This window comes from Cricetulus griseus, chromosome 3 (genome assembly GCF_003668045.3).
Source record: "Cricetulus griseus strain 17A/GY chromosome 3, alternate assembly CriGri-PICRH-1.0, whole genome shotgun sequence".
In the NCBI taxonomy this organism is placed as follows: Eukaryota; Metazoa; Chordata; class Mammalia; order Rodentia; family Cricetidae; genus Cricetulus; species Cricetulus griseus.
Window position 1 is genome coordinate 274,440,520 of NC_048596.1, and position 66,695 is coordinate 274,507,214.

General features: G+C 53.7%; 4 protein-coding genes and 1 non-coding gene across 15 annotated transcripts in view; 2 read left to right on the forward strand and 3 right to left on the reverse strand.

Moving 5' to 3' along the window:
- The window catches only part of Grk6 (G protein-coupled receptor kinase 6), a 15,286-nt gene extending 7,660 nt beyond the window's left edge, over positions 1-7,626 (forward strand). For 2 of the 5 annotated variants that reach the window (XM_027409793.2, XM_027409795.2), the window contains 8 exons: positions 1-31; positions 806-843; positions 929-1,018; positions 2,048-2,256; positions 2,351-2,488; positions 5,587-5,724; positions 5,805-5,939; positions 6,575-7,626. The exon at positions 1-31 is cut by the window's left edge and continues 160 nt beyond it. In XM_027409793.2, coding sequence (XP_027265594.1) covers positions 1-31; positions 806-843; positions 929-1,018; positions 2,048-2,256; positions 2,351-2,488; positions 5,587-5,724; positions 5,805-5,939; positions 6,575-6,667 — 872 coding nt within the window. In that variant the 3' untranslated portion in view covers positions 6,668-7,626. The other 3 variants (XM_027409791.2, XM_027409792.2, XM_027409794.2) reach the window with 3 other exon arrangements.
- A 3,255-nt stretch (positions 7,627-10,881) lies between these two features.
- On the forward strand, positions 10,882-19,731 carry LOC113835059 (proline-rich protein 7). 2 transcript variants are annotated; one of them, XM_027409788.2, is made up of 3 exons: positions 10,882-11,019; positions 18,353-19,007; positions 19,171-19,731. In XM_027409788.2, exons 2-3 carry the CDS (start codon positions 18,590-18,592, stop codon positions 19,566-19,568), a joined length of 816 nt encoding a protein of 271 aa, XP_027265589.1. In that variant the 5' UTR covers positions 10,882-11,019; positions 18,353-18,589; the 3' UTR covers positions 19,569-19,731. The 2 variants fall into 2 exon arrangements, with proteins under 2 accessions (XP_027265589.1, XP_027265590.1); XM_027409789.2 differs by having other exon boundaries at positions 10,992-11,122.
- A 570-nt stretch (positions 19,732-20,301) lies between these two features.
- Positions 20,302-35,322, reverse strand: Dbn1 (drebrin 1). 2 transcript variants are annotated; one of them, XM_027409787.2, is made up of 15 exons: positions 35,092-35,322; positions 30,686-30,741; positions 29,991-30,103; positions 29,715-29,789; positions 29,468-29,614; positions 28,702-28,779; positions 28,327-28,478; positions 28,190-28,253; positions 24,201-24,260; positions 23,994-24,117; positions 22,993-23,130; positions 22,505-22,675; positions 21,457-22,139; positions 21,033-21,135; positions 20,302-20,877 (listed from the first exon to the last, which is right to left on the reverse strand). In XM_027409787.2, exons 1-15 carry the CDS (start codon positions 35,175-35,177, stop codon positions 20,807-20,809), a joined length of 2,121 nt encoding a protein of 706 aa, XP_027265588.1. In that variant the 5' UTR covers positions 35,178-35,322; the 3' UTR covers positions 20,302-20,806. The 2 variants fall into 2 exon arrangements, with proteins under 2 accessions (XP_027265588.1, XP_027265587.1); XM_027409786.2 differs by lacking the exon at positions 22,993-23,130 and having other exon boundaries at positions 35,092-35,319.
- Positions 35,323-44,629: 9,307 nt separating this feature from the next.
- Trnak-cuu lies at positions 44,630-44,702 on the reverse strand. The gene has a single exon. It is a non-coding gene; the product is annotated as a tRNA-Lys (tRNA).
- Positions 44,703-45,957: 1,255 nt separating this feature from the next.
- On the reverse strand, positions 45,958-60,246 carry Pdlim7 (PDZ and LIM domain 7). 5 transcript variants are annotated; one of them, XM_027409783.2, is made up of 13 exons: positions 60,122-60,245; positions 59,071-59,177; positions 55,205-55,356; positions 55,094-55,124; positions 54,176-54,192; positions 53,796-53,932; positions 53,638-53,674; positions 52,637-52,704; positions 52,253-52,490; positions 51,066-51,246; positions 46,698-46,818; positions 46,500-46,615; positions 45,958-46,298 (listed from the first exon to the last, which is right to left on the reverse strand). In XM_027409783.2, exons 2-13 carry the CDS (start codon positions 59,164-59,166, stop codon positions 46,212-46,214), a joined length of 1,281 nt encoding a protein of 426 aa, XP_027265584.1. In that variant the 5' UTR covers positions 59,167-59,177; positions 60,122-60,245; the 3' UTR covers positions 45,958-46,211. The 5 variants fall into 5 exon arrangements, with proteins under 5 accessions (XP_027265584.1, XP_027265583.1, XP_035298884.1 ...); XM_027409782.2 differs by lacking the exon at positions 54,176-54,192 and adding an exon at positions 54,534-54,652; XM_035442993.1 differs by lacking the exons at positions 53,638-53,674; positions 54,176-54,192.
- Between the last annotated feature and the right edge of the window lie 6,449 nt (positions 60,247-66,695).

Consider the following 66,695-nt stretch of genomic DNA (forward strand, 5'->3'; position numbering starts at 1 on the left):
AGGACTTGCACCGGGAACGCATTGTCTACAGGTGGGGCTGAGCTTCTCGGTGGCTGTTCCAGGACTTGGTCCTTCCTGGACAGGGGCAGCAGTGAGGTACAGTAGTGGCAGCTAAGGCTGTCGATCAGGCTTGATAGTGAGCTGGAGGTTTGTCTAACCACAAGCCAACACTGGCTCCATGCACACACTTACCCACATTTGATAGTTTGGAGTGCCGCAGACCTAGGTTTTGGGGTCTAGCTGGCTGACCAATGTGTGAATTCTGATTTTTGTCACCCTTCTCTATGTGACCTTGAGCTAGTCAGCTCCCTGCTTCCCACATGAACTCTCTTTCTTGGAGACCGTCATTCCTGCCTTGCAGGTGGGCTCAGTAGTAGAGAGCTGTGCTTATGGTGGTTATGGGTGACACTTTCATCTGAGCCTCACAACAGCCCTCTGAGGGGATGGAAGAGTAGCCTCATGTGACAGAGAAGGTAGAGTTGGCCACCAAGGGAAGGGAGCTTCAACATCAGGGGTGAACGAGTCCAAGGATGATCTCCAGGGATCCCCTCCCCCAGATGGGTCCCTCCACTGGGTGGGAGTCCTCACTTCTTTAGATTGGAGCCATTTCTCACTGCCCTAGAAAGTTCCTGAAGTTCTGGCTCCGGAGGGCCTTGCCCTGGAGAGCAGGGCTCTTCTACCGGGGCAGCAAATGAGCCCTTCAACTTGCTCCATACCTGATCCCAGCAGGCACTTGAGCTAGGAGAGGCTGGCTCTGGCTTCCTGGAAAACCGCAGCCTCTGACTGTGCCTTTTTCTCCCCACAGGGACCTAAAGCCAGAGAATATCCTGTTGGATGACCATGGTGGGTGAGAAGGCCCAGGTGGGAGGGGTGTGATGGGAAGGCCTGGTCCATCAGTGGACCCACCTACTTCAATACCCCTACCCAGGCCACATCCGTATCTCTGACTTGGGACTGGCTGTGCACGTGCCTGAGGGCCAGACCATCAAAGGCCGTGTGGGCACTGTGGGCTACATGGGTAAGTCCCTTTGACCTGGTACACCAGTCTTCTGGTTCCCCTTGCTGTCCTAGGCCTGGCCTATCCACTGCTGTATCTGGGGGAGACACCTCAGAGACTAGATAGCCCAAATCAACACAGCTTCTGCTATATTTTTTGTGGATCAGGACACCAAGACTTAGCCAGATCCAACCATTATGAATGCCTGCTAGTCATTTGCTGGAGGCTTATTGAGCACCTAGGGTCAGGTGGGTCTGTTGGAGTAAAGGTTAAGAGAACCAAATGCATTTCCATGGCCATTCTTCCCTGCAACGGCCCATGCTTGGAATAACATGGCCATCCAAGATACAGGCAGTGGAGACCTACCATGTGGACGGTGTGACATAGTGCAGTCCAGGTTTCCCAGGCTCCGTCTTGGGCTAGTCACTCTACTTTTAGCCTCTGTTTCTGCTGTAAAACCTCATCAGAGCTGGCTTCTGGAGGAGCCTCCCCGGGCGAGTTGGAGATATCAGCAAATGGGTGTTTTCATCCCCTGGGAAATCCAGAAGTTACTAGTCAATGGCTACAAGACCCTGATTTGGCCTACATTAATTCTGAAGTTGAATTGTTTTTAGAATAATTTGAATTGATTGCCAACATTTAATAAGCCAAACAATTTAAATTTTTAAAAAAAAGTGCTGGGGTTCTGGGCTAGGTGTGTTTGTTGTAGCTCATGGGGTACTTGCCAGATGTGTGTGGCCCTGTGTTCAAAAACCTACCACCACCACCACCAAAAACAAACAAACAAAGAACAATTGGTTCTTGAAAAACAAAACAAAGAACCAGAACAGTCGGACCGGGGACGTTTGGTGTGACTCTCTCCCCCACTTCAGGGCCACATCAGCTTGCATTGATGAAATGTGGTTTCTTACACGGCTGAGGTCTCCACCAGGCCAGTGACGTCCTGCCTAGCTAGCAGGTGTTTGAACTAATCCTCTGCGTTTTTGTTTCTGGGGCCCGAGGGCTGTTCTTCACTGTGCACCCAGCCCTGACTCCTGTTCCCCTGCCCAGCTCCGGAGGTGGTAAAAAATGAGCGGTACACATTCAGTCCTGACTGGTGGGCGCTAGGCTGCCTCCTGTATGAGATGATTGCAGGCCAGTCCCCCTTCCAGCAGAGGAAGAAGAAGATCAAGAGGGAGGAAGTAGAGAGGCTGGTCAAGGAGGTGCCCGAGGAGTACTCAGAGCACTTTTCCCCACAGGCGCGCTCGCTCTGCTCTCAGGTATGAGCCATAGGCTTCACTGGCCTGGCCTGGGCTGGAGCTGGGGATCCCTCATCTGTTCAAAGGTACCCCAACCACCTCTGCCCTGCTACAGCTTCTCAGCAAGGACCCTGCTGAGCGCCTGGGGTGCCGTGGAGGTGGTGCCCGCGAGGTAAAGGAGCACCCCCTTTTTAAGAGACTGAATTTCAAGCGGCTGGGAGCTGGAATGCTGGAACCGCCTTTTAAGCCTGATGTAAGTCCCACTCATTCTTGCTCATGGCCTGGACAAGCCAGGACACGGGGCCTTGGAGCAATGGCCTGGTCACTTTCAATGCAAATGTTGAAAAACCCATCTAATGGTTTGGGCTGCCCTCCAAAAAGTCTATGTATGAGTGTTTGTGTGTGTGCATGTGCATGGGTGAAGCCCCACATAGCGTGAGTTTTAGTTCAAGTTGGAATGAGGGTGGACATGGGATGCTCCAGGAACTTGATTCCTCTTTGTCCTGTGGTTGGCTAGTCTTCCATGACAGGCATCTTTTCCCAGGGAGTGGCATTGCTGGACCAGGAGCTCAGGCTCAGATCTTAGCTAGCCAGCTATCCGGTCGACAGAGAGCAACTCTTGTTCAAGAACTTGAAATGAAACTCTAAAACTGTTTGCTGAAGAGATTCACTGGACACTTGGATCACATGCCTTCCGGCCCAGTGGGAGCTTGCCTCCTTCCCACAAGTTTGTGGAGACTGGGTCCAGCTTGGTGTCTGTCAACCACGTGTGTTTATACATTTAACAAATTCCTGAATTCCATATATGTCAGGCTTTGAGATAATGAGGTCCACGGAGCCAGGCCCAGCCTTATGCTCTAATGGAAACACCAAAATAAACCAGCAAGCAAGGAGAGCTTTCAGGTGGTCCTGAGTGCCAGAGGAAAGCGAGTAGGCCAGGAAGGCAGCTATGAGGGGGTGTAATCACTCTCGACGGGATAATCTCTGAGAAGCTGCTGGGAAAGTAGACCTGAGGAGAGAATCATGCAAAGGTCTGAGGACATGAACATTCCAGACAGGCACTGAAGCCCTAGAGCGGGACCAGCCTAGGGACATGGAGCGGCATCTATGAGGCCAGTGTGACTGGAACAATATATGCAGAGCAGGAGCAATGCCATGTTCTAAGGATGGCAGGGTACCTTTGGGGGTTCAACCTGATTTGAGGTGTGGGAGTGGGTCAGAGAGGAGATGAGCGGCCAGGGAGGGAGCCTGAGTGATGGCTCACATGGTAGACGTCACCCACCGAGAGGTCGAGCATCGTCAGTGAGCTGACCCTGCTGCCTCAGGCTGGAGCTGCTGCTCAGGTTAATTCCCGCTCTGTGCTTGTCCTCTAGCCCTGAGATGGTCACACTGCCTGTGGGTCATTGTTCAAATTTAGAAATAAAGTCAGTATCTTGGAACTTAACATTAGAAGCAGTGGATGAAAATGCAAGCTCAACAATGCTTTTTTATTTTATGATTTGTTATGATGTATTTATTATGTATGCAGCATTCTGTCTGCATGTTTGCCTACACACCAGGAGAGGGCATCAAATCTCATTACGGATGGTTTGGTTGCTAGAAATTGAACTCAGGACCTCTGGAAGAGCAGTAAGTGCTCTTAACCTCTGAGCCATCTCTCCAGCCTGCTTTTTTTTTTTTTTTTTTTTTAATTAAAAAAAAAAGTCTGCATGTGTATCTCTGTGTGGGTATATGAATTCAGGAGTCTGTGGAGGCCAGAGGTGTCGGATCCCCCTGGAAGAGCAGTGAAAGCTTTTAGTATCTGAGCCAGCACTTGGCTGGTTTTTGTTGTTGTTTTGTTTTGTTTTGTTTTTTTGAGGATACAACGTTTCTCTGTGTGGCCCTGGCTGTCCTGGAACTCACTCTATAGACCAGGCAGACCTTGAATTCAGAGATCCACCTGCCTCTGCCCCGAGTACTAGGACTAAAGGCTATCATGCCCAGCTGACAATACATTTTTATCAGCTATTGAGATGAAATCACAGTTAACCCATGTAAAGTATGCAGTTCAGTTGAGTCATGTGATTGTCACCACGTAAGATCAGAATGTTTTCACCAGCCTCTCCAGAACCTAAACAAAACCCTACGTCCATTAGGGTTCAGAGTTCTTTCCTCCTGTCCCAGGAAACCACTAGTTCTCCTATATTCGTCTACTTTGAATAATTTAGCTATGTGGGTATATGGGGTCCTCTGAACATCGTCCTCTGTGACTGGCTTCTTTTGCTAAGAATGCTTTTAGGGTTCATCCAGGTTGGAACATAGGCCAATATGCCATTTATTTTAAAAGCTGAATAATATTCTATTATATGGATATAAATTCTATTCATAGTTGACATGAGGGTATCTTTGGGGTGGGTAGGGCTTTCAGGAATAATGCTATTTACTTTTACTTTTGAGATGAGGTCCCACTGTGTTATCTTTAAGTTTTGAACTGGCAGACTCAAGCATTCTCTCTGCCTCAGTACATGTATTGGTATAAAATTACAAAGTCATATATGGTATATCTTGTAGGGAGCTTGGACTTTTCCAGGTCAGACACACCATTTTACAGGATGATCATGATAGTGTGTGTGTCAGTAGGTAGGCTGGTAGATAGTGTGTGTGCTGAGGATAGAACCCAGGGCTCAAGCATGCTGAGATACGCTGTACACCACTAACTACACCTCTAGCCACGTGATAATGTTTTAATTGACTTCCTTTGTGGTAAGATTTTGAAAGCAGATGGTAGTGGCGGCGGCGGCGCACGCCTTTAATCCCAGCACTTGGAAGGCAGAGGCAGGCAGATCTCTGAGTTCTAGACCAGCCTGGTCTACAAGAGCTAGTTCCAGGACAGCCTCCAAAGCCACAGAGAAACCCTGTCTCAACGCGCCCCGCCCCCCCCAAAAAAAGATATTTTTGAATGCAGTGTAGAGATAGAAAAGAATTGGCCTTCAAATGCAGAGGCCAACTCCCAGTAGGAACTGGGAAGACATGGGAAAAACATTCCAGTACTGGACATTTTAGAGTGGAGACCTCTCCAGTCCCTATAGGGAGCCAGTACTCCTCTTCCCACCCCGGCCCCAGTCACATACCCAGGTAGTCCTGTACAAGCAAAAGGCCGGCCAGCCCAGCCTAGCAGCAACAGGCCTGTGCACAGCCTTATCCCGTCGCTACACAGCCAAGGGTCATGACCCTGGGCTACAGAGGTGAAAAGTGCTTCAGAGATAAGGGAGCACTGCGCTGAGTCATGCATGGGGCACCTTGCCGCTCTCCAGACCAGGGAGCTGCAGGTGTCTGAGTTGGAGGCCTCCTGACTGTTCCCTGTCACCCCAGCCCCAGGCTATTTACTGCAAGGATGTTCTGGACATCGAACAGTTCTCTACAGTTAAAGGTGTGGATCTGGAGCCCACCGATCAAGACTTCTACCACAAGTTTGCCACGGGTAGTGTGTCCATCCCCTGGCAGAATGAGGTAGGGACTCCCCTGCAAGTGGGGTGGGCTCCTGAGGGGTATCCCTGGGGCTCCCCTCACAGCTGCCTATTCCTGGCTAGATGGTGGAAACTGAGTGCTTCCAGGAACTAAATGTCTTTGGGCTGGATGGATCAGTTCCCCCAGACCTGGACTGGAAGGGCCAGCCACCTGCACCCCCCAAGAAGGGATTGTTGCAGAGGCTCTTCAGTCGCCAAGTAAGTCCTGTGGGAGGCAGACCTGTGCCCCGCCCTGCTCCATGGGGATAGTGGGTGGGAGGCAGGGCCGGTGCCCACCTACATTGGGAGTGAGCATCCTCCAGCCCTTCCAGTGGTGCCTAAGGTGCCTCATTCCTGCCTGCCCCCCTCCCGCCCCCGCCTGGCTGGTCTCATGGCCTCTTTTCTCTTTCCAGAGGTGAGCAGTGTGGGCTCCTCATGGGGTGGCCTTGCTGCCTGACCGTGGGGAGCCCCAGGCAGCCCTTCCATGACAGAGGCGAGATGTAGGAGAAAGAAGTCTGGTGCCCACCTTACCCGCTCCCTCCCTGCTGCTTGCTCCCTGCTCCCTGACCCCTTCAGGCTGCTAACCCTACTTAGCATCTGGCTCCCTGTGCCTGAGTCTGTCCAGGGGATGGACAAAGGCCTTGCTCGGCAGATCCTGTGAGCTTCCTAGGCTTACTTGAGTCTGTCGCTGAGAAGCTGTACCCTGACACCACCCATGTTTTGCCCGAGCTGCTTCTCTAAAGCTTGTGGGATCTCCACAGCCCCTTTGAGGGCGTGACACTGCCTTGGTCAGCCTTCATGGTGACTAACGGCACCTGCTGTGCTCTCTCCCTTCGTGTCTCCCCTGTCCCTCCAGGATTGCTGTGGAAACTGCAGCGACAGTGAGGAAGAGCTCCCCACCCGCCTCTAGTCCCCAGGCAGAGGCCCCCACCGGTGGTTGGCGGTAGCAGCTACTCTCAGTGACGTTTACAGTTTTGCACAGTGGTGTTCCCCATTGTCCACTCAAGCTGTGGCCTGGGGAACACAGCCGGAGCTGTCCCCAGTGTCCTCCATCCCTCAACCCCTGGCCCAGCTGAGTTTGACAAGGCCTGGGTCATCTTGGGACAAAGGTGCATCCCTTCAGCTCTCCCCTGTGGAGCTCGCTCGGGGCTTTGTGTATTTATGTATTTGTATGGATGTATATAGCTACCAGAGCGCTCTCAATGCCACCCTGGGCCCGCACCACTTGAGCAGAGTATGGGCCAGGTCAGACCTCTGACCCCAGCGTTGCACTGCTCACCACCAGCCTCCAAGTGAGACTTGTGCCTGCCTGTCGTGGACTTGGGCCATCACCTCTGGTTGCCCAGTGCTGTCACCTTTTCTCAGCATTTGTCAGAGCTGGAGATGGGGGCATTGTATTCTCTATGCCTGGACCATAGTATAACCACAGACTGAACTGACTGGGGCCCGTCAGACCACAAGAAGGGCCGCCTACCTGCCTTCCAGCTCCCAGAGCACATTATTCCTTATACTGGGTCATGTCCTAAAGATACATTTTTTCAGAAGTGCCCCAGCATAGGCCATAGGAGGGGTTAGAATGACCCCTCCAACATTCCAGAATCCCTCATAAAAGTAGACATGTACCCAGCAATGATCCACCCTTCCTTGTGTGTGCCTGGTGGGGGTGGGGGGCTGGGTGTATCAGTGTGTGAAGAGGGTAGGGTGAGGCTGTGCCTAAGCCAAGACCCTACCCTGGCCTGTCCCAGATTCATGGCCGTCCTGATGCTAGTATTCGGACAACATGGGACCGTAGGGCCCTGGCTTTTCCATATTTAAAGCCAATGTGAGCTGCCACACGTCTTGTGTGTGAATACAGTCTGAGCACAAGCCTGGCCAGCCATCGCTGCTTGCTTCTTTTTAAAAATGATTTCTGGTGTTTCAAGATTCTTCCTGCTTTCTTGGTCCAGTCAGAAGGGACTGGAGGTGGACCTGGGGTGGGACTAGGGCTGCCCTTCAAAGGCCCACGAGTCTTCAGGGCTTTACAGGCAGGTGGGAGCTGTTGTGAGAAACACCAGCGCTGAGTCAGTGTTAACCTGGCCTTCTGCTGTGTGCCCATCCTGATCTGGCACACATGCGTGACACCCAGCTCTCTGTTTCCTCTTGTAGGTGGCCAAAGAGTAGTTGAGTGATTTGGGTGGTTTGAGGGTGTGCCAGGGGTAGAAGGAACCAGCCACTTGAGTTTCAGAGTTTTCTGAAATTAGTGACTGCCGGGTCCTGAAGCAGCCACCTGAAGAGAGGAATTAGCAAGATTGGGGAGGGAAAGAGACTTCCCGTGCAAATGTTGGGGGGCAAAAGCTGTTGAAAAACAAACTTCTCCCAGGCTTTGCACACTCCTCTCAGGGTCTTGAGCTTCCCAAGAGTTCCTGGGACCACCTTGCCTGTGGCCTGTGGGCTGTGGAAGTGACAGCCATGGGTACACAGCATAGTCTGGCAACTTCTGAAGCTGATTCTGCTTAGGCCCTTGTCTGAGGATGCCAGTTTCCTTGCATACCAGCTACTAGAATCTGTGAAGCAACCAGGGAGTCCATTGGTGCTCCGCAGGCTGGCCTGGAATTCACTGTGTAGGTAGGCCAAACGGGCCTCAGACTTTTGATTCTTCTGGCCTTCCTGTGTAATGTTAGGATTATATATATGCATGTGCCATCACACCAAAAGGGGGCCTCCTAGATACACAGTGTTTACTGATTGATGCTTCTCTCCATTCTGTCCGTACGAAGGAAATAAGGTGCACAAGGAATTTTCATTGGGTAGAAAGAAACCCAGATGAAGGAAAGGTATACAAGGGTGAGTGGGTGCCAGGCAGTACCATGAGATAGATACTTTGCCTGCTATTGGGCACAGACCCTTCCACCTCCTCCTTTGGACTAGAAGGCGTCCAGGGAACTCCTTGTCTAAGGTTAGGTTCACCTTAAATCCTTTGTGAACTTTCCCCAACAAGGCCATCAAACTCCACTCCTCCCTACTCAGCCCTGTGGTGAGAACTAGACCCATGTGGAGATGAGTTCCCAGAGTGCTTGGAGCTAATTTGGTAGGCAGGGAGACTTGGGAACAGTCACATTCAGTGTGACTAGCATTTGGTAGAGGATTCTAGAGGGCTAAGACTTGGAGGACAACACTGAGCAGTAGACACCTTGACAGCACCCAAGTGGGCTGGAGTTGATAGTCCCCAGGGCAAGGCTAGCTGTTCGAATCAAATGGATGATGGACTTGGTCTGGGAAAGGAGTGGTAAGATGCAGCCATCTTTGAAAGCTATGCTCTGTGTGAACTCTACGGGACACTGGGAGTGTCCCCAAGGGGTTTTGACTGGCTGTATTTTAAGGCCCTACCTGCCATGTAGGAAAACACTCCAGTGTAACTTTGGCAAGCCATCATCTGGCATTCTCATCCGTGTGCAGGAGGTAGCTTTGATCTCATTGTGTACACACCACACACAAACACTTGTGGACCAGCTTGGAATGCTGGAGGTGTTAGGAAGAACATGGGAGGCTGTGGTGGTGCACACCTTTAATTCAAGCACCTGGGAGGCAGGGCAGCAGGAGGATTTCTGAGTTCAAGGCCAGCCTGGTCTACAAAGTGAGTTCCAGCACAACCATGGGTACACAGAGAAATCCTGTCTTGCGAAACTAAAAGCAAAACAAAAAACCATGGGATGTTTGTGGGGGTAGCTCAGTGGTAGAAGTGTTTGCTAGCATGAGTGAGAGGCCTGGGTTTGATCCCCTGAACTTGAGGAATAAACAAAACATCTCAGACAAAAGGACCCCTGCTAGTTGCTAACTCCTCACATGAGGGTGCGACTACCAGAAGGAATGTTCTGTCACTGATTGTCTTGGCATCCTTGAGGCTAACTCCTAAGTGGATGGATAGGAATGTGTTCAGTGTATCTTGGGACAGAGTTTTTGTTAGCCACTTGCTAACCCTTGATGACACACCCATGGGTAGTTGCGGGCAGTGATTATCCCCTTAAACCCTTGGTGTTCCTGCTCGAAGGGAGGGACTAAACACTGGGCAACTGTCCTTTCCCATCCTGAGCCATGGTGGACAGGAGTCCTAACCATCACTTATGGGTGTTTGCTCACATGGTTTTTGGTTTTGTTTGTTGTTTTTTGAGACAGGGTTTCTCTGTGGAGCTTTGGAGCCTATCCTGGCTCTCGCTCTGGAGACCAGGCTGGCCTCAAACTCACAGAGATCCGCCTGCCTCTGCCTCCCGAGTGCTGGGATTAAAGGCATGGGCCACCAATGCCCGGTGCTCACTTGTTTTTAATAGAACTACAGGGGAGACATGGCAGTCTCTTCTCCCTGGGGATTGGTGGCACAGCTTAAATTGGGCTGTGGGGGCCATCCATACCATCATTTGGGGGCATTGTGCTTGATGCCAACTTTTGAAACGCTTGGAACCAACAGTGACCAAAGCTAGTTTAGTTTGGGGTTCACTGGTTTTGTAAGTTAAGCTTATCTAGATCCTGACTCTCAAAGCCCAAAAGTGTCCCTCATTGATGTGGTGGGAGGTACTTTTGGAAAATCACCCTTAATGCCATAGAGGGGTTGAGGTAGAAACAGTAGGAAAGCCAGTACAGCCGTGGTCAAGCGTAGGATGGCCCTCGCTCTATGGTACTTGTAGCATGCCCATGAAAACGTGGAGACTGAGCACCGAGGTGGGTCTGAGTTGCTTCTCGGTAGGCATGTTGTAGTGTATGCCTTTAACAGAGCAGGTAGCGTCCCGAGTTGGGAGGCCACAATGGGGTGCTGACTTGCACTAGCCCCTGCTCCAGTACATGTTTGGACATGTACAGGTTGAGCTGTGTGAGTGTCTGGGTTCGTGAACTCACCTGCTCCGCTAAGCGTCGTGAGGGTACGGCCACTGTGTGCCACCAAGCTGCAGGTGCGTGCTCCCTTTGGGTAGCCTGTTGCCGGGAGCTGTGCAGAGTGTACTTTCTGTGTGCTGGGATGCCCTTGGTAGTGCGAGCTCACACCCTCGTGTGCCGTGCCTGGGTGCGGCAGGTGGGCACCCCTTCCCTCTTGGCAGCAGCCTCGGCGGCGTGTAGCAGGGGGTGGGGGTGCCTCTGTTGGCTGCGCGCGCGCGCACGCCAGGCTCAGCACGCGCCCGTGCGCGCGCCCCGCGCCTCCAGCCCAGCGCTCGGAGCGGCTTTGGCTGCCACTGTCTGCTCCCCCGGGCCGCCGCCTGCTCCAAGCTGGGGCTTCTGTCCGCTGGGCCGCTCGCCCCGAGGCAGGAAGACGAGTTCGAGGAGGATGCCTGGGCCCGTGAGTACCGCGACGGCTGCGGGCCGGGCGGGAACAGGGCGCGGGCGGAAGATGGTCTTGGGGCCGACGGCCCTGCCTGCGGGTGGCTCAGAGCTTTAGCCCGGTAACGCCACCCGGACCCCGACCGGGACAGTGGGCAGCCCCTCCCCCAGCCCACACCGGAGGGAAGGAAGGAGGGGAAGGAGCGCCCGTGAGCGAGGGAGCCCGAGCCGGGCGCGAGCCGCCACCAGTTCGCTTGGAAACCGTTGCCACAGCAACGGGGTTGCGCTCCCCAGCAACGCGACTGCGGGGTGGCGACGCCCCCTCCCCCACCGCGGCCGGGGGCGCGGGCGGGGGGGCGACGACAAAGGGGGTGCACTGTAGAGAGCATCGCTCCTCTGGCCAGTCTGGGTGTGCCTGCCTGATCACGTCGAGGGTGGGGGTGAGGGCGAGGGCCAGCAGCTCCGTGGGCACGAGCCGACTCCCACGTGGCTGCAGTCGTCGCAACAGGACTCCCAGGGTGGCTGCAAACGTGGAGGCGTCCCAGACCCTGGGCCTGCCTCGGGAGGAGGAGGCCTGGAGGTTGGGTCTGGGGTCTCTGCCGGCTGACTACCATCGCTAGTACCAACACTAGGGTGTTCTCTAGCTCACTTGCGACATGGCCTGGTCCAAGATCGCATTCTTCGGTGATGATTTTTCCTTACTAGGGAAGAGAAAATAAGCTAGTCAGCCTCTCCCCTCATGGCCAGGGCATGTGTCAAATCATGGGCCCGCGATGGGCCTCCACTTGGTGGTGTCCTGGCCACCATTCTCCAGGGAGGGTTAGAAGCGGAGCAAAGGACATTGCTGACCCGGGGAAGCTGAGTCCCAGGCCAGATGGGAGCGACCCAGCTCATTGTCTGAACCACAGTGCCTCATTCTTGTCTGTGCACAATGCCTTGACTGTGCGGGGTGGCATGGAGGCTGGCCTGCAAAGAGGCCAGTGCCACATGGAGGTGCCCTGCCCAAGGGAGCCCCTCGAATGGCTGCTGAGTCAGAGGAAATGACCTCTGGCTCCCCTCCCAACCTCCCTTCAGCAGGCAGTGTGCTAGAGAGAGAAATGCCCCCCCTTCCAGTAGGGCCTGACTCAGCAGATGCCAGCCCTGACCACAGGCTTCAGATACAGCACCCTTGAGACCACAGCCACCCTAGGGTTTTTTGTTTTGTTTTATTTTTCTATCCAATGAAGTATTTGGTGCCCAGGATCTGGGGCATTTGAGGCCTTGGCATGTGATGCCCCTAAATGGGTGCTACCTGGGAAGTCAGGCTTGAGTCCCCCGAAGGCAGGGACCAGGGGAATCAGTGACAGGTTCCTTTTGTTTCTTTTTGCCTGCTCTGTATGCATCTGAGTGCTCTACATTCATAGTCTCCTGATCCTTAGAGCACTTGTGCAAGGTAAGTTTGTTATCCCTGTTTTAGAGATGGGTTCAGGAGGTGAAGAGACTTGACCAAGGTCAAAGGACCAGTCAGCAGGAGAGCCGGGTCTATTGCAGGTTCCTTTGCTGACACAGCCCCTCTTAGCCATGTGATCCAGGCAGGAACGGCTCCTAGAGCTCGCCAGAGGACCATTCTTAGCCTTCTTTCATGTTCCTCCAGAGAAGAAGTTCCCGTTTCAAGCCTTGGTGCACCTTTCCTTGTTCCCACTGAATCAGCCGGCTTCTTTCCCCCTCACATTCAGTGTAGGGCGTGCTATTGATAGACAGGCTGCCTTCCCTCTCCTTCCTCCATCTTCTCTCTAGCTGAGCCCAAGCTCAGTCGGGCTCCTTAGCCTCTTGGGAAGACCCCAGCACCCAGTCTCTAAGTGTGTAAAGCTCTCTGGCTTTCACAGCTTGTAAATACAGGCCTCACAGTGCTGGGGCCCTGTGATTAACCAGTCCAGCTCAGAGGCTGGAAACCCATGGGTCACAGGGGGCAGTGAGATGAGTGGGGCAGCCTCACCATTCATCTGTTCATGTCATCATACAATATGTGGACTTCGTGTGTTTAGATCATCCAGTTTTGGAGATGAAGCATAAAAAGTGGCCTTTATGCAAATCTTGGGAAAAAATGAATATTTAAAAAAACTGTTAGAGCACTGGCCAACAAAGCACATCCATGAGCTGTGTTAAAGTTGAAGGTCTTAACTCTTTAGGCTGCTTGCAATCCATGGTGGAGTGGGGGTGATCTCCGCTGGACCACCTCCACGGTGCTGGGTGCTGGCCCTCAGCTGGCCACATGCAGGTGTGTAGGTGTGTGCACTGGGCGTAAAGTGCTCCTCATCTGTTGTGCCCTGCCTTCCACACTAGTTAGGCATTAGGCATTATTGGACAAGTCTTTTTTTTTTTTTTAAGATTTATTCACTTTATGTGTGAGTTTTGCCTACATGTATTTCTGTACACCATGTGTGTTCTTGGTGCCTGTGGAAGTCAGAAGAGGGTGTCAGTATCTCCTGGGACTGGAGTTTTGGACCACTGTGAACCACTATGTGGGTGCTGGAAACTTAACCCAGGTCCTCTGCAAGCACTCATAACTGCTGAGCCATCTCTTTAGCCCCTAAGGCAGATTTTATCATCCCATCCTCTAGGCAAAGAAACCAGGTTAAGTGTGGGACTAGGATGGAATCACACGGTTCAGTTTGGGCAGCAGGATTTGAATTCATGCCTCCCTCAGTGCTTGACATGTTACAACAGGCTGCTCCTTATGAGACATGAGCACTAGCTCTCCCTGTCACGTGGCTTCCTCCCTTGCAAGAACGAATTATCATGTCCATGCTGAATGGAGGATGGGAACGCAGGGAACCACAGGAATAAGAGTCTTTTATATGAGCATGGGCTTTTTGGTTTGTTTTGGTTTTTTAAGACAGGGTTTCTCTGTGTAGCTGTCATGGAACTCACTCTGTAGACTAGGCTTGTCCTTGAATTTAGAGATCCTCCTGCCTCTGCCTTCCGAGTGCTGGGATTAAAGGCAAATGCCACCGCTGCCAGGCTGAGTGTGGGTTTTCAATGTCCTGCCCCATTCCTCCCACACTGTCCCTGACAGGGCCAGATCTGAAAAATGAGCACATAAAGGAATCCTCATGTCAGCAGATCTGCTGGGGCTCCAGGCTCTGATGTCCTGCTGCAGTTTCTTTGTGCCATAGTCAGGTCACAGACCTAGGTCAGGACCCTGAAGGTTAGGGTCTCAGCCAATACTGAGCCCTACTGGAAGTGAGGTTATGGCCAGCTCCATGCCAGGCTGACTTTGGAAGCTGCAACAAGTTCAGCTCTCCGGCCTCTGTACATCAGGGTTGGTGTGAGAAGGTGGTGTAGAAATGTCACCTATGTCCCCCTGATTGATAGGCCTTTCTTGCCAGGACAAGGCTTTCTAATCGAGTCCATGGGCTCTATCTGCCTCTTGAGTATTGCTGAGATCACCATTGTTTAGGCCAGTGATACCTGCAATGATAGGGGACAGCTGCTCTCCTCTACCCACCCTGACATCAGTATACCACATACACCGCCTCTCTTGTCTCCTGTGCTACTCTGCTCTTCTCAGGCCTACGGTTTCATCTTGTCACTCAGAGTCCCTATGACCCGACTTCTTGCCACTCCATGCCTCCGTATCATTTTTCCTGAGTTTTGATTTGGTAATAGCCCACTCCAAGGGCCAGGCACAGTGGTGCACACCTTTAATACCAGTATATGGGAGGCAGAGGCAGGAGGATCTCTTTGAGTTCAAGCCAGTTTGATCTACATAGTGAGGTCCGGGACATCTGGAGCTAAACAATAAGATCTTGTCTTGAAAAAAAAAACAAAAACAAAAACAAAAAACCCACAAGGGCTAAGAGCTGGGCAATGGCTTCTTCTTCAGTAATGTTTCCCAAGAATAAAGTATATGCTGACCCAGCCCCTGAAGGGTTCCCCTAAGATACCAAACAGCTAACTGGACACCTCAGTCACTTCAACAGGTGGCTCTTAGCTACTGCGTGCCAATTGATCAAGCCTTCAGAAATACTCTAGAGCACTCCAAGATCAGTGAGCTTTATCGATGTCCAGCCCAGGGTGTCCAGGTGGCTCAGGGTAGACTCATCCGGGGAACAGTAGAGGAGGCCAAGAGGCCCTGGCAGGAACACATTCTGGAGGCCAGGATCTAGGTCACAGAGTTTCTCTGGCTTCACATCTACTGGGAAATTGTTAGAAATTTGAACTCTGAAGCCAGGTGTGGTGGCTTTTGCCTGTAGTACCAGTTTTTAGGAAGTGGAAGCAAGTGGACTGTCATGAGTTTAAGGCCAGCCTGGGCTACACAGTGAGATAAAGACTAGAAAACATGAACTGGAACCCACCCCCCCCCCCCAGCTACTGAACCAAGCGATGGTGGTGATAGCTTTCTGGGTCTGGACAAAGCTCCCTCTCCATGCATTTCAGACACTGTACAAGTTTCAGAGGTACCAGTCTGAAACATTCACCCCCCAGCCCCAGAAGCAGACAGTTCTGCCCTTTGCAGTGGCTACCTCAAACCTTCCCATAGTGACCCAGGAGGAAACAGAAAGCAAAGCAGACAGGAAGCGCCTGGGGCTCTTGCTTCTGTCCCTTGGTGTAATCCCAGGATGGTCTAAGAAAACCCAGCGAAGCCATATGCCCAAAGTGCTACACAAATCAAGATGGGATCCTGGGCGACCAATGGTTAGTGATCTGCAAGAATAAAGAAAAGATGAAATACAGAAAAAGTAGCATGGCAGACGGAACCTAAGTCCATCTGGAGGGAATGGTTCCCAGCAGGGAGGTGGGCAAGTGACAGGTGTTTGCTGTGGAGACAGGAAGACTTTGGGTCTGGGCCTGCAGGTTCCCCCAGCTTGGGCCAAAGTGTGCACAGAGGCAGGGAAGAGCCTTGGGGCAGGGGCTTTGGAGAGTTTGGCCTGTTCAGTAGAACATTTCAAAAAAAACCAAAATGGCTCTCTTGATGCTTATGTACTGGACAACTGCTGTGGACTAGCCGATGTGCAGGAGGAGGGCTTCAGGCATGACTGGCCCTCGGTGGCCCCATCAAGAGCGTGTGTTTAGCTTTAGTTGGACACTAGAGTCTGACTGTCATCAGAGGCTGGCTCCATGGTGTGTTCTCAAGGAAGGGATTTCTCTCTGACCATAGTCTGACACAGTGCAGGGAATGATGGCTCTTGGTCCTTGCAAAATGGACTGGCATCAGTGACAGCAGCACAGAGGTTTGGGGTTTAGGCTTTGGAGTCTGGCCTAATGCCCAGTCTGCTGAGCGAGATACCCTGGGGCATAGTTTCTGTGCTTTGTTCTGTGTTGAGCCTGGAGCTGCCAATCTCTCTCCATTCTGTAGTACTTCCCTGAGCTATACACCATAACAGGTGGTCCAAGGCTTTGGCAGGAAGGAACAGGAACACACATTTTGGCTACTAGTTAACCACCACGTTCTCAGGTGCCAAGCTAACACCAGAGTTTTCATCCATAGTTCACCACAAGAAAAGTGGATGGCAACTGATTCAGATATAGACTAAACCTTAACACCCCCTATTGAGCTGTATGATTGAAATGAGTCTTCCTTCTAAGCCTGTCACTTCATCAAATGGTGGTGTGACAAGGTGATTTTAATATTCTTACAATTCTGCAGGGAGCCCCATGTGGTGGTGTGTGCCTTTGATCCCAGCAATGAGGAGGCAGAGGCAGGTGAATTGCTCTTAAGCTTGAGGCTAGCTTGTCCTATTTAGTGACCCCCTGTCTCAAAAACAACAAAAATGTACATGGAAAGAAGGGACAAGTTCTGATGACCTTGACAGATATTTTAAAGCTTCCTTGTATTCATATACTCAAAACCATGATGTCATTTGTCCATGGTGGCCAGTCTTTTGGGTTCAAGCCGTCTTTGTAGTCGCAGACCCCTTACCCCCCCCCACTCTTGACAGACACTTCTAAAATACCAGGCACTATTACCTCCAACCACGGAAATACCTTTTCTGACCCGGGACTGTTTCTGCCCTTTTGGCCAAAACCTCTAGCTAGTGCCTGTTTCCTCAGAACATTCCTACTCCTGAGGGCTCAAGGAAAGGGGAACAACAGATTTAATTAACTCCCAGTGACTGGCAGCATCGTGTTTTTATCTGGGCTGCATCACCATGGCAGCCTCATGGTGGGGTTGTCGAGGGGGCGGGCAGAACTATTGTTCCTACCCTTGTCTGCTCTGGAACGCAAGCCCAGGAGGATAGGACTGGCATGGGCACCAAGTGACGCATGGCTGAAGGCAGCCAGAGAGTCAGACAGGAGCCATCTGGGAAGATGGGGTGGCCAAGGCCTGGCGCCCTTTCAGCCGGGGTCTTAAGCTGATTGCAGGCACCAAAGCTGAGTGCGTGATGGTGTGCCAAGGGCAGGTAGTTCCTTGGAGCTTCCCACAAGCTCAGGCCAGGGCTTTGCTGCTAGGCCTAGGTTCGAATTAGTGCTGCCATCTGTGCAGTTATCTGCTCTTCCAATTCTCAGCTGTGCGTTAGGAATACTTCATTCCTGGTAGAAGGCATTCAAAAAGGGCCGCGAGGAAGGATGGTAACCCCTCTGTCGCTTGCTGCCCTTGACTAAGCAGTGAGGACTCCCAAATTCTCTCCCGATGCAGAGACGTCCTCAGCCCCCTGCGTTGATAGGAGGTGGGTGGGAAAGACAAATCTCATCTAATTTTCCACCCTCTGCAAATAGGGAAAGGAATTAGTGGAAGCGAGGGGGAGGGCTGGAAGTAAGAGAGGTGCAGCCAAGTGGGGTTTGCGCATGAGTAGGTGGTGAGGGAAGTCAAGTTGGGGCTGGAATCCGGCTGGCAGAGGCGCCTAGAAGGAAGGAAAGAGCGCCTGGCCCACGCCCAACACATCGCCACATCGCGTCGGGAGCAGACAAAGGCAGGGCCGGTGGCATGCAGTGGCAGCCACCCGCCAGTCTCTTACAGGCGTGGCTAATATTTGGAAGCAGTGCAGGGCAGAAGCTGGGCGCCAAGCGGGCTGCTTGTGGATCTCCAATTAGTGGACTTTGCTTTTCCCCACCCAAAGTCACCGCGCCTAGACTACTCAAGTGCCCCAGTGGTCACGGCCTCGGAAAGCCACCTCCAGCTGGGCTCCGCGCGCCCTCTGCTGGCCCATCTTGGGTCGCGTCGGCACGCGGTGGCCAGGTCTCGATTCGGGGAAGCCCTATCAGGGAAACCTCGGGGCGTGACATCATCCCTCGGTGACGTCACCCGGCCCCCAGGGAGTGCGGGGGTTCCCACCGAGGAGGCATCCCCGGCCCTGCGCGGGACGCGGGTGCAGTCCGGGAGTCACCCAGGATCCCGGCGAGCCTCGCTGAGCCCCGTGTCTGCCCCGCAGGTCGCTCGCGGCCCCGGGTGAAGCAGGCCCGCGCCGGCCGGCGCCATGGAAAGGAGCGGGAACCAAAGTTGCCCCCGGCCGGCATGCGCGCCCATTGAGCCCCGCCGCAGGCAGCCCCCTGCCGCAGGCCCCCAAGTGACGCTGGCGGCACCTGGGAGCGTGGCGCGGCCCCGGGGCCACGCCGAGGATCCCAGCGTCCAGTGAAGCTGCCGAGGACCCGCCGCCTGCGCCGCAGCCATGGTGATGTCCCAGGGCACCTACACGTTCCTCACGTGCTTCGCCGGCTTCTGGCTCATCTGGGGTCTCATCGTCCTGCTCTGCTGCTTCTGCAGCTTCCTGCGCCGCCGCCTCAAACGGCGCCAGGAGGAGCGACTGAGGGAGCAGAACCTGCGAGCCCTGGAGCTGGAGCCCCTGGAGCTGGAGGGCAGCCTGGCTGGAAGCCCTCCGGGGCTGGCGCCGCCGCCGCCGCCGCACCGCAGCCGTCTGGAGGCGCCCGTGCACGCGCACGCTCACTCGCACGTGCACGTGCACCCGCTGCTGCACCACGGGCCCGCGCAGCCGCACGCGCACGCGCACCCGCACCATCACGCACTGCCGCACCCTCCGCCACCGCACCTCTCCGTGCCGCCTCGGCCCTGGAGCTACCCGCGCCAAGGTAAGGAAGGCTGCGCTCCGGCCGGCGAGCAGGCGGGCGGGCGCGCCCCGCCGCTGCACCGGGAGAAGCGGGCTGGGGGAGGCGGCGGGGCCGGGCTGCTGCGGGAGGCTGGGGCCGGCGGCTGCGCCTTCACAGCCCGCTCCTCCCCGTTCCTGTTCCGCAGCGGAGTCGGACATGTCTAAGCCGCCGTGCTACGAGGAGGCGGTGCTGATGGCCGAGCCGCCGCCGCCCTACAGCGAGGTGCTCACGGACACTCGCGGCCTCTACCGCAAGATCGTCACGCCCTTTCTGAGCCGCCGCGACAGCGCGGAGAAGCAGGAGCAGCCGCCTCCGAGTTACAAGCCTCTGTTCCTGGACCGGGGCTACACTTCGGCGCTGCACCTCCCCAGCGCCCCGCGGCCCGCCGCGCCCTGCCCCGCCCTCTGCCTGCAGGCTGACCGCAGCCGCCGGGTCTTCCCCAGCTGGACCGACTCAGAGCTCAGCAGCCGCGAGCCCCTGGAGCATGGAGCTTGGCGCCTGCCTGTCTCCATCCCCTTGTTCGGGAGGACTACAGCCGTATAGAGGGGCGCCCGGCGTCCCGGGCCCCACGGGCGAACTCCTAGCCTGACTGCGGGGCTTTTTAAATGCTTCCCTTGGACTGCAGGGAGGGGTGGGGGGAGGGTGGGATTTCTTACCCCGTTTGTTACATTTTGAGGATAATAAAGGTGTGTGATCTGCTTTGGTACAAGCGGAGGGGAACACCAGCTGCTTTAAGCCCAAGGCGCAGGCAGGGAAGGAGCCCGAGTGCTGGCCTGGCTGGGGGTGTGCGTGTGTAAAGAAACGAGAAGGTTGCTTTTCAGGGGAGGGATGTTCATTCTCCATCTAGCCTGTTTTTGATATCACAGGGTAACAGGTGCGCCCCTGTAGCTGCGAAGGTGACAGGAGTTGGGAAGCGGGTCGTGAGGACCGGCGCCCACGCCAGATCAACCCCTGGAGGCCCAGAGCAGCAGGCCCGAAGGGATCTGGATTTCTTTATTAACAGACATGAGCACGACCCATTACATAAGTTTGTGCTTAAAAAAAAAAAAAAAAGGTGGAAAAGTTAATGTGAAAAAGAACCCAAGCAGAGAGGAGGGAATTGGGGAGGGGCCACCCAAACCCCGGGTCCCATCTATAAGCCAACCCTGACTTGAGTCACACCTAGGGCCTCCAGCCTGGGACCTGCCCGGCAGGAGAGAGAGAGAGCGAGAGGGCTGGAAGCCAAGGGGCCCCAGGGGGGCCTGATAATTCCTTTCGACCGAAGAGAAGGGCGGGGTCCCAGGGAGCCAGAGCCCACGAGCCATTTATTGCCATGTTTTAAAATTCGTGCAAAATATCTGAAGCCCTGGATAGAGAATACAAAGTGATATTTTTCCAAGAAACATAAAACTAGGAAAAGTGATGGGGGAACATTTTCCCACCGGAACCCCCAACTCCCACCAGGTCCCAAGCAGGGTGTGGCCTCCACCCTGGTCGGCCGAGCGGAGAGACTAAGCTACAATCTGGTCTGGGCAGCAAGGGGGTGGAATCTGCAACATCATCTCAACTACCAACGGGAGGAAACCAGTCAACTGTACAAGTCTATCAACTTTAAAAAAAAGAGAAAAGCTGTAAAAGTCAGGCCCTGTGGGTAGGGAAGCAGACAGATCCCCGGCCAGGGCCGGAGTCCAGAGTGGGTGCCAGGCGGGGCCGCCGCTAATGCAGGCGCTGCAAGCCGTCTGGCCAGAGGCTACCGCAGGTGGGCAGCCTTGGCGAAGGCAGCCGGGGGACAGTTGCCACTATTAATCACCACCCTCGAAGCCCTCTTCCTCTTCCGGTACTGGGTCTGCGTCCCAGCAGGTGATGTCGATCTCTAGGATATATTGGGAGAGGAGACCGCTGGGCAGATCTATCAGTTGTGTGCCCCCCAACCTCTAAGAGCTGTGCCAACTGTGTTTAGTAACACGGCTAGCCCTCAAATCCCATTCTGTCACCAGACTTCCCATCATTCATCCAGAGAAGTACTACCTGGAGGCTTGTTGTAGAATACAGGAGGTGGAGCCTTTGCACACGGCTCTTCTGATTGGGCGAACTCTTCCTCCTGTGATTGACTGAAGTATCCTTCACTGGCCTGTTGGGTGAGAGAGAGAGCAAGGAGAGAGAGGAGAGGAGGAGAGAGAGAGACAGACAGAGAGACAGAGAGAGAGAGAGAGAGCATAGGTCACTAGGCCCACCTGCCAGGACTACAGCTGATCTATCAGGCATGAGCCTGTTTCCCTGGCAACCAAGGATTCCAAGAGTGGTTGCTGGGGAAACACAGATGCCTGCCAGGGAACAAATGCAGAGATGGAAAGGGGAGTGGACAGAGCTGCTTCTCAATGTGCATCTATAAGCCATCAGCCCTCCCTGTTAGTCCTGACTACCGTCCCTCCCACCAGGTTGTCCGTCCCACCTGGGTCCCCTCCTTTTGAGTGGTCTCTCCATTGGTCAGCAGGTGAGGCTCTGGCTCCAGCTCCTGCTCCAGGACCTGGTCTACCTCCTCTAGAGCTGAGGGCATAGTTAGGACCTGGGAGGCACCCAGCGCCCCCCCTTCTCCTTCCTCCTCAGGGTCACAGAAGGTGGCTGGAGGTTCTGGCAGCTCATCAAAATTAAGAAGGTTGGCACAGCCCTCACCCACTGGTGGCTGCGGCTCCTGAGCTGCTTCATCCAGCAGAGGTACCTCTGCCAGGGAGGCCTCAGCACCTGAGGGTGGTGTGGGCACCCTGGGCTCAGCCTGAGGTGCTGAAGCCTCTTTCCCATTGCCAGGCCATAGATCAATGAGGCTGGCAGCGGCAGGGGTGACATTGTTGGCAACAGTGGTGTCAGTAGTGGCAGTGGAGGTCTCAATGGTGTCAGCCACGTGGGCATCAGCTACTGAGGCGGCAGAGGCAGCAGGCTCGGCAGGGGCACCCAGGACAGCCTGCTCTGGGGATTCTGTGCACACGAAGTCCTCCATGGGGCTGCTTGGCACCAGGGGAGGTTCCTGTGCCTGAGGGGGCTCCTCTGAGCAGCCAGCCCAGGCCCCAGGGCTTGCTGCTGCCTTGGCCTCCTTGCTGGTCTCTTCACCATCCAGCCTGGTGGTTGACTCCGGGGCCTCTGTCGCAGGACACATGAAGGACACAATGCAGTCGGTGCCCTTGGGGAAGGATAGATGCCCTGCCCACCCACTGAGGAGTCAGGGAGTTAGGGACTTATGGGGAAGATCTCCCACAGAAGCTTCTTTCCGGCACCAATCCTTTTTAAACCACTGGGTAGCCCAGGGAGGAAGGGCCACATGACCACGTCAGTGATGAGCCAATGAGGTTTAGAGAAGGCAGGGCTGACAGCAACCCCAGAGCTCTTCTCTGCTACAGCCACTTCCTTAGCAGTGTTGTGTTGGTGAGGAGTGGTCCAGTTCCCTTTGTTACTGTGGCAACAGAGACTGATGGAAGGCTAAGACACAGGTGGAACCCTTCTCTCACCTTGAGCTGGAGGGGGTGGTGGAGGTGGGGGTGGAGGCTGCGAGGATGTAACCTCATCCAGGGCCCTCTCAATCTGTTCAGTGACAGGAGTGGAGGCTGTGCTGGAGTCAGAGGGACTCCGGGTGGGAATGGTAGTAGGTGCCATCCTCCGGTGGCTGTCCAGGTGGCTGCCTGTGGAACAAAGGCCCAGGCTAGTCAGTGAGGGTTGGGGAGCCAGGCAGAATCAGGACTATCCACCGTGTCTTGAGTATGGGTGGGGGCGATGAGCTCCCCAGGCCCCTCAGGGGCCAGAATTCTGCTCCAGACCCTGTAAATCAGGCCCCTGGGGGCCAGTGCCCTGCAGGGCCAGGGACAAGTGGCAGGTAGTACCTGCTCTGGGGACAAACACCAGCAGTCAGCAGTCAGGCTGGGGGAGAAAGGGCGAGGGGGCTGCTGGGAAGCGGGGCCCTCCTTACCCCACCCTGCCGAGGCCTGGGGCTGCTACCTACATGGGAGGGAGGAAGAGAGGTTTGGGGTGCGGTGACAGGTGATATAGGGGAAGGGAGTCCGTGGAGGGGAAGAGGAGGAGGAGGAGGAGGAGGAAGGCCCACTGTCCGATGCCTTTATGAAAGGGCAGTGCGGACGACCTGCCGAGACAGACAGACAGACAGAGAAAGAGACAGAGGACAAGAGAGGGTCAGTCTCCCCCACCCCTGCCCCAAGGCCTCACCCCCTCCCAGGGCCAGCCCTACATGTCCAAGCCACCTTCAGCCAGGTTCTACATTCAGCCAAGCTGGGACACAGCCTCAAGCCGTCGGATGCCTCCCACCAGCCGGCACCAGACACACACACGGGCGCACACAGGCCGGCTCTGAGTAGCAGCATGATGAGTATGGCACGGGCGCACACAGGCCGGCTCTGAGTAGCAGCATGATGAGTATGGCACGGGCGCACACAGGCCGGCTCTGAGTAGCAGCATGATGAGTATGGCCCGCCATGCTCCCGGGAACCCAGCACACGACCAAGCACACGGTGGATGCCATTGCTCAGACCAGCAGACAAGAAAGAGAAGGGCGCTTCAAGGGGAGGCAGAAGGTACACAAGGAGAAGCCAAACAGGGGATCCGAGAAGACAGCTGCTCCAAGATGCTCAAACTAAAGGCCAGGGCAAGATCCCACCCTACATGCATCCACAGCCTTCAGGCCAGACCTAGCCCAACCCCGCACGGAAGCTCCCAACAGCAGCCGTGTGTCTGCCCCTACACCAAAGCTGCCCAACTGGGCTTGAGTACTAGCCACTATTCAGCCAATGCCCAACACTGACATTGCCCCACAACCCAGCCCCTGTGGGTGCTACCACCTGGAAAGCCGTGGGCGGAAGCACACCGAAAGGGTCTTGCCTTCTCCAAGGAGTCCTTGGGCAAGGCTTGTTTTCCAAGAAGTCATCCCACAGGGATTTAGGGCCACAGACTGAGGAATACAGATCGGGCAAGGATAGGGCCAAGAACTACCTGGTCGGTGGTTGAAAGGTGAGGGCACGTCACAACTGCCAGCAGAAGCCGATGCAACTCGTTCCTGCTGTCGGAAGAACTCCCGCGGGTTGTCAGGCCGCTGGGCAATAATGGCTGCTGCCTCCTGAGGGCACAAAGAAAGAGTTAGAGAGCTGGGCATGGCTGAGCCAGCCCGTACCCATCTCACTTGCTATCCCCAGCTCTCACCTCCACCTCGGATTCTGACTTCTTCATCTGGGACTCTTCCTCTTCATCTCGCTGGTCACCCTGGAAACCAAAGGGACAATATCTTGAGCATCTCTTCTACAACCCAGCAGGATCTACAACCTATGCAGCCTTCTCTTTTCCTTCAGCCACCTCATTCCCAGATTGGCCAGGCCTTGGGAACCTGCCTCACTCATTCCACATCTAGCCAGACACCCAGGGCCACTTGCTAACTTAAGCCACAGCAAGCACTGGCTGAATATGGCCTGTGGATTGGATCCTGAATTTTAAAGCCATTAAAACAACAACAACAACAACAACAACAACAAAAACTTTTATGTATGCCGGTGCTTTGCTTGCATGCTTATCTGTTCACCACTTGAATGCAGTGTTCCCAGAGGCCAGAAGAGGGTGTCAGATTCCTAGAACTGGAGCCGCAGATGGCTCCCAAATGTGGGTACTGGGAACTGAACCCAGGTCCTCTATAGGAGAAGCAAGTGTTGTTTATTGCTGAGCCATCTCTTCAGCCCCGGACAGCAAGTTTTTAAACCCATATAAATTAAGCTGCTGCTGCCAGATGGTGGTGGCGCACACCATCCCAGCACTCAGGACACAGAGGTAGGTAGATCTCTGAGTTTGAGGACAACCTGGTCTACAGATCGAGTTCCAGGACAGCCAAGGATGCACCGAGAAACTCTATCTCAAAAAGCCAATATTAAAAAAAAAAAAGAAAGAAAAGAAAAAAAAAAGTTGTTTCATATTGACTAAAAATAGAATCTGGTTTCTTATTTTGTCACACTAGGGATTGTACCCAGATCCTCACAGAAGGCAAGCAGGTGCTTTACCAGTGACTACACCCATAGCCCTTTATGTTTTTATTTTGTAACAGGGTCTCATTAAACTGTTAGGCTGACCTTGAATTTACGATTCTCCTGCCTCGCCTGGCTTTTGTTTTTTGAGATGGGGATCTCTCACAGGCCCGAGTATCCAGTTTGTATTCTATCTCTTTTTCTTGTGTGTGTGTATGTGTCCCTTACCAACCACCACCACCCCCCCTCTCTCTCTGTTCACTATAGCCCCCCATTGGGCTATTTCATGACTTAGGTTTTAAGACTGAAACTGAGGACTATAGGTAGGCAGGCCCCTGGCTTGGCTGCATTCCCTCCCTCCATCTGATCTAGTCTTCATCATTCCTCCAACCCCACCCTCTATCTCAGATCCAACTCGCCCACATACACTGCTAGTCGTGGACATAATGTCCTCTGCATGCTACAGTCACAGCGCCTAGAATAGTCATGCCGTTTCCCAATTCCATGCTTTGGCATGGGAGATCAGCCGCCCTCTTCCCACCCCCCAGTGCCTGTCCTACCATCACCCCAGTTTAAGGCTTCTGCTTGGACACTACCTCCAGAGCAAGGCTCATTCAGGTCACTTCCTTCTCTGGGTCCCCACAGGGAGTTCCCAGCAGACACCACAGATGGCACTACCTTGTGTTTCCTGTTTCTGGGGTCACTTCCCTCATCCTCTGTGAGCAACACAGGATAAAGCCCCAAGTCTTTGTGAGTGGCCAGCACAAGGTCAGTATGTGTCTGCTCAATGGAACTCACTAAAGCAAACACCACTTACGTGGCTTCTCCTGCTGTTCAAGGGACAAACTGGGGAGAAGGGGCTGCTGGGCAAGGGGAAGAAGCTAAGTGAAGAACAGAACTCTTTTCTTATAATTGAAATAGGGTCTTACTTTGTAGCACTGGCTGGCCTGGAACTCATGATGTAGGCCAGTCAAAGTCACAGAAGTATGTCTGCATCTTTTTTCCTAGTGTTGGGATTACTGGGATTACAGGCTTGAGCCACCACTCCTGGCTCAGACCCTCTTTGCTTTTGGGCATATAACCTAAAACTTGCCTAGTGTAGTTTCATCAGGTTCCTTTACTTTGTTTCAATCAAAGAAAGGAGCAGAGGCAGGTTGGAGAGACGGCTGAGTGGCTAAAGGATGATGGTTTAAGTTTGGATGCCCAGCAGACACACACTAAGCCCACAGAGCAGCACATGTCTGTGACGCCAGCACTGGAGGTGCAGAGGCAGACCTCTGGGGCTCGATGGCCAGACAGTCTAGCTAAAATGGTAAACACCACGTTCAGAGAGAGAGCCTGTCTCAAAAAACAAGGTGAGCAGCAATAGAGGAAGACACCAGAGGTTAATGTCTGCCTCTCCAAGTGCATGCATAGGTAAACGCACTGTCCACACCACAGACAGACAGACAGACACATTCACACTGTCACACACACACACTCATACACACATTCACACTGTCACACACTCATACACACGCACTCACACACACTGTCACACACAGTTACACACTCATACACACATTCACACTGTCACACACTCATACAAACTCACACTGTCACGCTCACAGTGTCACACACTCATACATACACACTCGCTCACTGTCACACATACACACTGTCACACACTCATAAACATTCACTCACACTGTCACACTCACGCTCTCACTGTCACACACTCATATACACATGCACACTGTCACACACTCACACTGTCACACTCACATGCTGTCACACTCATTCACTCACACTGTCACACTCATACACTCTCACTGTCACACACTCATACACACGCACTCACACACTCACACTGTCACACACTCATAAACATTCACTCATACTGTCACACTCATACACACTCACACACTGTCACACACTCATACACTCGATCACACACACACTCACACTCTCACACGCACACACACTCATACACACTCTCTCTCACACACACACTAATAGAGGAACAGAGCAGCTTATCACCTAGGCTTTCGCTGTGAACAATGTGACCTCTGAACCAAGCGCTGTAGGTAGGAGAGAGCAAGACTCCAGCAATATGGGTTAAGAGCACTGCTGTGCCTAAGTATTTTGACACACTAGAACGTCCTAGAACCCAAGGCAAAGAAGGAACCAAGGGGCTAGAGAAGTAGCTCAGTGCTTAAGAGTACTTGCTGCTCTTGCAGGCACCCAGGTTCGGTTCCCAGCACCCACATAGCGGCTCACAACCATCTGCAACTCCAGTTCCAGGGGATCCATTGTCTTCGGAACTCTGCAGGCACATGGCACACAGGCATACATGCAGGCACAACCCTCACACAGGTAAGAATTCCTGAGATAAGAAAACACTACAGGGTGACAAATTCCATTTCATATGGGACCTTCCTTAAAGGACCTGAAACCAGAAGGTCACCCTAACAGCTGGTTACAGTGTTGCTACATAGTTACTTTCCTGTGAGGTAACTTGAAGCCATGGATGGACTACAAGGTAACAGCAAAAGCTGGCAGCCACTTAGGATGTTGATAATTGGTAAGGAGGAATGCCTAGTTCAGAAGTCATCACACTAGTCCACTTTTGTGTGTGCATGCACACCTTTGAAATTTCTGTAAAACAAAGCTTTTTCAAAAGACCTTGCTATGAATGGGTAAACACAATATAGACCAAGATAGCAGCAATGAAAGAAAGAGGCTTCTCCAGAGACCCTGCATATGTGAGTCGTCCATAAAAGCACTGGCCTGTACTCATTCAGGACCTCTGAGTCACTTTCATTATGTAACCTAATTCTCAAGCCCCCTCCCTAAGTGCAGAGCTCATGACTAATATACCCCAAGTCCCCCAGATGCCAAGGGGGAAGTGGGGGCCAGGGCACTGAGGGGCTAGGTCAAGATTCTCTTCCAGTTTGGAGATAAGCATCTAAAAGAAGTCTGTCTCATCCTCACTGCCCCCCCCACATACACACACACACAAACACCATGTTCCCCCCACGGGTGCTGGGCCCAACACTCTCACGATATTGATATCCATGCCTGCTCCCAGAATACCCAGTACTAGTACTGTCAGAGGGTTACAGATGTCTCTAGAGAACCCCAGAACACATAGACCATCCTCACTTTCCTGGCCAGGCACGAGAGCCCTGGAAAATAACTTACAAAGATAGACTGTTCCTTTAGCCTCCTCTTGGCCTCCTCAGCTTCCAGAGTCTGCTGTTTCCTCCTGGAATGAGGAGCGCCGTCACACCTTCAGGGTGGGCTGGGGTGGGCAGCCCCCGCCTCAGGCCAGACCTCACCTGTGCTCTTCAATCTGCTGCTCCCGCTCTCGGTAACGCCGCTCTCGTTCCTCCTGCTCCTGCCGTTCCTGCTCCATCCGTTCCTGTTCAAACCTGAGCCTGGCGTCCAAGGCTTTCTTCCGCTCCTCCTCCTTCCTCAGCTCTTCCTCCTTCTGCGCCCACACCCACAAGTACCAGTCCTGAGCCCAGACCAGCCTCTGCCCCTCCATTCTACCCCTGCCCAGGCTGGGGAGGTGGCTTTCTGGGAAATGGGGGGAACGAGCCCTGTGTACAGGAGACCAAAGGGTTTGCTCTTTCGGCTGAGAGAGGTCAGAGCTACCCTGAAGGCTCAGGTTCGGATGCTGGGTCGTGAGGCTTAGGGTCAGCATTGCATACCTTGGCCTGCTCCCAAAACTGCTCGCGGTTAATCCGCCTCATCTCCACGGCTGCGTCTGTCTTCTGGTAGGCAGTGCCCTGCAGAGTCAGGTGACCCGACATGAGCACCAAGAGCAGGCTGAACGGCCTCAGTACTCATATGTGCACAGTAAGGACCGAGAGAGACAACTCAGGGACCATGTCACACGGGTGATGTCTTGTTGGGGAATATTATTCTAAATGCTGCATTTGTTTAACTCTGTGTTAACTGTGTTACTTTGCCTGTCTAAAACACCTGATGGTCTAATAAAGAGCTGAACAGCCAATAGCTACGCAGGAGAGAGGAATAGGTGGGGCTGGCAGGCAGAGAGGAGAAATATGAGGAGAAATGTGGGAGAAAGGACTGAGGGATATGGGGATGGAAAGAAAGGAGGAGGACTTCAGGGGCAGCCACACAGCCACCCGCCACCCGCCACCCGCCACCCACCACCCAGCAGCTACACAGCCAGACACAGAGTACAGAGGAAAGAAAAGGTACACAGAAATAGGGAAAGATAAAAGCCCCGAGGCCAAAGATAGATGGGATAATTTAAGTTAAGAAAAGCTGGCCAGAAACAGGCCAAGCTAAGGCCAGGCATTCGTAACTCAGAAAAAGGCTCTGTGTGTGATTTATTTGGGAGCTGGGTGGTGGGTCCCCCCAAAAAGTCAAAAGACTAAACAGCCCAAAGAGTAAAACATCACACAACAGTGTCTGGGCGAGCCCAGCCTGTCCCGGGAGCACACTGACCACCGGCTCAGCATTCTCATCCTCCCGAAGCCGCAGCCGATGCAATACTGGGCTGGAGAGCCGTGCCAGTCCATTGGAGAGCCGCTGCCCGATGGCACCGGCATCGATGTCTTCCACACTGCTGGCATTCACAATTACGTCAACACCCTTCCATAAAAAAGCAGCATTTAGGTGGCATCCAAACTCTCATCACCACCCCCAGCATACAGACCTGGCCCTGCCCCCTTGGTACCCAGTCCCCACACACCTGGAAGAATTCAGCCACCTTAGCCACATGGCTGGCGCAAGCACACTTCCGGGCATCAGGCACATCTTCACCAACCTGCAATGCACCCAGGGAAGAGGGTTCAGCAAGGGACAGGAAGAAGACCTCAGCCTGCAGGCCCAATCGCCTGCAGGCCCAATCGCCCACAGGCCCAGGCTATCTTCCCAGGAACTAGTGGGATTCTCCCCAGCAGTGGCCAGGGGTGGAATGTGACCGCTCTGGGCCTTCCGCTCCCAGCGCCATCCCACAGCTGCATACCCAGTTGATGAGCACATATTTTGGCAGGGCCGCCTGGGAGTCCTTGACGCTGCAGAAGCCATACATCACTTTCTGGTTCTCGAAGTGGCCAGAAAGCTCCTGCAAACCCCCTTCTGGGGAAACCAGGAAGGTGTCAGGGCTCTCCGTGTCCTACACCCTTGACCCTGCAAAGGGCCTAAAACCCCCAGGGTATTTCTATTCTGTGAGCTAAAGGCCCAGGTCTCTGTGTAATGAGGTGAAGGGGTGGACAGGATTCTGGCTTTGCCTCTGAACCCTCCTGGGCCTGACTTGAGATGAGACTGAAAGGCTGGCTGTTCACACATCTGCATTTCTCAGTGATCACACCTCCCATGTCTTACCAGGTACTAGCGCCCAGCAAGGTAAATGAGCTTTCCTTAAGGAACTCTTCTAGCTCTGGAGAAAGCAGCACTGAGCTGGGCCACCCTACCAGGCCCCTTCCCTAGCAGTGTGATACTGGGCAAGTTGCTTTTTCTCACTGTGCCTTCCCAGAAGTCAAACAGGAAACTGCTCCCTCCCTCTACACTCTGAGGAATGCAGGGGACGACAAGAGGAAGGGCACCATCAGACAAGTGTGGGTCTGCTGCATGGAGGCAGGAAGGTGGACTGCAGCCAGGGAGGGGAACAAACCACCCGAGTAGGTGGTAGGAAGGAAAAGGGATGGCTGGAATTCTTACCTCCTGATGCTGCAAGCTTGAGGTCATCGGAGCCATCCTCGTATGTGTACAGAGCCCTGGGGAGAGGGAGGGGTGGCTCACAGAACTGTCAGGTCCTAGGCAGCCAATTTTGGGTGGAGAAGGCATGAGGGAGGAAGAGTGATGGGAAGGGGGGCAGGGCAGAGCAGGACAAGAAGGGGGAAAGCTTTGGTTGTCAGCTGGTTGTGACAACAAGGCCAGGCATCATTTCCGCTGAGCCGGAGACCTGGGTCAAATGGCAGTCAGGGAGTAGTGGGGGAGAAATCTCTGCCTAGTCAGCTCAGCGTCCGGCCTTAGCCCTGGCAGCCCACAACCCAGTGGAGCGGGTGTGCGATGGAGATTCCAAGGCAACGGTTCCTTGGTTACCGTTCCCTGGCGACCATGATTCTCATCCCTCATTGGCCAGAGCCAGGAATCTACCTGGTGCATGCCTTGGTACCCGCTGCCCCTCCCCCTGTTTGGAGGGAGGAGGAGAAGAATCTGGTGCTCAATGCTGGGCATCCCTTGGTAACCATGGCAACCCAGCAATTGGCACAGAAACCAGCCCACCAGAGCTGTATTCTCCTCGAACACAAAGGACCCCAGGGACATCCTCAGACTCAATCTCTCCCTTTCTGAGATGGGGATGAGGTCACTGATCACTCCCAGATTCTAACCCTAAGATCTCCTGGTCTTCTCACTCCTAGGCTGCCTCTGCCCTAGCTGAAGCCTCCTAGGACTGCCATGTAGACTGAGGCTGGCCAGAAAGCTAAACTAATGGCTTCCTTCCCTCCTAGCCTTTTCTGCTCTGTATTCATTCTCGGCAGGCGTCCTATAGCGTCCATTTCATGGGAGGTAATGTAGAGATTCTCCCCACCCGCAGAACCCATCCTGACACAGGCACAGGCCGGGGACACATGGAGAAGAGGAGCTTGGCTCCTGAGATTGAGAAGGTCTCAGACCCTGTCTTAACTCCCATTTCCCATCTGCTAAGTCAGGAGGCTGGGGTGTGTGAGAAGGGGGAAAGGGGAGACGGAGGAAGGGGAGGAGCAGAGAGGAGGACGAAGAGAAGAGGAGGGAGAGAACAGATGAGAGACGGGGGGAAGTGGAGACACAAGAAAATGAAAATGGAGGAAGAGGGGAGGAGGTGGAGAAGGAAACGGGGGGGGGGGGACAAAAAGGAAGAGCGAGGTCTAACCCATCCCCCAGAGGTTGTCAGCCCTAGTCGCTAAGACACCAAGTGGGCCCCCTGCAGCCCCTCCCTTTCCTGGACCCCTCCCTGCTTTTCTCCACAAAGAGACACAGGTGGGCTTGGAGCCCCGGGTGCAACTGCTGCCCCAGCCGCTGCCCCGACAGCTGCCTCCCAGCACAGCTGTCCCACCACCTGTCAGGCTGCCCTAACCCATGGCCAGGAACAAAGAGCCCTCAAAGAGACAGCGTGTCTCCCTCTCTATTCACAGAGGCAGCACCAGGAACCCTGGTTTCTTCCCAGACATGCTCTGAACATCACACCTATCTGTGATAGGCTGTATGTCTCAGCTTCAAGACTCTCCGAGGCCCACCCACCCACCCACCCACCTCCAAGCAGCCCCTCTTCCCTGCTAGGGCCACAGCCCTCCTTCCAACATTCAGTCCCAGCCTTCCGTCACTCAGCTCTGCTCAGCCCACTTTTCAAAAATGACCGTGGTGTTCCTCCTCACACTGAGGCCACACTGGCTCCCGAGTTCAGTTCTGAAGACTACGTCCTGCCCTAACCTGCCTTGTGCTTTATCTGTACACGAAGACCACTGAGGGTGACACTGCCAGCTCCGTGGGCAGCCTCAGCCTGAGTTTCACGCCCCATGACGCTAACACAGACATCTGTTCTAGCCCCAGACCCTGCTGGACAACGTCTCTCTACCATACCACAAGCACCTGGTGACCGGCTGGTGGGAACTGGGAGGCAAGCAAAAAAGTAAACGTGGATGAGGGGACTGTAGATGTGCTCCCCTCGGTAGCATTAAACCCTGGAGACAGTGACTGCCACAGACTGTCATGTCAGTTCTGTGAAGGCAAAACTCTGACTCTGCTAATACCAACTGCTGTCTCCGTCCTGGGTCCAGCTCAAAGTAGCACCACTGTAGGGATTTGTAATGTTGGCACAAACTCTTATCAACCATCTAAGCCACAGGCACGAGACTAGGGCAAGGTGAGAGTGGGACTTCAGCAGCTCCAGGCCTGCTAGGAGTGGAAGGCTGAGGACCAGCATACTGTCAGGGAGCTAGAGCTGGAAAGGCCCTGGAAACCCTGCAGGGGCTGTGCCCAGCCCCCTCTTCTCTCAGAAGCTTCAGAAGAGCAGGAACTTCTCACACAATGAATCATATCGTAACCAGGGTGCTGCTGGCCTTTCCAAATGCACAATCTGACTTCCCCAGTGTTCTGCTTCCAGCGCAAGGCAGTGGTCCTCTGAAGAGACCCTGCCACCTAGGGCTCAGCTTCCCTAAGCTCCACCACACCCACATTCAAAGACAGACACCAAATACTCATGCCCCAACATTTGGACCCAGGACCTCCTCCTGCAGGGCCTGCACTGAACCTTGGGACCTCACTCAGTTCCTGGCTGTGTGATAAGAGCTGGGAAGGATCATGCCATCTTCTGTAAAATGTGATCTTCACACCCTGTTCACAACATGCTGTTAGGCCCTTGGGAGGAAGCAAACATATATGCATTCCAGGGGTGTATATGTGCAGCTGTGTGTGTGTGTCCCACACACCACCCAGATGGGGCTGACGCATGCCAAGGATGCATAACTAACTCCCTTTGGCCACATGGATGTTGCTGGTGGTGAAAGCCCCGGCCTCTGCTGAGCAGGATGCGGGGCAGCAGGAGTTGGATAGGCCCAGCATTGTACTGCCAGTGTCTGCTTCTGAGGGGTTAAGAGATTTGGGGTGCTGCCTACACCCCCCCTAGACTGGGGAGGAAGGCAGGGTTCCAGTCAGTGTTTCTCCTCAGGCAGGGCCATATCCCCAAACCAGCTCTTCCACCAGTCCAAGCAGGCCACTTGCCCAGATTGCCTCCCATGATCTCAGCCCCCCAGGGACAGGGCTGGGACAACAATGTGGGGATTGCCTGCTTGGCCTGTTCAGCCTCTCCTATAACTGACCTGCAAGACACAAGAACTTGTCTCCTGAGTCCATCCCTCTGGGCCTGGCTGCCCGCCAGTGCTGCAGTACCATGGCATGGAGGCCTGGCTATTTTGTTCCCTCCTCCAGGCCCCCTACCTGGCTGCCCTCCCAGAGTGTGGCCAGCCCAACTGGGGTCCTCAGACCAGCCCCAACTCAAGAGGAGCCTACTTTCTGTCTGATGAGGTGAAGAGACCTAAATGCAAAATGGAGATTTGCTCCCTAAGAAGAACACTTGGGGGCTGTGTTCAGAATGGGGCATCAAACCCCTTGGTTTGCCTGACACCCTGGGGCTTCAGCCGCTGAGCAGGTGGTTTAAACCCTCCTCCACCTCAGGGAGGATAACAGCTGGGGAGGGGGAGAGACGCAGGTCCACTCATACCACCCTAATAAGAGGCTGACAGCCCCTGGTAGAGTGAAGAGGCTAGGGTCCCAGAGATCTACTCATCGTGGTATCCCTCAGCGGGGGCTCCCACCATGCTTCCTCCTAGCTGGCCTTCTAGACAAGCTGCCTGGGTCCATGTCCTGGGTCTCTTCCTGCCTAGCTGCCTAGTCCCTAACGATCTCCTCCTTCAGAAGGGGAGAGAAGGGCTCAGCCCTACCTCTCTTCCTCTGCGATCCGGGAGGGATAAAGGAGTCACTTCGTGGTTGCCATGTGGCCGTGCGCCCCTTTCTATCACACCCTAACCTAGATGTGGGGGGAGACAACCCTGAGAAGCCCCTGGTGGGCGGGGCACGCTGGCCCCCGGCCCTCTGCGCTCCTCCCCCGCCCTAGCTTTCCTTTGTGCTGTGGCCGGCCAGGCTGCTCCAGCTCCGCTAGCTCGGTCCCCGCCCCGTCCCCACCCGGTCCTCGCCCGCTCGAAGGTGGCGAAGGTGCCCTTGGCTGGCCCGTGCACACCTGTCCCCCGGGCCCGTGGAGGGAGGCTGGGGGGGAGGGGATGGGCTCCGGCGGGGCCGTAGGACCCCGGGCCCCACCTTTGAGCTCCACATCCGCGTGGCAGGCGTCCGGCTCCCGCGCCCCCAGTGCGCCCAGGGCGGCCTCGGGGCTCCCCGGCTCGCGCGCCCCGCCTGGCCCGACCGGCCCCTCCCCCGGCTCGCACAAAGGCAGCCCCTCCCCGGCTCTCCCGGGCCGTTGCACCATTTCGGGAGATCCCCCTCCCTTCCCGGTGGCAGAGCCTCCGAGAAACAAAGGCGCGGTGGCGGCCTGGGGACAAAGGGCCGGGGGCGGGGCGGGGGCGGGGGCTCACCAGTCGGCCGCGCTTTCCTCCCGGATCACCTCCTCGTACGCCGCCAGCAGCTCCAGGCGGTGGCCGCTGAAGCTCACGCCGGCCATGCTGCGGGCCGGACCGAGACCGAACGGACAGACGCACGGACGGACCGACCGACACCGGAGGGAGGGGATGAGGGAGTCGCCGCGGCCGCCTCAGAGCCTCTGCAGCGCTGAGAGCGAACGAGCCAGCGGCCGGGGGAGGGGAGCCGGCCGGCGGGGGCGGGGGGCGCTGGCTCCGCCCGGCTCACTCCCTCGGCTCGCTCGCTCGGTCCTAGCGCCGCCCAGGCCCGGCCCAGGGGGAGGTCCACCCCCCCTTCCCAGCTTGCCCCGGGGCGCCCCCATGCCCCTTGCCCCGCTGACCTGTACCCGGACCTTAAGCTCCCACTCTGCTCCCAGGGCCAGTCCCATGAACCTGCCTTGTCCTAGTCCCCAACCTAGTAGACACCCTCTCCCTAAATTCTAAACCCACCAAGATTCCAGGCCCAAGTTCACCCCTCTCTGCCTCCCCAGAATAACTGGTCCATTGAGCCCCTTGATTGATTTCACTCCAGCCGAACCTCACCTCATTCCCAGGTCCATCCCACCCTACATTAAACCCATTCTGGTCCTTACCCTGTCCCTGCTCCAATTTAGTTCCCCATCAAGCCAAGCCTGGGTTGTCAATAGCCCATTTCCTCCGTGAGGACCCCTCCTGGTCTACCGTCGTCACTCCCAGGGCCAAAAGCAGTCCTGTCCCAGCTAACACAGCACACCCCCTCTAGCTATGCCAGCCTGTCTGAATCCCGCTCAGACCCCTCTCCCTGACCATACCCCTCCCTCCATCCCTGCCCTATGACCTTGTCTCAGCCACTCTACCCCACCCAGCTCATCACCTGGCCATCCCAGTCATTTTCTTCCTCCTGGATGGGTGTCTAGGAAATCATTCTTCTTTTCCAAACACCGTACCTCCTAAGGAACTCCAAGTAGGGTCTCCAAGGCAGAGAACCTCCAAAGACACTCCAGGGTGAACTTTCTGGCGTCTGTTATTTCCCAAAGCTCTGAGCGCAGAAAGGCCTGGGCCTCACAGAGTCTCCTATGGGTAAGTGGAGGCACAGAAAGGCCTCCCGGCACTCTCTCCTGTGGAATGGAGGACGCTGGAGCCCCCCCCCCCCCCCCCGCAGCCCGCAGCTCCAGAAGACCTGTCCATCACCATCAACCCTTTCCCCAGGGAGGGGCCAGAACCCAGAGCCTGGCCAAGCTCTACTGGGGCTAATCTGTGAAGAGGAGGTGGTTTCAGTGAGTAGTCTCCTGCTCTGATTTGGTCAGTCATCTAGCCACGAAGCCAGTGTGTACGCTCACCGCAATGCTTTGGACTGGGATGAAGGGGGGAGGCTTTAAGATCCCACATTTCACAGGCCCTGCCTCAGGAGCTCTGGGTGCCCACCACACACACACACACACACACACACACACACACACACACACACACACACACACACCATCCCAGTTTCCCCACCACTCACACCTATAATGAGGCCGGGGAATGGTCAGTCCTAGGCCCATGGGCCCTAGATGCAGGTGGGATGTAATGGTGATGACGGAGGTAGGAAAAGAAAGGGTCAGAAGCCAGAGTGGGGTCAGAGCTTGAGTCTGTGAAGAGTGCCCTCCTGGGGAGCGGGGAGGCTTAGAGGTTCGGGCACAGGACTAGGCATCAGCATCTCTGGCCCCGCCCTTCCTGCTTCTTTCTGCTTTCTCACCCTGCTTAGTGCATTTCATATCCCAAAAGCAGACCCAGAGGCACCCAGATCCCTGCCTCCCACAAGCCTACCAACCGGCTCTGGGCACGCCTACTTCACCTCCCATCTGTACCTTTTTTTGTTCTGCTCAGTTTTTAAAAATATTTTATGTGGTTGGGTATGATGGCTCACGCCTTTAATGCCAGCACTGGGGAGGCAGAAGCAGGCAGATCTCTGTGAGTTCCAGGCCAGCCTGGCCTACATTATGAGACTCTGCCTCAAAATAAACAAAACTCCAAGTTCTTTCTTTTTGTCTTTAATCTTTAGGTTAGCATACAGAGTAGCCGGTCCCGTCACTATATGGGACATTGCTTTTGCTGTCATTTGTTCCTGCCCCACTGTCCTCCATGCTCCCCCTTTACTCCTAGCTGGCTTTCCTCCTCCCCCCATTTTAAAAAATAAATCCTTTTTTTAAAGATTTATTATGTATAAAGTGGTCAGCCTGCACACCAGAAGAGGGCACCAGATCTCATTACAGATGGTTGTGAGCCACCATGTGGATGCTGGGAATTGAACTCAGGACCTCTGGAAGAGCAGCCAGTGCTCTTAACCTCTGAGCCATCTCTCAAGCCCCAAAACAAATCCTTTTAAAAATGTTTTATTACTCATGTTTTATGTATGAGTTCTTTGCATGTATACCTGCACACCAGAAGAGGGCACCAGAGCCTATTATAGGTGGTTGTGAGCCACCATGTGGATGCCGGTGGCTCCTTGGAGGTCCTCCCACCAGGCTTCCTGTCTGCCACCCCTGGCATTGATCACCCTTCAAATCATTGACATGTCGGTTTCTCCCACCCCCAGAGCTCCCCACACACACACTGGGAGGCTGGTCCCGTGGCTTTTGGGTCCCTAGAATGGAAAAGATGAGAATTAAACTCTGGCCGGGAATTAAACTCTGGACTTCTAGAAGCTCTTAACCGCTGAGTTCTCTCTCCAGCCCTCCTTCCCCATTTTCATTTACCTATTTATTTTGGCTTTTAAGACAGGGTTGCTCTGTGTAGTCTGGCTGTCCCGGAACTTACTCTGTAGACCAAGCTGGCCTCGAACTCACAGAGATCCACCTGCCTCTGCCTCCCAAGTGCTGGAATCAAACCATCACTACCACCACCACCCAACCGCTTAGCTTTTCCCAGTTTGTTTGTTTGTTTGTTTTATGGCATGAGTGGTGCACATCTTTAATTCCAGCTGGGAAACCTGCTCTCAAAAAACCAACAAATAAAATTATCTTTGAGTATTTGTGTGAGTACAGGCACACACATGGCCACAGCCTTCCTGTGGAGATTAGAAGACATCTTTCAGGAGTAAATTCTCTTCTTCCACCATGGTTCCAAGGATGTGACTCAGGGCAACTGGCTGTCCTGGCCAGCTGTGCCCTCCCACTATACCCTCGTTTACTTTTTGTTACTTGAGACAGCGTTTACCCTGTAATCCAAGCTGGCCTCAAACTCCATGTAAGAATGCTGGGGTGACAGGCATGAGCCACTATACTTGGCTCCCCATCTCAGGCCTGGTAGGCATGACTGTGACTCTAATCTCAGCATTAGGAGAGGGCCGGTGGCAGGAAGATAATTCTCTCTTACACAGGGAGCTCAAGGGCTACAAGAGTCCCTGTTTCAAAAACAAAAAAACCAGTAGCCAGGAACGGTGGCACACACCTTTAATCCTGGCACTTGAGAGGCAGAGGCAGGCTGATCTCTGTGTGTTTGAGACAAGCCTGACTAAGCTCTAGGACAGCCAGACTACACAGAGAGACCCTGTCTCAAAAACAAACACACACCCAGAGATGAAACAGTTTCAGCACTGGAGATACAGCTGAGCCAGTGTTAGATCCCTATACACTTCAGTAGTGCATAAATCCCACAGCCCTACATGCCTTTTCTTTTCAAGGGATGGAGTGTTCCACTGCTTATAAGCATGGTGTTTCCTCCTTATGCCCTAGCCATCAAGTCTCTTGGTGTTTTTGCGGCCAAGGTCATCATTTTAAATTACCAAATTCAGTCACTCTATTGTAGCTGTTCCCTTGACTGTATCTGTGAGAGGATGACCACTTCTCAGAGACCCTGCCTCCTTGCAGCTGCTTCATTGCCCCTGAAAACCACACCCAGTCTTGGTAGGTGGCTCCTTGGAGGTCCTCCCACCAGGCTTCCTGTCTGCCACCCCTGGCATTGATCACCCTTCAAATCGTTGACATGTCGGTTTCTCCCACCCCCAGAGCTCCCCACACACACTGGGAGGCTGGTCCCGTGGCTTTTGGGTCCCTAGAATGGAAAAGATGAGAAGAGACAGGATTCAGATTCAGAAACCTGCTCCCTGCTGTGTGCCTCTGGCTGAAACACTTCCCCCTTTTGGGTTTCCTTTTGAGACCCTGTTAGGAGAACAAAGGCAACTTAGATGGCAACTTAGAACATGGGAACTCCTTTCTCTTCCTCCTGGCAGCCCCCCTCTTCCAGCCCCCCCACCCCCACCCCAGAGGTTTCAACCCTGCAGGAGCATGCAGGCTGAAACTTTTCAGCATCAGCTGGCAGAGCCTTCCCCGGCCTCCCCCTCCCCTTGAGATCCTACCTAGCGCACCTTCAAAAGTGCCCCCTCCTAGGCATCCGCCCTGGCACTGGGCCAAGCACATTAGCCCTACTCACAACACCAGTGTCCTCACCCAACTGTGCCCTGCCATTGGTGTGACCTTAGGCAGATTTGGAGCGCCTGTGTGTGGTTTGTTTTGCTTTGTTTTGAGACAGAGTCTGTGTCTCAAGTTCCCATCTCATCAGAGATCACCAGCGTGCCTGGCTTCAGTGTGCTTACCCAGCTCCCCCAGCACTGGAGCTGCTGTAGTTTGCTTTCTGTTGTTGTGATACACGCCACGACCCAAAACAACTTGGGGAGGAGAGGGTTATTTCCTCTCTTGGGTTATAGTCCATCACCAGGGCAAGTCAGAGCAGAGACCTGGAGGCTGCTTACCACATTGCTCTTCCTGACCCTTGCTTTCTTAATCAAACCAGGACCACCTCCCAAAGGATGGCACCCCTTCAGTGGGCGGGGTCCTCCACATCAATTATTAATCAAGAAAATGCCCCACAGATTTGCCTACAAGTAATCTGATCTGAGCTGTATCATTAGGACCCTTTTTATTTCAAGACAAGGTCTCACTAAGTTGCCCAAACTGGCCGGGCGTTGGTGGCGCACGCCTTTAATCCCAGCACTAGGGAGGCAGAGGCAGGTGGATCTCTGTGAGTTCGAGGCCAGCCTGGTCTCCAGAGCGAGTGCCAGGATAGGCTCCAAAGCTACACAGAGAAACCCTGTCTCGAAAAACCATTAAAAAAACAAAATTCCCAAACTGGCCTGCAACTCGCCCTGTAGCCAGGCAAGCTTTGAATTTGTGGTCCTCCAGCCTCGGCCTCTCATGTAGCTAGGATCAGAGGGATGTCTGGTGTGGTAGTTAGTTGATTTTTTTCAGAAGTATCTAGGAAGTGCTTGAAGAGCAAACATACACAAGTAGGTGCTCTCCATGTGTTTGCTGCAGGGGCAATGTCTTGCCTAGAGGTACACAGCTGGGTGGCAAAGTCCATGTTATTTCAGCATAGCACAAACACGCAGACACAAAACACACACACCCCAGCACAGGAATTTCCTTGATCATGGACTAAACACCCAACAATTTGGTCAGCAGTTCCAGAAGCTAGGCTGAGAGGTCTGGGATGCAGTCAGGGAGCACAGGCACGGCTATGGAGGGGCGGCAGTGCTCCACATCCGTGCTCCAGTCTCCTCACTGTTCCTGCTTTTCCTCTGATCTTCCCAGCACCCAGTAATCCCGGCCTTGTGGACCGGACCTGTGGCCCATGTCAGTTCAATGGTGTTTCTGAGGGCCTTTACAGGGTATGCCCATGAGGAGGCAAAGCCAAGAGAAAAAGAGTAAGCCACCATCACCTGTATCTGGCACCAGCCACCGCTGAAGCCACCAACTGGTTCTGGAAAATTATCTTTTTTTTTTTTTCCCTTAAATGAGTTTGAATTTCAGCAATAATCCTTCCTCATCTACATGGTCCCTTAAGTGCTGGTCATCTTTGTTGGTGGCCAGGGATGTGGCTGAAACCTGAGTTGACCTACTGGCTGAGCAAAAGGCTCTTGCTCCTCCCAAGTTCTCTCCTGGCTCTGAGCTGGAAAAGCATCTATTCCCATTAGGATGGCCCTGGAATCTAGACTGAGCCTCTCCTTGCACTGAGAAGGGGCCCCTTCCAGTATTCTCACGGGTGGCTGTGGATCTCTGTGTACTGCTCCCTGGGTGGGCAGGCAACAGGCCCTTTACCAACGCCTGCCTCCATTCCTTTCCTGTAGCAGGGCTTGGAGAGGCGGGTATGTGCCTTCTGTGTGTACCCAGGCCATGTGGGGCTGAGCCCTGAAGACAGAAGCATCCGTTCTGGAGAACAGTCCCTCGCCCTCTGCCACCCTCCCTGCTGACTGCAAATGAGTTCGAGTTGCTCAAAGAAGGAAAAAACCCCTCCCTCACCTGCTGCCCACGCGGACCCCTACTATGGACTCTGCCCTGTTGGCTGGGGACACTGCACTCTCTCCAAGGGAGCTAATGGCCTCTCCTGCCTGGCATAAAGACATTCATTTCCAGCTGCACAGCCTTACACTTCAGCTTGAGAACAGGGTGATCTTAGCAGCCCTGGATTGGGGGTGGGAGTGGGGAGTGGGGGTAGGCTGTGAAAGGGTGGGGAGAGGTCCTGGGGCTCAGTGGGAAGCCCCTGCACCTCTAGTCCACAGAATAGCAATTTCTGGTCATTCCCAATGGGTGGCTCTGGATGTGTCACCTTTGCCTCTCTGAGCCAGGTTTCTTAGTTTTTAAAGAGGATCTTAAGTGCAGCTCTGGCCTGCCCAGCTCTTTCTGTAGCAGTCTGCCATTGAATTCCCACCCTCCTCCTACCTCGGCTTCCCAGAGTGCTGGGATTACAGACCTGTGTCACCCACCATGCCTGGCTTGAACCATCACTCTTAGCAGGTGACGGAGGAGCTAGGTCCCAAACACTTGCTCTACAGTGCCTGGGATGCAGACTAGTATGTGGAAGCTCTCCCTACTCCAGATTTCCTCAGCTGCAGCCCTTGGTGCTTTTCCTCATACCCCTCGAGCCCTCTAGCTTTCTGTCTTCACACTCCTGCAGCCATCTCCCTGCTCCCTACCCATATCTAGTGCTTAGCTGACAGGGCCTCTTGTCCTCCTGTCGTCCATTGTGCCCCCCCCTCCCCCGGCTCTTAAGAGCTGTCTGCACGCTCTCCACACATACACCTGTTCCTCTTTAATCCTGGCAGTGGCCCAGCTCTTTTGCTAAACTGATCTGGCAAATGTCACCTTGTTTTGAAATACCATGGGGACTCCTTGGCCTTATCTGCCTGGTTGACATTGTTGGCAACTTCTGGAAATGCTCTTGGCCTGTGTGGAGGTCCTGCAGGAGTGCCCTGCAGGCTGTCATGCTGTCCCTGGCGGCTCCCTCTGCTTTCTGTGCCCAGCTCTGTTGTTCTGGGTCCCTTGTCAGTTTTCTGCACTGAGTCCCTAGCTATCCTCGCACTGGCTTTGTCCAGCATTTATTATTTTTAAAACAGGATTAAAAAAATAAGATGCAGCTGCTAATACTAAAAACCAGCTCTCACACAAAACACGTGAACCTGCACACATTGTTGCTAATCTGGCAAATCTGGCTTCACTGCCTGGAGGACATGGCAGTCCTGTGTTCAGGACAAGGGGTGGCTACCCCCAGAAGGGCGTCTGGTAGCAACTGCCACCCACCCTGTGTTCCTGCTCTTTGGTATCCATGGAAACTGAGGATGGACTGAGAGGGCTTCACAGTTCAAGAGAAGCATGAGAGTACATTTCTCTGTGAACTGAAAGATGCTGTGTTTAATATGCCCAGTGTGTCTGCGTTGAAAGACAGACACATCCTACCTGCTCTACTCCTGATGTTACCTGCTGGGGCCTGTGCCTCAGCTCTCCCCAGGCGTTAATTACAAGCATTTATACTGAGTGCCCTGTCTCTGGCCCAAGTTCACTCCTGAGTTGAAGCTACGGTGAATCTAGGCTTGAATCTTCAGCTGCTTCCTAGAACTATCTCCTAAACATCCGTAACACTTCATCCATTAAACAAACATTTACTCTTCCTATATACCAGATGTTCTGGGCTCTGCAGGATAGCCAAGAGCAGCCCTCTGAGACTTTTTTTCCCATAAAGGGGATCAGCGTGAATGAAGACAGGGACCTCCAAAGAACACCTGGCCATGAGTCCACTAGGCTGCTCTGACCTGCACCCTTTTCAGTTCCTCACCTGTTCAGGCTTGAGACGAGATGACAGCCCCTCTAGGATGGCAGAGGGCATCATGGGAAGTAGGAACCCCTGGGATTGATGTGCCTCTAATGAAATCCACCAAAACAAATACAGCAGGAATAATGGCTCAGTGGTTAGGAGCACCAGCTGCTCTTCCAGAAATTCCCAGCACCCAAATGGTGGCTCACAATCATGTGGTTTTTTTCGCGACAGGGTTTCTCTGTGTAGCTTTGGAGCCTATCCTGGCACTCGCTCTGGAGACAAGGCTGGCCTCGAACTCACAGAGATCCGCCTGCCTCTGCCTTTGCGTGCACCACCAACGCCCCGGCAAGCTCACAATCATGTGTAAGCCCAGTTCTAGAGAATTCAATGCTCTCTTCTGGGCTCCACAGGCACCAGGCATGTACACCCATACACATGAACCCATACACATCCTGGGTTCAATTCTCAGCATCCCATAAAACTAGGTGTTATCCCAGAACTCTACAGACAGGGTAATTTGAAGTTGACGGTTTTCCCTGGGTTACATAGTGAGTTCATGGCCAGCTTAGGACACATTAAACTTTGTTTCAAACAAAAACAAAAACAAAATTAAAAAAAAAAAGAAAAGGTAACCAAGAATCCCAGGGTGTGATAGATTCCTCATACTGCAACCTGTATTGGCAAGGCTAAGACATGAGAACCAACTTAAATTTGAAGTTGGCCAGGTAACAATGAGTTCTAGGCCGGCCTGGGATACAGAATAGCAACAAGTTTCAAAAAACAAACAAGGCTGGGCATGGTGGCACAAGCCTTTGATCTCAGTACTCCAGAGGCAGAGGCAGGTGGATCTTTGTGAGTTAGAAACCAGTCTGGTCTACATAGCAAACTCTAGGCCAGCCAGGACTGTACAGAGAGACCCTGTCTCAAAACCCAAACAAACAAGCAACTACATCAAGCCGAAAGAAGGCTCAGCAGTCATGCAGAGGACCGAGGTTTGGTCCTAGCACTCCATGGTAGCTAACAATCATCTATAACTCCGGTTCCAGAGAATCGAATCTAATGACCTCTTTTAGTTTCCAGGTCACCAGGTATGCAAGTGGTACACATATATGCTTATAGGCAAACACTCAGACATAAAAATAACTCCTAAAGAAATAGGCACGGGTGTAGGGAGACACCCCAGCCCCGCCCAATAGTCCTGGGACAGGTGCCAGGTGGACCTGGGACTCGCCCTTATGGGCGGGGTGAAGGAAAGCTGGGGTGACGTAAGGGAAGGTTCTTAAGGGCTGCACGTGGAGATCCTAGCCCCTTCTCTCTGGCCGCGCAGCTGGGTTCCTGTGACCTCGCTCTGGCCTGCGTTTTGCCCTGGTGCTTTCTTGAATAAAGAAATCTTACCATCACGGACTACAGTTCATCTCTGGGCGCACGCGGTAATCATAAGAGTTGGCGCCCAATGTGGGGCTCGAACCCACGACCCTGGGATTAAGAGTCCCATGCTCTACCGACTGAGCTAGCCAGGCTCTGTCCTGGAACTAGCTCTTGTAGACCAGGCTGGTCTCGAACTCACAGAGATTCACTTGCCTCTGCCTCCCGAGTGCTGGGACTAAAGGCATGCGCCACCACCGCCCAGCTACACATGGGTGGCACACACCTTTAATTCCAGCACTTGGGAGGCAGATGCAGGCAGTTACTGAGTTCCAGGACAGCCAGGGCTAAATAGAGAAACCCTGCCTTGAAAAATTGGAAAGAAAGAGAGAGAGAGAGAGAGAGAGAGAGAGAGAGAGAGAGAGAGAGAAAGGCAGGAAAGAAAGAAAGAGGGTGGGAGGGAGGGAAGGAAGGACTGCAGGCTAGAGAGATGGTTCAGTGGTTAAGAGCACTGGCTGCTGGGAACATGGGAGGATGGGAGGGCTGGAGGGCTGGAGGGCGAGGGAATGGGGAGATGGATATGTAAATATGAGTAGTAATTAAAGAATTTAAATTAGAAAAAGGGCACTGGCTGCTCTTCCAGAGGACCAGGGTTCAATTCCCAGCACCCACATGGCACCTCACAGCTGTCTGTTAACTCCAGTTCCAGGGGATCTGACACCCTCACACAGACATACATGCAGGCAAGATACCAGTGTACATAAAATAAATGATTTTAAAAAAGAAAGAAAAGAATTGCAGGTACCTGGCAAGGCAGGTGAAGTTTACATGATGAGAGGGCAGCCTCTGCCACACACTAGATACCTAGCAACACTGTCCAGGGGTCCCTGGGGCTTGTCACTGGGTCCGGCTTCCATCACTGCCTTCCCAGGAACCTCTGTGTCTACTCTGTCCTCAGACATCTCAGGTCCCCATGGGGGGGGGACCTGGCACTCTGACTCCCCTGTCCAGCAGTCACTGTCATCCATGTCTCACACCTGCACCCCGCCCCCACTCCCTCACAACTGTGGCACTGGGCCCAGCACATGGGGTCCACAGTGTTCTTCCCAGTGATCACACACTCTCCATATCTCAATGAGGGTTACTAAGAGGCTCAGCTCCAAGAGCTGTCTTCAACTGTTTTTTTGTTTGTTTTTCAAGACACAGTTTCTCTGTAACTTTGGAGCCTGTCCTGGAACTCACTCTGAAGACGAGGCTGGCCTCAAATTCACAGAGATCTGACTGCCTCTGCCTCCGCCTCCCCAGTGCTGGGATTAAAGGTTGTGTGTGACCACCAACTGGCTCCAAGAACTGTCCTAACCCCCACCACCTTCCATCTGCATCAAGATACACACAGAGAGGCACACAGCACACAGCTAGATACAGGTTTATTGTGGCACTGGAATGAACAGGGCCGAGTATGGCCAGCACCAGTGAGTGGCGGTGGTGACGTGTAGGCAAGGGGATTGTGAAGACAGTGAAACAGGGTTCAGGGAGCCCCAGGACCCAGCTAGGAGTTGGGGCTGGGACAACTACTACCAGCCCTACCCGAAATGTCGAGGGCGATCACTCTTGATTTGTCACCCTTCAGGCAGGGTGGGGTGGCAATAGTATGAGGAAGGCACTCATACGTGGGAGAAGGCATGGCTCTTGCAAAGGGGCTTGTCCTTCTTGGAGTAGAAGGTCTTTCCTTCCAAGTTGATTTGACATATCTAGGGACAATGAAGGTCCAGTCACATGAGGCTGCGGGGAGTGGGGAGGCCGTTTCGTAACCTCTCCTACATCCCTCAGGTAGGAGAGGGGCATCGGTGTTGAGGAACAGGTGGCGCGCGCGCACACACACTCGGGTGGGGGCGGGGTGGGGGCGGAGGCGGGGCGGGGGCGGGGGCGGGGGGGCGGGGGCGGGATCTTACCGCACAGACAAAGCATGTGTCATGCCAGCTGAAGCCCAAAGCTTCCAAGAAGCGGTCTCCAGCATCAATCTTGAAGTCACAGCCTCGACATTTTGTGCCAAACATCTTCTCATAGTCTGGTAATGGGGACAGAAAAGAGGGTATTCACACCTGTCCCCCCATCCAGCCCCTCCTTGCCTTCTCTAGGCCACCAGGTACCTCGCTCGCAGTAGGGGGCCCCTTCTTCCATGTAAAAGGCTCTGTTGCGGATAGGCGTTTTGCAGGCAGCACAGGTGAAGCAGTGCACATGCCAGGTCATCTTCAGAGCATGCATGATCTCCTGGAGGAGGCCAGAGTCACTGTCAGGTTCGGCCCATCCGCCAGAGCACAATGCGGGCGGCGGGCGGGGCCCTCCTACTCTGTACACACATTTACACATACACAGCTTCCGGATCGCCATTGGCAACTCTCAACTCTGTGTCTCAAACAGTTCCCAGACTTTCTATGCCAAGCCTGTTCCTCCCAGTCAACCTCTCCATCTGTTCAGGCCAAATCCCAAAAATCCACCTTCTTTCTCTTTTTTGTAGTCTCATGTAACCCTGCTGGCTTGAACTCCTAATGCTCTCTGTCGCCATCTTCTGAGGGCTGGGTTTTCAGGAGTGCGCCACCCTGTCCAACTCAAAATCCCCCTTTCTCTCATGACTCTCATTAGTGAGCACTGAAGTGTTCCACCTTCAAGACATGCCCAGCACGGTTAAAGTTAAGAGGCCTGCTGGATACAGCATTCAAACAGCCTGCTCAATTTATTAAGACCTGTGTTTTAAAAAGCTAAGTCCTAGCTGGGCGTTGATGGTGGACGCCTTTAATCCCAGCACTTGGGATGCAAAAGCAGGTGGATCTCTGTGAGTTCGAGGTCAGCCTGGTCTACAGAGAGTTCCAGGACAGGTTCCAAAACAGTACAGAGAAACCCTGTCTCGAAAAACAAAAGCAAAAACAAAATCCTGCCAAGTCCCGTGCAGGATCCAGCACACAGGCCTGTCTGTTCCCCCCCCACACACACACACTCACTCACTCACTCACTCACACATCAATTCTGCTATACTAACATCTTACCTGTCGCTGACACACCAAGCACACCGTGCTGGGGCTACATCCCAGCTATCCTGCCCAGACAGGTCCTCTCTTCCTCACACCTCCCCACCTCTGACTTTAAGTTTCTGTGTAACCGTCACTCTCTCCACAGGGCCCACTCTGACGCCAGCGAATGTGCCATGCCACCTCTCCTGTACCACCCACACCGGCAGCGCCTCTCCCTCTACTGTCCTGGAACCATCACTTCACAAACACACTCCCAGATAATGTTTGTTCCACCAGCTGTTTACTGCCTCTTCCATGTTTACATGGAAGGTATGAGTGGATCTATTCCAACAGTGCCTAACCCACTGTGGGTGCTTAGAGAATCGGCCCCAGTGGATGAGCTCTCCCCGGGGTCAGACTGGTCATTCCTGGGACTATTAAGTGCACCGTGGCCAGAGGCTATGTACCTGGCAACAGCTCTATCCTCTTGTAGTCCTGGCTCTTTATCTTAGGAACTGAGTGCCTGAACCCAGTCTTGTTGAACTGTTTAGAAAAGAGCCCCACGTTTGCAGCCACGGACCCCAGGTTCTTGTAAGGGCCGGATGGGGTATTCAATGGACCCAAGTGGAGCCTGTGTCCCTTGGGGATTACTTGGACTGATTTAAACGCTGGTTCTGACTTGATCACTGAGAATGACTTGAAACCTTCTGTTTTTCTTGGTGCCCCAGACAAAAATCAAGGACCTCTAGGTGCTAGGCAAGTACTCTACCACTGAACTAAACCTAACCCAAATTTATAAAAGACGCTGACTCAGAAATAAAAGCTCTGGGATGACCCTACATCTGTACTGTATCAAAACTATACTGACTAGCAATCTCTCTGCCTAGCACCCCAATCCCCCAGGATAAGCCAGTTCCACTCCCCCGCCCCACCGCCAGAGCTTTCTGAAGCTTATCTGACCTGCTTTCAGCTCCAGACTCCTCCTCTGTCTTAAGTGCTATCTGCCACACAAGTTACTCCTCTGCCTCAGCCTTCTCTGGGGGAATTCCCACTTGTGCTTGTCTTCCTCTTAAGGCCACTTCCATCCACTTGTTCAATGTTTACTGACCACCTTCTACAATGGGGCACAGCACCTAAATCAAACAACCCTCATCGTGGCTCAGGGAAGCAAGATGGGACAAAAGACATGGCACAGCAAGGTAGCTGGAGAGGAAGGCCTGATGGGAGAGCAGAGTTGGGGGCTGGGCAGTGATGGCATACACCTTTTAATCCCAGCACTCAGGAGGCAGAGGCAGAGGCAGGTGGATCTCTGAGTTTGAGGCCAGCCTGGTCTACAGAGAGAGTTCAAGGATGGCCAGCATTACAAAGAAACCCTGTCTTAACTGAATGAATGAATGAATGAATAAGAAAGGTATTCCTAGGACTGAAGAGATGGATGTGGCCTCTTGAAGGGGACCCCCCAAGTTTGCTTTCCAGCACCCATTTTAGGCAACCTATAACTGTAGTTCCAGGGGATACGACACACTCATTTGGCTTCCATGGACACTTGCCCTCATTCGAAATTGCCTACACAATTAAAAAATTGTGTTTTTTGAAAGAGGAGGATGAGGAGGTTCTCGAGGAAGTGACAGTTAGCCCTCAGCTGAGAAAGAAGGGTATTGGTAAAAGGGTGCCAGGAGTCTGGAAGGTGCTGTGGTAAAGGACCAGAGCTCACTGACAAGACGGGGAGCCTGGAGGGCTGAAGCATGAATGAGAGGGGGCTCCGAACACTGTACGTGACTGGACTTAAGAGCAGAGTCCTCAGTTTATGCCTCGTGACAGGTGTCCGCTAAGAGTCCCTGCCCTGGTAATGGTGAAGTCATCTGACGACGGCCATGCAAGGTGTCAGCTCCTGCTTTGAGCCTGTGTCACTCGCAAGTCCCTCTCCCCCGTGAGAGCACCTGGGAGTGGGCTAGACCTGCCTACTAGGTCTGAACTCTTGCTACGCACACCAATGAAGCCTCAAGCCCAGTTCTGATGGCAGCCAGGTTTGTGCAGAGAAAACCTGGTTGGATTATGCTCTCGTGTTTAGCCTTTGAGGGACAAACAGGGTTTGCATCAAATGTTTTCATATGAATTTCTGCCCTTGCCACCCTGGAGTATTTTATTGTCTAGTTATCGCCCAGTCTCAGCTCTGTACATTAGGAGCAGTAGACACTGAGCTGGTCGGTCACGGCTTTTACACCCCCTTCACTTCTACCAGCAGCTGCAACCTAGACTGGAGAGCTAAAGCACAAGCGGCCCTCAGGGCCCTTAGGTCCAGCACCTGCGGCTTTAATCAACAATACTTGGAAAATACCTGGGCTTGAACGGACAGACGCGAATTTTTCTTTTCTTTTTTTTTTTTTTTTTTTTGGTTTTTCAAGACAGGGCTTCTCTGTGTAGCCCTGGCTGCCCTGGAACTCTCTCTGTAGACCAGACTGGTCTTGAACTCAGAGATCCGCTTGCCTCTGCCTCCCGAGTACTGGGATTAAAGGTGTATGCCATTACCACCTGGCTAGATGCTACTACTTGTTCTTGTCATTATTCCCTAAACAACAGTGTGACAATTTTCTATTTCTATGTGCTTTTTTTTTTTTTTTTTTTTTTTTTTTTTTTTTTTTTTTTTGAGACAGGGTTTCCCTGTGGCTTTGGAGGCTATCCTGGCACTCGCTCTTGTAGACCAGGCTGGTCTCAAACTCACAGAGATCCACCTGCCTCTGTCTCCCAAGTGCTGGGATTAAAGGCCACCACCAACCAGCTTTCCTCCCTCCCCCCAATGGAATTTGATCTTTTAGGTTGGAGAGGTAGCTCAGTGGTTAAGAGCACTTGTTGCTTTTCTAGAGGACCTGGTTTGGTTTACAGCACTCACATGGTAGGTCTGTAATTCCAAGTCCAGAAGACACCATCTTTCTGACCTCTGACAGCACTAGGTGTGACTGGTGCAAAACACTCAATACACATAAAATAAATACACTAAAAAAAATTTTAGTCTTTTAAGAGTATACTGGCTAGCTGGGTGGTGGTGGCACACACCTTTAATGCCAGCACTTGGGAGGCAGAGGCAGGCAGATCTGAGTTTAAGGCCAGCCTGGTCTACAGAGCAAGTTCTAGGACAGCCAGGACTACACAGAGAAACCCTGTCTCAGACAAAGAGTATCCTGGCTGGTATAAGTAATGCCATTTTGTTTTCTTCACACAGAGTCTCACTGTGTAACCCGGAATGGCCTATTAGAATGCTCTTGCTTCTGCTTTCCAAGCTCTGGGATTAGAAACAAACGCCACCATGCTAACGAGACTGTGCAGGGAATGGAACCAGGGCCTGTACATGTTACACAGGCCCTCCATCACTGGGCCCATACTCTGAGCTGTATGCAGGCCTCCATCACTGGGCCCATACTCTGAGCTGTATGCAGGCCTCCATTACTGGGACCATACTCTGAGCTGAATTCAAGCCTCCCGCCCACCTGCCCTCCTGCCAGCCCCACTCACTCCAGTGATCTTCTTCTTGCATTTGGCACAGCTGGGTGCATAGCGCACGTCATAGCAGGAGGGGCAAAAAATTGCCCCCTTCTCCTCAAAGAAGCCACCCTCTTCCAGGACCTTCCCACACTGGCTGCACACAAATTCTTCAGGGTGATATGCATGGCCCAGTGCGACCAGGTAACGGCCCCTGCAGGGAGAAGGAATGTATGCAAATGAGGTATGCACCCCAGGAGGAAGACAGGAGTGGTTTCTCCAAGATCCTACAGCAAGAGGGAGCAAATGGAAAGGGAACCCTTATATACTCTCCTGATAACTGCGGCAGTTTTGGTGCCCTGGTTTGGGAGGGAATTGACAGTTTAAGACTACCAAGACACTCCTGGGGGACTACTGCCCAGTGTGAGGGTGAAACCCCAACTGACCCTGGTGAAAACCCTGTCCTGCTTCCCTGTTCCATTTGGCCTGAGCAGGGGCCTGTGAGCCCTGGATAAACAGGGATGTCAGGAGGGGATGCTTTTTACAAATCCTCTGCCTAAGGGTTGATGGGAGACTAGAGCAGCCCACCAGGGCCAACTAGGAAGGTTCTAGAATCTGGCTGTGAGGGGCTGTGTGACTTGGCTGGGTTCCAGGGAGCAGTGTATAGAGGGAGGTAACTGTGGCCTACTGGCCCTGAGAGGTGTGGTTTAGCAGAGACCATGCATGCTGGGGAAGCAGCAGCCCGAGAGCTGCAAAGTGAGACGCAGCTTCAGGGTGCCGCTGGCACCTCACTGCAATAGGCTGGGGAGCGTATGGTAGGAAGTGTAGGATTAAGCATCTGAGAATGGGGGCTGCTGAGATGGCAGTGAAGAGCACTTACTGCTCTTCCACAGGACCCAGGGTTGAGTCCCAGCACCCACATGAAGGCTCACAGCCAACTACAACTCCATCCAGCACCAGGGAAATGCAGCACCCTTTCCCAAAGGTTCCGTGCGCACCAGGCATGCGATTGGTGCACAGATACACACACAGGCTAAACACCTATATTCGGGAAGTAAAATAAATTTTAAAAGATCTAAGGTTCCAGGCTAGATCCTTCCCCTGCTTCTACCAGATCCTTAATTTCCTCAGAGTAGCAACTGAGGTAGGGCAGATAGATACATCGGGGCCAAGGCCAGGCTGCAGGGCAGGAAAGACCAGGGTTAGAAGGGAGCGCTCACCGAATGATCTTGTGGCACTGGTAGCACACGGGAGTCTTGCCATTGTTGCTGCCCCCTCCTGTGCCCCCTCCAGCTGCAGCCTGCACTATGGAGGTTCGGTTCTGCAGAGGCGTGGGTGTGGCAGGCTGGCTATGCCGGGTCAGCACTGTGCTGGTTTTGTCTGGGGCATAGCGCTCAGCAAACGCAGGGTCCACGGCCCAGGGTGGGCGACTGGTGGGGCTGGGGGTGGTGGTGGGGCCTGACAGCCAAGGAAAGTAGATCCAGAGGGGCACTCAGGGAGCCCAAAGTGCAGAGGGTAGAGCCCAGGGTAGCCTACAAAGGCCCACCACCCCTATGACCATGGCGGCTACCCACCCTTCTTCACACCCAAGTCCACTTTCTTACCAGGCCAGGGTTCCTGGGGTATAGTTGAGGCTGGGGCTGGGGCTGGGGCTTCTGTCCTGGGCACCTGGCTGTAAGATCAGCCATTCAAGGCCCTGCCTGGCTGAGGCTCTGGGCATGGTCCCACCCCCTAACTCCAGTTGTGCTGGGCCCATGAGTGAATCTCAAGTGCATGAGAGCGGCTGGGATGGATTCCAGGTCCCTCTGGGGTACAGGTAGGAGGGGGTGCCTCCCCTAAGTAGGTTAGAGCTATCTGGTGTGCTGTATGGAAGCAGGGTGGGGCTCCCGTTCCTACGGCAGTCTTTGGGTCTCCTCTCATACAAAAGAACCAAGCTAAGGCACAGCCATCTTTGTTAGGGATGTCCTCCCACCGAGAAGACTGCAGGACCCGCACCAAGTCTAAACCATTTAACGCCCCGTACCCAAAACATAACCAGACCCAATAAGACAGAAGACAGCGGCAAAGAAAGCGAGGCTGAGAACGTTTATTTTCATGCTCAAGGCAGTGCAGACCTGGCAGACAGTAGAACCACAGGGCCAAGAGGGAAGGCAGTGTCAGACGAAGCCAGGCCCTGTGCCAGGCGGGCTGCCAGGACCAGGCCAGTAGGAGGTTCAGACCAGGGGCATGAAAGCGGTAGGCAGAAGCTGGAGGCACCAATGGGTGCCCTGGGAGGGTAACAGAGAAAGGAAAGCAGAGGGCAGCAGGCTGGAAAGGGCCAGGCTATGACTGCACGTTGAGCACGTGGGCAGAGCGCTGGTGGTGCCAGTCCCGGAGGCGTGTATAGCGTGGGCTCTGTAGCTCCAGGACATACTTTTCCCTGAGGGGCAGAGAGAGAGAGAGGAGGAGGAAGTGAAAGAAGGAGAGGTGGAGGAGGCAGGGGGTGGAGGGAAGGAAGGAGGCAGGGAGAGAAGAGAGCCCTGGCGGGAGAGGGCCAGGAGCAGCGGGGTGGCGGCTGGAAAGAAGAGTGGGAGGCTAGAGGGAGGGCGGGAGCCCACGCTTTTACCTTGACTTCTTCATGTAGTCCTCATCCGGGTCTTGCACTGAGAGGACAGAGGCAGGCATTGACCAAGAGAAACAGGGGTCACCCCAGCCTCGAGTCCTGGCAAAGTCAGGCCTAGGCTAAGGCCAAGAGAGTCCGCCCTGACCTGGGCCAGCACTTACTGAACTCTGTGCCCGTGAGGTGGGCAAGGATGCGGAAGGAGCGGGACTGGCCTGTCCCTGGCCGTGGCCGCCAGTCTTCGGTATCCTCCATCAGCCGCTGCTTGCTGGCATCGGGGACCAGCTGTCTGAACAACTGTCTGTGGGAAGGGTGTGGCTCAGAACCCCTGGTTCTGGTGAACACCAGGGGCAGCCCCCCCCACCAGGATCTGATGTGACAGGCGAGAGAGGGGAAGGGTGGGGGGTGAGGCAAAGGGCCCTGCTGGGCAGGAGGGTAGGTAGGTAAATGAGAGACGGGAGGAGAGTAGCCAGGGTAGGGAGGGGCTACCACCCAAAGTGCCCAAAGGAAGGGAAAAAGTGACAGGAAGAGGGGGCTCACTGACTTGTCAGGGGTCTGCACCTGTGAAGGAAATAAGACAGATAGACAAATAAAGTGACAGACGCGGGAGAGAAAGATGGGGAATTAGAGAAGTGCAGAGGGAGGCAAGGTGGCAGTAACTCAGCTGGCCCAGTCACACCCCAACCCCAGGCTGCCCAGAGTGGCAGAGCCTGTGCAAGAGCGACAGCCTTAGGTGGGGCTCTACACCCTCAGGCCTACCCGGCCGCCAGGGATTGCTGCCACACGGTTAAGGGGCTGGGGTACAGCACAGACTGAGCAGTAGCGGGCAGCTTGTGTGTGCTTGTGGAAGGACTGGACGGTGTGGACAATAGACAGGAGTGAGTGGGCGAGGGCTGACATACCCATTCTGTTGCGGGGTGCTGTCAGTAGGTGGGGGTGCCCCAAAGGGCCGGGCCGTCTTGTTGAGGGAGGCGCTTGGTGCAAAAGTATACCTCGGGGGATCGGCGGGAGGGGTCAGGGCCTGGGCAGAGACAGAGCCAGGCAGGGTGGGTGGGAGTGGGGGCTGAGGTGGGAGCGGAGTCACCACCACCAAGGACAGTGACAGGTCCAGCTCCACGTACACATCTGGGCAGAGGCTAAGGGTGAGGGGAAACTATGATTTCAAGGGGCCCATTTGGAAGTAGTGAACTCAACCCACTCTGGGCCAAGGGAGACCAAGGATGGGCAGGCACACACAGCACAGGCTCGTGGGAGGAAGCGGGCGGGCAGACAGACAGGCAGGCACGTGTGGCGCCCAGACCGTGCGGCAGCTCCCAGCCCCTCTCAGTTCCTCAGACACTGCCCCTTCTGGCATCTGCCCTCTGCTCTTAGGGGTAACAAGGCTGGGCCTGGGGAGGGCAGGTCAACCCTGAAGTCTAAGCCCCCTCCCTTTCTCAGCCTAGTTATCTCCTGTACAACCTACCTTCTGTGGTTTGCTCTGAACAGGCTGGGCTCTGGAGAAGAAGAGAAAGCAGTGATGGCAGTGGGCCAGACCAGAGACTGCCTTCACCCCTTCATCCTGTTGGCCCCATACCTGCTAAGCCCCAGGCTGAGGCGCTCCCCACAGGCGCGGATCTTGTTCTGGGCCTCAATGTGTGTGAGGCTCCCTGCGTTCTCACCATCGATGCTCAGCACCCAGTCTCCTACAGCCACGCCAGCCTGTGCAGCTTTGCCTCCAGGGGTGAGCTGTGGAGAGGAGTGGTCAGAAGCCCATGGGCCCACACCCAAGCTGTGTCATCTACCTTTCCACTGCTTGGTTGTCTATTCTTCTCTATGACCCTCCCTCACAGTGCACCTCAGGCTAGCGTCCACAGCCTTTGAGGGCTCTGCCAGTCTGCTCTGGAGGCTACTTCACCACCAGATTGCCCTCCTGTGTTAAGACTGGGCTACAAAGGCCTAATAGGGTCGATCAGCGTTACTTCTGTCAGGGTCCTGACAAGTGTCCCATCTATCTGAGCAACTGAGCGACTGCCCTGCCCCCTTCCCCATTCACTGAATGCCTTCATAAATGTACTCTTGCTCCCATGGCCACATACTTTTTTTTTGGGTGGGGGGTGACCAAAGCTCACCACTTACCAGAAATCAGCCAGTGTTGGTGAGCACTACCCCACTAGGCCTACTACATACCCTCATTTGCCACACAGACCAGAAATTCCCAATTCAAAGCCAAAAGGATTGGAGACACATCGGTCACCCACAGCTCTGAAATCACAGGTCCACTCAACCATCTGGCAAAGGGCCTGGCACCACAGAGCAGGCTTAATTTACACTTCACGGGTAGCAGGAAAAGTGGGGTACAGGCTGCCAAAGGTGGCAGCAGGATCCTCAGGTGAGCGGTGCAGTGGGAAGGCCAGGAGGTTCTGAGAATGTTAGGGACAGTCCTGATGCAGAGACTGCAAACACTAGGACAGAATGGAGCTGGACTTGACAGCTCTATTTTGTGCCTGAAGGGGAGGTTAGCAGAGAAGAGAGCACCTAAGTCAGAGCCCTTTCTTTACCTGCTAACAGATGCTAAGAATAGCAACTCAGAGAACACCTAGTATTGACACCGCATCTCCCAATGTGCTTGCAGAGAGTCTGGGGATCCACCCTGCTCATACTCAGAAAAAACAGTATTGCCAACATGTGAACTCAAGTCATCCAGTCTGCACTAGGTGCAGCCAGGATGTGGCCCTCCACAGCAGCGCACCTATGCTACACAGGCACAAGTGAGGGGTCGATAAATACTCTCACACACAAGCAGGAACTCCCCATAAAGACTCTGGGGAGCTGGGTGGTGGCGGCACACGGCAACTTTAATCCCAGCACTCTGGAAGCCGAGGCCAGCCTGGTCTACATAGTGAATTCCAGAACAGCCAGGACTACACAGAGAAAGGCCGGGCGCTGGTGGCATACACCTTTAGTCCCAGCACTTGGGAGGCAGAGGCAGGCGGATCTCAGTGAGTTCGAGGCCAGCCTTGTCTACAGAACGAGTGCCAGGATAGGCTCCAAAGCCACAGAGAAACCCTGTCTCTAAAATAAAAAAAGACTACACAGAGAGATCCTGTCTCAAAATAATTTTTTTTGTCTTCTGGTTTTTTGAGACAGGGTTCCCCGTGAACCAGTCCTGGCTGTCCTGGAACTCACTCTCTAGATCAGGCTGGCCTCAAACTCACAGAGATCCACCTGCCTCTGCCTCCTGAGCACTGGGATTAAAGGCATGCGCCACCACCAACTAATTAAAATTTTATGAAATTAAAAACAAAAAGACTCTGGGTGCCAGGCCTGGTACTGTACACCTGCAACGCCAACACTCAGGCACGCTGAGCAGGGGGACTGACCGTTCAATGCAGACCCTGTCTGAAAAAGACCCCTTCATGCCTTGACTAAGTCTGGGGTCTTCATGCTCCTTTCACCTTCATCCCACTCCAATCTGTCCCTTACAAGGGGGACAGGGAAGTGACACCCTAGAGGGGAAGTGACTTAACTCATGGTCATGGTGAGTCAGTCAGGAGATGGAAACCTGGTTTAGCCACTCCTTCCTCTACAGGCAGCCTGCTTCCTGAGAGGTGTGGGGTGAGACCCAGGGGTGTGTGTGTGGGGGGGGGGGGGTCCTAGGAGGAGGAGCAGCTGGCTCCCAGAAAGGGAGTGGAGGAGTGAGTGAGGAACTACTTTTATGGGGTGAGGAGGGCAGGAAGGATGTGGGGGTAAGACAGTGGTCAGAGTGGGGACAGCAGCATGGGGCAGGGCCCTTTGGGAAAGGTGGCTAGTGAGATTAAGGAGGTAAAAAGCCAGGGGGCTGGACAGCTTTATGGATGTGGGTGAGTCAGCCTGGGAGCTCTACTGAGCTGCCCAACCCCCAAATCCCAGACATTACCTCATTTTCCAGGCCTGGGCCCACAGCCAGGCCTCGCCCCTCCTTCCTCCCTCTACTCTGGGGTCAGGGGAGGGATAGCAGGCTGGCCCAATTTAGGAAAGACCACCCCACCCATTCCAGGGCAGGGCTCAGCTGGTAGCCCCACCCACACGTTAAGGCTGCTGACAAAGGAACCCAGGGACCAGAGTGCCTCCAACAGGCAACATCTAAGAGGCCATCGTTACCCAGGAAGAAAGCAAGCCCTACACCACACTGGCCAGCACTCCCGGGAGGAGGGAGATGTAGGATGTGCATGGGGGGAGGGCCCACTGCCTTAGTCACCCTGCTGGTTGGGGCGGATTCCAAGAGGGCCCCAGGGAAGGGTCCTGGGAAGAACGCAGCCTGTTTGTCTGTATGCCTGCCCTAGCCTCGATGTCCGATATCTGATGTCCAGCTCCCACTGAGAGATGCAGCCTTGACACCCCTCTCAGGCTGAGCAGTGTCGGGAAGTTCTCAGGCCCCTTCGGGCTGGGCTTGCCTTGGGCTTCCTGCCAACAGCTGCATGCCTACTCTGTGGCTGGGTGGGCCTCTCTAGGCAGGAGGCTATCAGGGCAGGAAGTCCCTGCCCCTTTTTTGACCCCCTAGGCCAGTCAGAGCTACCAAGCTGGCGCCCTGGCCTCACCCACTCTGGCACAAAGTTTGCTTTGAGTCCCACTGACACAAAATGACTGATGATCAGGTGAAGGGCCCACCAATGGCGCTAAGGGGCCTAGACCTAGGCCAACCCTTTTGGGTTCTGTTGACTGGCCACTGTTGGCCATCCCAGCTGGGGCTACATTCTTGGGCTTATAAGGCAATCCCCCTGCCACAGGGAGGAGTCAGCTCCCAGCCCCACCCCCCATCAGGGCAGACTGAAGAATGGGAACAAGAATCCTGGAGGCTAGCCTCACTACACCTCTGCTTAGGGTCAAAGGTCACTACAGCCTGACCAGAACCAGCAGGCTGAGGACCTGAGTCTCAGCCTGCTCAGTCCTCACTCAGCTGGGAAGAGACCCCTTAAACTTACAGGAAGGACAAGCCATTTTGTGCCTCAGTTCATATTCTTGCTCTGCCAGGGACTTGCTGGTTGAGCTCCTCCATCCCTCCAAGTCCTGTCACTTGGCAAAGCAGGATGACAACTGCTATGCCTTGGATAGCAGTGACATTAAAGTTAGGTCCTGCCTGGCACCTGGTGCCACACACTGTTCTTCATGCTAAAGCACTTCTTGGAGACATCAACCTCCCATATTGTAAAATAGGCTTCTCCTTGGCACTCACAGATGGCCAAGGGGGCTTGGAATAGCATCAAGTACCATGTCAAAGCAGGGCAGCTGGGGGGGGGGGGCTCCCCATTCCACTATCCACCTAGCCAGGAGTCCTTGAAGTAAGGGCCCATTTGGACCTGGATGCTGGTGTCCTGTTGGCCCCTGAGCAGCTTGCTCGCTCTTGCTGTTTCTTCCCACCATTTGCTGGAAACATGGGCACCCAAGAACCCTTGGGGAGTGCATTCCCCAGTCTAGGCTTACCCGAGAGATGGAGAGGGGCACATTGAAGTCCTTGCCCCCTTGCAGCCGGAAGCCCCAAGGTGCTGGCCCCTCCAGCACTACCTTGAAGGAATCCATGGTGCCTGCTCCTGTGAGGACAGAAGAGAAAGTGAGTGGCCGCACCCAGCACTGCAGATGGCCCAGCAGGTCCAGATCTGGTCACTAGCGTTAGCCAGGTACCAGAAGGCACAGAGAGACGCTCAGCACACACAGGCACTGGGAGGCAGGTATCTTGTTGGGTTTGGCGGGGCTCCCGGCTGGCAGACCTCACAGGCAACAGACAAGTCAGTTCCCCACCCTGGCCCCTGCCACTGGGAGGGTGAGCAAAGTTCTCATCAAGTCTAACTTCTTTTCTCTCCCGGGGGTGGGCTGTGGGGCTAATTGGCACTGCTTCGCCCAAGCTAACCTGGAATCTCAGGAGGGCGGCAGGGTGAGTCAGGGGCCAGCTCCCCCTCCTTCCCCGGGTCCCAGCAGGCCGCTGGAGCCTGCTCGGACTATATAAGGCGTGTAAGCTGACACTGTGGAGAGCCCGTGGAGGGAGCACTTTAGGGGCTCGGGACGTGAGGGGGAGGGGCGAGGAAGGAGGCCGCTGCAGCGGGTCCTAGCCATTTTGGGACAGGTCGAGGCTGCTGGAAGCCAGGGTGGGACCCCGGGCACTGCAAGGGGGGTAAGAAACGGGGCGCTGTCCCCATGGAGAGTGGCGGGGGTCATGTCCCTAACGCGCGGCCAGGGAGGGGACTCTTTCTGGAAGCCAGTAAAAGTGGTGGCACACACGCACGAAGCTCCCTTCCCAACGTGACTCTGTTTCCCCTCGTCTCCAGCCCCAGCCCCGCGCTTGGTCGCGTCCCCACCGCACACGGTGGCGCAGGCGCCAATCAGCCGCACCGCCGCAGGAAGGCGGGGGCGGAGGCTGCGGCCGAAGCCAACCGAGGGGATCCGGCGCAGGCCACGGCCGCCACGCCCCCCGCAGCACCTCAGCGGGCCACGGGACCCCACGGGGTGCAGCCCAGGAACCCCCCGCGGCCGCCAGTACCTGGGTGCCCGGCTGGGCCGCGGCTCGGCGGCCTCCGGGAGCCTTGCTGGGATCCGCGCTGCGCTCTGACCCCGCCTCCGCGGACGCCGCGCCTTTTGAGCCCGCGGAAGGGGGCGGAGCCCTAGGCCACGCCCTCCCCAGGCCACGCGAGTGGACATCCCGGGGTCGGTGCGAGGCCCCACCCCGTCCCCAAGCCCTGAGTCTCCAGGACAGGGACGGAGGGTCGCGCATTTACCCGGGCAATGACCCTCCCGAGCCTGGTCGCCGCCAGCCTGCGCCCCGCTCCGGGCTCTCACCCAAGCCCCTTGCGCCTCCCACTGGCGAGGGGGAAGAGAAAGCAGCCTTTTAAAACACCCCGGCTGTAGAGGTCTTCTCTCACCTCATTCTCCCCTTGTAGGGGAGAATAGCCTCATAATACCCTTCTGTCAGGGATACGGTACAGGTCAAAGCGGCCGTGGTCCGCGCCACCGGAGATTTCAGAATTTCTGAATTCCAGGGAATGGAGAAGCAGCGAGACAGGGTAGTTGCAAGTTAGCTTTCCCGGGGCTGGGGATGTAGCTCAGTGGTAGAGACCCCTGGTTCAATCCCCCAAACCAAAGCCAACCAACCAACCAAAGCTAGGCTTGCAGGATAATCTGGAAACCAATACATAAGGAAATAAATAATAGATAAACAAATAAATAGTAAGAGCCAACGGAGTTGGAGGAGGCCCTTAGCCCCACATGGGGCCTGACAGTAAGAGTCCATCCAGACAGAGCCAGCAGTCCACAGCTCTGCGACATCCACCAAGCACCACTATTGGGACGGACTGTATCCCCTGAACACCCCTCCCGAGCACACAGTCCGTCCTGTGGGGGTGGGGTGGAAGGAGCTGTCACGGCAGAGGGAAGGAAAGCCGATTCTCCTGAGTGTTAGAGTGAATGGTGGGGGGCACGACCCCCCCCCACGCCCTCCTACCATCCTTACATACATCCCCCTTCCCCAACATTGTCCCGACGGCTCAAACTCCTGCAGGAGATGTCATCTTTGAAGAAATGCTCCTTGGTACTCTGCTGTTCTGTCTGCGTTGCTTTTTCCTCTTGCTGTCCCTTGTCTCTATGGTACTCGAGGTCTCCACGACCTCCATCAAGTCAGCTGCAGCCTTCAGGTCTCATCCCGTCCTGCTGAGGCATGCTGGTCAAGGCCAGGCCGACCACTCCCTTTCTCCATTGCTTTCTTTTCTTTTAAGATTCAATGCCCTCTTCTGGCCTCTTCAGGCACGAGGCACACATGTAGTGCACATATTAACATGCCGGCAAAACACTCATACACATGAAATAAAAGTAAAAAGAAATAAGGGTCCCCGTGTAAAACACCCATACACATGAAATAAAAGTAAAAAGAAATAAGGGTCCCCGTGTAAAACACCCATACACATGAAATAAAAGTAAAAAGAAATAAAGCTCGCAGTGTAAAACACCCATACACATGAAATAAAAGTAAAAAGAAATAAGGCCTCCCCGTGTGGACGGGCTGGCCCTTTGGCCCTTGAGTGTGCATGGATTCCAGATCGTCTAGCCTCTACTTCCTGAGAGCTGAGACCACACCACCAAGCCCAGCAGCTTCCTTGTCTAAATCACCTTTCCCCAGGCTTCTCAGGCTTTCCTCCCTCAATATCAGGCTGGTCTCGAACTCACAGAGATCCACCTGCCTCTGCCTCCTGAGTGCTGGGATTAAAGGCGTGCGCCACCAACGCCCGGTTTTACACTCACATCTTAAGCGCTCATATTGTCCTTTGGCTTTCAGTAACACCAAAAATGGCCAACCCGTGCTTCCCCCCTCAGGAACTGCAGATGTCAATAATTAATACCTTGTCTGGATGTCTGCTAGGCAAGTGTCTCAAATCCTACATCTCACTCCTAATTTGTGCTTTCTTCTAACTCCTTCCTGGTCCCAGTCAATGACATCATTCACCTAATTGGCTCAGCAGAGCCTATGAAGTTAGATGCCTTTTCTCTGTCATCTGCCAAATTCGGCATATTCCACCTTTAAGATGTTTTCCCAGCTAATCACCTCTGCTGTTCTGGTACCGTCCCATGCTTCAACGCCTAACAGTCTGCCAGCTGACCGCCCTGCTTTCCCCCTGGCCTCCTCCAGTCTTCATGCAGTCTTCTGGGTGATATTCTTAAAGCAGAGATCACACCTCATCTTTTAGCATTCCAGTGGGCTCACACTACATTTAAAATAAAACTAAGATCCTTAAGACCTACGCAAGACTAAGAAACTGGGTCAAGTGTTAGGCCTGGCGGCATAGCCCTGTGTCATCCCAGCTGAGGGGGAGGGTTACATGTTTAAGGCCAGCCTGGGCAATTTAGGGAGACCCTGTTTCAAAATAAATAAGTAAATAAAATATAAATAAAGACGGGGAGGAGGTTGTGCTTAGCTACCCCAGCTTCCTGAATCTCTAATACTGGGGAAAAGAAACTAAAACTGGGTCAGCCTCTTTCCAAGGCCTGCACATTCCATTTACACGGCCCCGGCCTCCTCTCCACACCTCCAAGCACATTCTAGCCCGAGGGCCCTTTTGCACTTTGCAATTCCTTTTGCTTAGAACACTTTTTTTTTTTCTGGAGATCTAAATAATTTTTTCTCTGTTTGAATACTGCCTCCTGAGACGGGGGCGGGGGGAGGCGCGTCTCTGCCCATCCTGTCTAAGTCGTCAGTCCTAGCTGGAGAGCTCAGGGGTTAACAGCACTGGCTGCTCTTTGAAAGGATCCGGGTTTGATTCCCAGCACCCCATGGCGGCTCACAACCATCTGTAACCCCAGTCCTGGGGGATTTTGGACACTCTGTTTAGGCCTCCACGTGTACCAGGCATGTACATACATGTTTGCAGATACACATGCAAACAAACACTTATACACATAAAGTAATAAAATAAATTTAGTCCGGCATTGGTGGCACACACCTTTAATCCCAGCACTTAGGAGGCAGAGAGGCAGGCGGATCTCTGTGAGTTCGAGACCAGCCTGGTCTATATGAGCTAGTTCCAAAACAGCCTCCAAAGCCACAGAGAAACCCTTCCTCAAAAACCAAGCAAACAACAACAACAACAACAACAAAAAAAAAAAAAGAATAAAAAATTTAGCTGCTGGTGGTGGCACATGCCTTTAATACCAGTACTTGGGAGCCTGAGGCAGGATGATATCTGAGTTCCTGGGCAGCTTGGTTCAGGGCAGCCAGGGCTACACAGAGAAGTGTGTGTGTGTGTGTGTGTGTGTGTGTGTGTGTGTGTGTGTGTTTAGGGGGAGAACACAACACCAAAACAATTAAAACAGCAGTCCCCTCCCCTCATACCACACCTGTATCACACCCTAGTCCCTTAACCTACTTTATTTTCCCCACAGCACTTTCCACACTCTGACATATTGTGTCTTTATTGTCTCGTGAGATCTGGGGTTGTCTGTCCTGTCCACGGGGCCTGCATGGAGTTGATGTGAATGAACACAAGAAAGGAAGGTTTGAAAAAGTGAAAGAAGAAATGAACAAAGGAGGGACGGGCAGTCTGGTGGCTCCTGGCTATATCCCAGCAGACAGGAAGGCCCCCCAGGCCCCCTCCTTACTCCACACAAAGGCTTGGGACTAGGTGCCTGAGGTTCTTCCCAAGAACCTCAGGGTTGGAACAAGCACTGGACTAGAAAGGATACAGCGCCCCCTGGTGACCTGAACCCCTGTAGCTCCGTGGTCAGGTCAGGCCTCTTTTTTTTTTTTTTTTTTTTTTTTAGACAGGGTTTCTCTGTGTAGCTTTGGAATCTGTCCTGGAACTCAGTAGACCAGGCTGGCCTCGAACTCACAGAGATCCGCCTGCCTCTGCCTCCTGAGTGCTGGGATTAAAGGCGTGCGCCACCACTGCCCGGTCGAGACTTAGAATTTTAACTATAGAAAAGTTTGCCAGACTGAGGATTCAAGAGTCCTGGATTCAGCCTGGTCTACAAGAGCTAGTTCCAGGACAGCCTCCAAAGCCATAGGGAAACCCTGCCTCAACACTTCCATCCCCTTCCCGCTACCCTACCCCCAAAGAGTCCTGGATTCCAATTTTGGTCATGACCATGACTCCAGTGTGTCCTAGTATGGAATGAACTAGAAAGGGCTTGGACTACCCACTGGGGGAGCAGCAGCAGCTGTTCTGTGGGAGTTTGCTGGCCTCGCCTGCTCTGAGGCATTCTGAAGATGTCCAGAGCTCCCATTTTCCAACTTCTCTTCACATATTAAGCTTGGAGATGCCTTTTCTTTAGGCAGTGTTGGAAATCAAGGGCTTCAAGTATACTAGGTAAAGTTGTGACCCTGAGCTACAGTCCTAGACCTAGAAATGTCTTTCTGATATCCGGATGTGCAGTGTGCAGCTGGATTCTAAATCTGGAGTGTTGCGGAATAGTGTTTGTTTAACTAGGTAAAGCTGTGTTACTTTTGTTTGTGCTGCATTTGTTTAACTAGGTAAATATGTGTTGCTGTTTCTCCTTGCCTGCCAAAGGCACCTGATTGGTCTAATAAAGAGCTGAATGGCCAATAGCCAGGCAGGAGGGACAGTCAAGACTTCCAGACAGAGAGAAGTAGGAGACACCATGGAGAAGCAAAACAAGGCAGACACACAAAATGGGAGAGAGGTAAATGCCACATGGTAGAACACAGATTAATAAAAATGTGGATTAATTTAAGAGCTAGTGGAACAAGCCTAAGTTAAGACCGAACTTTCATAGTTAATAATAAATCTCTGGGCTGGAGAGAGATGGCTCAGAGGTTAAGAGAGCACTGGCTGCTCTTGCAGAGGTCCTGAGTTCAATTCCCAGCAACCACATAGTGGCTCACAACCAAATAATAAGATCTGATGACCCCTTCTGGTGTGCAAGAATACATGCAGGCAGAAGACTGTGTACATAATAAACAAATAAATAAAAAATTAAAAGATAAATCTACTTGTCATCTGGGCTTGGAGGCCAAAGAAAAGTGTAATTACAGAAATGAGTTATTTTAAGTTTAAAAAAGGCTAGCTAGAAACAAACCTAATCTAAGGCCGAGCATTATAATTAATAATAAGTCTCTATGTCATGATTTGGGGGCTGGTGGTCCAAGAAAGCCTGCTACACTGGAGCAAATGGAAAGTGTGTGTGTGTGTGTGTGTGTGTGTGTGTGTGTGTGTGTGTGGTGTGTGGTGTGTGTATTGTAATGTGTGGGGTGTGCACGTGGTGTGTGTAATGTGAAATGTGTGATGTGTGGTGTGTATATGCTGTGTGATTTGTATGTGGTGTCTGTGACTGTGAGTGGCATGTGTTGTGTATATGTTATGTGTGGTATGTGTGTGTGTGTGATATCTGTGGTGTGTGGTATGTGTGTGTGATAAGTAGTGTGTGTGCATGTGATTTGTGTGTGTGTGTGTGTGTGTGTGTGTGTGATCTGTGCTGTGGTATGTCTGTGTGTATGTGTGTGTGTGTGTGATGTGTGGTATGTGTGTGTGATAAGTAGTGTGTGTGCATGTGATTTGTGTGTGTGTGTGTGTGTGTGTGTGTGTGTGATCTGTGCTGTGGTATGTCTGTGTGTATGTGTGTGTGTGTGTGTGTGATGTGTGGTATGTGTGATCTGTGGTGTGTGGTTCGTGTGTGTGTATGTGTGTGTGTGTAGAGATCTATTAGGGACCAGAGGAGGGTTGCATTATCCCTTGGTGTCGCAGGCACCTGTGAGACAGCTCATAGGGTGCTGACATACAAACACTGGTCCTCTAGCACAGCAGTAAGCACTCTCAGCCATGAAGCCATCTCTCCAGCCCCAGACAGTCTATATTGAAGGCGGACATGCCTTTGGAAGTTATCAGCATTTCCATAGCCTTTAAATTTTAGTAATGTGTGGGGCTGGAGAGAAGACTCAGCAGTGGAGAACACTTTTTGCTCTTGCAGAGGACCTGGGTTTGGTTCCCAGCACCCACACGGTGATTAGCATAACTGGAGTCTATAAATGCAGTTCCAGAGCATCCAAGCCCTCGACCTCTTCTGGCTGTCACAGCACTGCATACACTTGGTGCACACACACACACACAGGCAAAACACACACACACACACACACATAAAATAAACATAAATATAAATCTTAAAAATTGAATCTAGTGATTAACTTACCTTTGCCAATGGTTCAGCTCAGGACGCCAGATGTTAGAATAATTCGGAATTTGAAAAACCAAACACTGATGCGAAGGTTCCATGTACCCAACTAGTAAAAATCAGGGCTCTGTGTGAGCATCACCATGGACACCCTTCAAAGGTCTCCAAGTGATTTAATACAGAACCAGGCTGAGCTACACTTTTTTTTTTTTTTTTTTTTGAGACAGGGTTTCTCAACAGTCTTAGTTGTCCTAGAACTCACTCTATAGACCAGGCTGGCCTTGATCACAGAGATCTGCCTGCCTCTGCCTCTCGAGTGCTGGGACTAACGGTGTGAGCTGCCGCCACCTGGCCCGAACTACACTTTTATCTGAAAGAACTCTGCGAGGAACAGTAACAGAGAAGAGAGCACAAGAGGTTGGAGGCTGGTTCTGCCGCCCAGTGGA

Bases quoted from the DNA above. Each gene is read 5' to 3' on its own strand.
- LOC113835059 (XM_027409788.2), top strand. From the start codon at position 18,590: ATGGTGATGTCCCAGGGCACCTACACGTTCCTCACGTGCTTCGCCGGC. The intron at 19,008-19,170 runs GTAAGGAAGGCT...CCTGTTCCGCAG, and splicing joins CTGGAGCTACCCGCGCCAAG to CGGAGTCGGACATGTCTAAG.
- Dbn1 (XM_027409787.2), bottom strand. From the start codon at position 35,177: ATGGCCGGCGTGAGCTTCAGCGGCCACCGCCTGGAGCTGCTGGCGGCG. The intron at 28,780-29,467 runs GTCAGTGTGCTC...CTGACTCTGCAG, and splicing joins ATGAGAATGCTGAGCCGGTG to GGCACTGCCTACCAGAAGAC. The intron at 24,261-28,189 runs GTAAGTTATTTT...TTTGGTTTCCAG, and splicing joins TAAAGGAACAGTCTATCTTT to GGTGACCAGCGAGATGAAGA.
- Pdlim7 (XM_027409782.2), bottom strand. From the start codon at position 59,166: ATGGATTCCTTCAAGGTAGTGCTGGAGGGGCCAGCACCTTGGGGCTTC. The intron at 55,125-55,204 runs GTATGGGGCCAA...CTTCTTCTCCAG, and splicing joins CTCAGCCTGGGGCTTAGCAG to AGCCCAGCCTGTTCAGAGCA. The intron at 51,247-52,252 runs GTGAGCGCTCCC...TTCTCCCTGCAG, and splicing joins CAGTGCCACAAGATCATTCG to GGGCCGTTACCTGGTCGCAC.